At 35.7% G+C, this 68,413-nt stretch overlaps 1 protein-coding gene and 1 pseudogene across 1 annotated transcript; one reads left to right on the top strand and one right to left on the bottom strand.

Moving 5' to 3' along the window:
- Positions 1 to 9,986: 9,986 nt before the first annotated feature.
- On the bottom strand, positions 9,987 to 11,824 carry LOC149558807 (uncharacterized). The gene is made up of 3 exons (XM_089831057.1): positions 11,383 to 11,824; positions 10,548 to 10,637; positions 9,987 to 10,453 (listed from the first exon to the last, which is right to left on the bottom strand). The coding sequence occupies exons 1-3, from the start codon at positions 11,822 to 11,824 to the stop codon at positions 9,987 to 9,989; spliced, it is 999 nt and encodes a 332-aa protein (XP_089687183.1).
- A 20,408-nt stretch (positions 11,825 to 32,232) lies between these two features.
- LOC149558806 (7-deoxyloganetin glucosyltransferase pseudogene) lies at positions 32,233 to 34,544 on the top strand (annotated as a pseudogene).
- The last annotated feature ends 33,869 nt before the right edge of the window (positions 34,545 to 68,413 follow it).

Below are 68,413 nucleotides of genomic sequence, written 5' to 3'. Positions count from 1 at the left end.
TATTAACATATATGTATATATATATATGTATATATATATACATATATATATACATACATATATATATATATATATACATATATCTATATATACATATATATATACATATATATATATGTATATGTATGTATACATATATACATATATATATATATATATATATATATGTATGTATGTATACATATATACATATATATATATGTATATATATATGTATATATGTATACATACATACATATATATATATATATATATATATATATATATATACACACACACACACACACACACACACACACACACACACACACACACACACACACACACACACACACACACACATATATATATATATATATATAGATATATGTATACATAGATATATATATACACACACACACACACACACACATATATATATATATACATAGACATATATATATATATATATATTTGATTATATTTGAAAGTTCATTCCAAACTGGGTTTGACCAACTTGGCAAAACCTCCATCCAAACAAAAACAAATATTTTTATTGTAGGTATAAGTACATGATAATGAATTGGAGTTCATATTTAGATACCTTTTTCCCTGAACTTCTAGGATCTATGATCAAAAATTTTGTTAGAGCAGTGCAAACCAAGGTCAACTTTTTGGGGTAAGATTGTGCCCCACTATTTGGGTCAAGGTCAGCCTACCCTCAGAAGGACAAAAGTTTTCTGGGTTTTCTTTGTCTTGACATTTCTAATCTATAGTAGGTTGCAGAATTACCCAAAACCATACACAAACATTAGAAATTAGTATTTTCTAGATTTTTCTTCTGTTTATTCAATATTTCAAGTGTATACTTTCTATAGTAGATTATAGGATTTCCTCCTTTCTTCGTATTCTTTATCATTTGATTCATTTATGCATTGATCACTTATTTGTGATTAATCAATTTGGATCATTCCTTTTGAGAATTTGGGTTAAGGATAGGTCCTATATTCCCCTTCACATCATATTCATATTCTATTCTATCTCATACACACCCTATTCCATTATTTTCACCTATTCATTATTTCTGTCTATTCACTTTGGTGAAATGACATGCTTACCCTCTTTTCTTTTTTGTAATTAGATGCCCTATTATGTTTTGTGGTGTTAGATTTGTCTTTATGTTAAATCTTGTATGCTAATTAGATTTCTTTCTCTTGCATATATATTTCAGATATACAAAAATATTAATGCTTTATGTTTTCCAAGTTTGGTTCATTTGTAGTGCATTGTTTTATGAGATTTATTACTTCTAGTCCTACTTCTAGTATTTCGGTTAGACAAAGTCATAGACTTATGGGTTCCTTTGTTCTTGAGTTTTCTTCTCCTTTCCTTAGGATTTCAAATGATAATTTAAATAATCATGGTTTTAATCCTATTATGGAGAAAAACTCTTCTCACTCATCTCATAATTAAGATGATTCTTTAAGGGTCCCTACTAAACAAGTTGAAAAACTTTCAACAAAGCTTGATAAAATTGGTAATTGGCTTATGCAAGAAAGCTATATAGTCTCTTAAGAGAGTTCTTCATGATAGTGATCAAGGTGTTAACCTCTTGCACGGTATTACTCACCTTGTGCATTCAAATGTTAAATGTTTAGCTCTTGAGAAGATCAAGATTTAGGGTTGATTCCTCTTATCACTGGTGTAGAACCTTCTTCTATTCTTTTACCTACTACTCCTACGTATACTCATTCTTTGGTGAGTACAATGGTTCCTTCTATTCCTACGAGTGTTCCTCTTGTGTCCCTTCCTATATCACAACCTTCTTATCATAATGCTCCTTTTACTTATTCTAATCCTCTGCCAACTCTAGTTCCTAGTGTTCCTCCAGTTGTGTCTTCCACTCCTATAGCTTCATATACTTTAGCTAGTGTTTCTAATGTTTCTATTCCTTCTATTTCCTCTAATTATTCTACACTTATTAGTTTGGCTCAAACTATGTCATCTTTATAACAACAACTTGCATCCTTGACTCAAAATAAATTGAGTATTCCTACATGCGACATGAGAAGTCCTTTGTCCTCGGATATCATTCATACTCCCATTTCTCAACAAGTCAATATGCCTCATCTTGACAATTACAATGGTAAGGGATACCTTGTTCACCATGTTAAAACATTTCAAATCCTTTGTAGTGATTATGCTCATGACCATAGGATTTCACCTAATTTGTTTGCTAGAACCTTTTGCAACAAGGCCTTACAATGGTTTTGTTCCTTGCCTCCTTATTCTATCAATTTATGTCCACAACTTTCTAATTTTTTTATTCAATAATTTCAAAACAACATTAACCTGCAAGTGTCTTTGACTGATTTGATGCATTGAAGACAAAGTGGTAAGGAAAAATTGACTAAATTTATTGGTAGATTTAAGCATTTACATTCTTCGATTTCCTATCCTATTCATGATATTGATATTCAATGTATTTTTATTTCAAATTTGTAAAAGGATATTAGAGATAAGATTCTTCTCACTAAATTTACCTATTTTCAACAACTTTGTGCAATGCTACATCTTTATCAATTACAAGATGAACACTCCAATGGCTCTTGTTCCTATTGATAAAAGTGTTTCTCTTCCCAATCCTAATAAATTTAAAAAATTAAAATCCTGTCTCAAGATAAACAAACAACCAAGTGTAGTTTCTGATCAAGTTGTTGTTGCATCTCACAATGCCACTTTTTCATCCATTGCTTTTTGATTAAATCATACTTTTACTCCTCCTTCTGAATCTCTACATTCTATTATAAATAGGTTGTTAACTAATATGATTACTTTACCTCCTATTCAACCTATTTTACTTGCTATGATTGCATTTAAATCCTTTGATCCTAAAGATTTTTGTCAATATGATTGTATGAATGGTCACCATACTAAGAAATGTTCTTTTTAAAACATAAGGTTCATGATTTAATTGACTCTAATTCCTTATCTATTGATATTTTTTATGGTAATGGGAATAACTATGTTTCTCCTCCTAATCAAAATCTTCAAATCTATACGAATATTTTACCTTCATATGATAAAAATACTATTGCTCAACCATCTTCTATGCATATTGTATATGCCTCAAAGATGGATGATCTTAATCATGTTGTTAATCAAGTGGGGCATGTTTTTCAATCTATATCTCCACCTTAACCTCAACCCCAGATGCAATATCTACTAAAATCTAAGCCTAAATTGAATACTCAACCTAAACCTCACCAATAACCTAAGAATAAAAGACTTCAGGAACTTTTCATTACCTTTGATTATTCTGAGACTATTAAACCTCCTAATAGTCTCATTTATATTTATGCTAAGATTTCTTAGATACCTACTCACAGTTACCTTATTAATCCTACATCCTTAGTCAATTTTATTACTAAAGAAAATATTTTTATGAAATGATTGCAATTTAACTTTTATAATACATCTGATGTGTGGATTCAAACATGTAAAAATTTTCTTTATCCATCATTTGGTTCTATTGATTTACTTGTTAAACTTTGTGGAAAAATTGTGAATGCTACCTTTGTTGTTGTTTCTACTTCTGATCTATTTCAAGTTTGGTTTGGTTTTTAATGGTTAAATGCCATGCATGTTGTTGCTTCACCTATTCATAAATTTCTTTAATGTTTTATGATGAAGCAGTGAAGATGGTTAATCATAGTTTATATCACATTTATAGGCCAAAAGATTGAGCTACACTTGACTTATTTTGTCCTTCATTACCTAATTCATGTCCTTTTCAACATTATCATCTTTTTTCACTCATATCAAGCCTATAAGAATCGTAAGATTCTCGAGTTAATCTTACCTCCTATGGATCTTAATCATGGACTTTTTCCTCCTTTATCTATACTTCCTATACCTCCTTTTGTATTCACTTTCTATACCTTCTTTATCTATGTCTTATGCATCTATTAATCAACCTCTTTCTATTGCTTATTCTTTTGCTAATAATCCTAATAATACTCCTATAGAACTTGTGAAGGATCCAGTGATTTCTCGTCCTAGTTCTCAACAAATTTCAAATAAGACAAAACATAAATGATCTTGTAATGAATGTTGTAAAAGTCATCGTTCTCAAGCTAAAGCTCATAATTTTTTTCTTAAAAATCTTTACCTTCTTTGGATACAACTATGCAGGATTTGTTAGAAGAATTGTTTCTAATAATGATGTTAAGATGCATGATTATGAGGATTCCATTCATATCTTCGATCCAATTTTGATTAATCTAGATGAAGAAGATACTCTTGATGATACTGGTGATGTTAATGATGAATATGAAACTATTGACATTGATTTACCTAATATGCTTCCCTCACAACTGACACTTACACCTAGTATCGAATGTTGTGATTCTTAAGATGATCCTTATTTGGAACTAACTATCATTCCTACTACGTTGGATGTAGTCCCTCTTGTGAGTTACCCACCTTCCCTAAATGATATAGAATGAGATGGGGAGAGTGGGTGGCATGCTTTATTGTCTTGTCCTTTAATGTAGATTTTTTGTGTGTTTGTCTATTGTATTGTGCTTCTCCTGTGATATGTTTGCTAAATGTTGTTAGATTCTTTTATACGATCCATGTTTCTCTATTGATGCAAGGTGATAAAAGAATCAAACTTTTTGTACTATTTCTCTATAAGTATATTTATTCATCAATATTTTTTTTCATGTTATATTTTACTTGTGTTATTGATCATATACATTTCTTTTTGTAATCTTCTAGGATCTACAACTTGGTAGCACTAATTCCTTTTGGTCTCTAGGTCATGGTCCTAAAAGATTCTTCTCCATATCTCTTATGTTATCTTTCCTCCTTTTTTATTGTATTTCTACTTTCTTTGAGGAATGATGTCAATTAATTTACAATAATATCACACACACACACACACACATCTTATGATTATACTGATCCCACAACAGGTAGATCCCTTCTATGTTCTCTATATGTTTATGTGGTATTTTCCTTTATTTATCTTCCACTGAGGGCATCTCATAGTGGAAACATAACCAATAGAGTTGTTTATGTTTTCGTTAAATACATTTCTCCTATTAAAGAATGTGGGGGGGCATACACTCTTCTCACCTATTGTACACAGGTAATTCTTGATACACATCTATTATTTTTCAAGATATCCTTTTTCTCTCTTTTTGGATTAGTGATTAATCCCTAGAGCATGGATTTATATTTTAGGATCCCTTGATCCCTCTAGTTTCAAATTTTTTATCCCTTAAGGTCAAAGGTTTCCTTATGATTGGATCTCATTTTCTTTCTGGTTTTACTCTTATAGAATAAAATATTCTTGAGGGTAAATCCTTGATGGGTTGACTAGTGAGTAGCCACCTTCACTAGGGAATTTAGTTCCACTTTTCTAGTCGTGTTATTTCCTTGTGTGGTTCACAATTGACATAAATTTTTATTGGGCAAGATAATCACACTCTTTCTCTATTTTTCTTTTTCTAGAGATGTTTCTCTTATTGTGATCTTAGAGTTGAAAAAGAATTTATTCTCTAGGAACTTGAGGATCTCTTTCTCCATTTAATTTTAATAATATTATCCTTTTATTATGATCTACTTTACCAAGAGTTTGCATTGAGTCCATACTCTTGCTAAAGTGGGGGTTTAATGTATTATCTTAAAATGAAAGCACTTCCATGTTAAGAGCATTTATCCCTCTGAGTAAGTGATCTAGGGTCATGTCAAGCACCTTGAATAGGTCTTTGCATGGATTTCAATGTTTTTCCCCTATTATGCTTCTATCTTTTTCTAGCCTCTTTGTCACAATTTTCTCTATGAAACTAAGGACATTGACTTTCTAGGTCAAGGATGACCTGAAGGGTCAAGGTCACCCTCATCCCTAACCTAGGCTATGGATGACCCCAACCTTGACCTAGGGCAGGGTTGACCTCATTCTTGGTCCTAGGTCTAAATTTCAAATTTCAGATTGGAAAGTTTCATTTTCCCACTTTTTGGTCGACTATTTTGGGTTTCATAATGGTAAACTCTATAATTACATTTAATCTAGGTCCATTTCTATGGGTTAAGGTTAATTTGGATTTAATTCTCTAATGTTGACCTTCTCTAGAAGTTTGTGCCCTAGATCTCTATATAAGGAATCCCTCTTCCTGCATTTTGACATCCACTTTCTATAAATCATTATCTTGCACATCCATAATTCTAGGAAGTGAATATCTTTTTTTTAGACTACAGGAATCAGGTGTAGCATGCCCCCCCCCGCCCTATAAATTGCAGTACACTAGGTAAAAATTTTAACGTGACTGGTAGCACTGGAATGACATGTCCACCCATACCATCGGGACAGGGGAGACTAGAACTCATGACCAACCCCCTGCAATAGGGAAGATTTAGCCAACCAGGCTAGGGCTTCCGCCCTAGGAAGTGAATATCTACTATCCAAGGCATAGGAAGATATATTGGACAATTCATTATCAAGCATTCAAGTATTCAAGATCCAATTCATCAATAAGATATGTTGTTAGCCATTTAAGGATTCAATCTCCTTGGAGACCTCTTTCTGAAGATTTCTTCATCCACATTCATTTGAGCCTTTTCCTATGCAAAGATCCATTTAGGATTGGTGTTGAAGATCTAATGCCATTTATTTGAGACATCCTACATTCATTTGGAGCATTTGCACTTGTGGATTCAAGGATTAGAATCCTCCGCAATGATTTTAAGATAAGCACTTGGTGAATAGTTCCATTTACTCTATTTATATATATTGTAATTTTAATTACATTTCAAGGTTGATTAAAAAATGGGGCTTGATCAAGGAAAACCCTCCATCCAAAATTAAAATTTATTTTTCCTGTAGGTATAGGTACAATACATCAAATTGGAGTTTAGATTTGGATACCCTTGTGAATAGAGTTTTCATCAAAGTAGTGCATGTTAGGGTCAACTTTTTGGGGTAAAATTGCACCCTGGGTTAAGATTGTTCACTACTACCTGGGTCAAAGGCAACTTTCCAATCATAGATCTATACAATGTCTAGTCTACTTCCTTTGATTCATCATCCTTGGTTAGTTTTAATCTAGTACACATAGGAGTCCCAACTAGTTTGTAGTCTTCCATACCAAACTTTTTCAGTATCTCTTTGATGTATTTAGATTGAGTGATGTAGATGCCATTCTTACTCTATTGAATTTGAAGACCAACAAAGAAGTTTATTTCACCAAACATTGACATCTCAAATTCCTTGTTTATTTTTTTTGAAAATTCTTCACAAAGATCATCATTTCCTTTGAACAAAGTATCATCTACAAATATTTTTGCCAAAACAATTTTTTTATTTGGTCCTTCCTTTATGTACAAACTATTGTTGTCATTAGTTCTTTGAAAACCAATTTGAATAAGATAGTTATGCAATCTTTCATACCATGATCTAGAGGCTTGTTTCAGACCATATAATTCTTTATGCAATTTTTGGACCATGTCCTTCTTGTCTGGATCAACAAAATCTTCAAGTTGTTCAATGTATACCTCTTCATCCAATATGCCATTGAGAAATGTTGACTTGACATCCATCTGATAAACTTTGAATCCTTTGAATGTAGCATATGCAAGTAAGGTTCTAACACCTTGCAATAGGACTAAAAGTTTCTCCATAGTCTACACATTCTTCTTGAGAGTATCCTTTGCATACCAGTCTAGCTTTATTCCTTGACACCTTACCATCTTCATTTAACTTGTTTCTAAATACCCACTTAGTTCCAATCACATTTTTGTCTTTGGGTCTAGGTACAAGAGTCCTTTTTTTTTTCTCTGTCTATTTTATTTCTTCATTTATAGCTTCAATCCAACTTTCATTATCTAGTGCATCTTTGACATTTCTAGGTTCAAAATAAGCAAGTAAACAAGTGCCTTTCAACTTACTTCTTGTCATTGTTCCTTCTGATTTATCTCCTATAATTTGATCTGGTGCATAATGCTTCCTGACATACTTGACTAACATAGGCTCCTTTCCATTTGAATGAATTCCATTATTATCCTTCTGTATCTCAACTTCTTGTTCTAGATTTGTTTGCTCGGGTTCGATAGATGTTGATTTGGTAGCTTCTGTTTGCAACTCAGGTTCTTGCAACTCGGGAGGCATTAGCTTAGTTTGAACTTCCTGTGACTCTATAACTAAAGACTCTATAGTTGAGGATTCCTGATTAATAGGTATACTTGGCATTGTATCAGGTTCAAGGTAAATAAATCTCCTGTAGTCTTCAAGTACCCTTTTGCTTTCTTCTTTAGATCTTGTTGCAAACTCATCAACTTTCACATGTGCACTTTCTATGATTTTGTGAGTAGATAAGTTCAAACATCTATATGCTTTTCTTTTGCAAGAGTATCCCAAAACTATTCCTTCATCACTTTTTACATCAAATTTACCTTTTCTAGATATTTTCATAATCTAACATTTGCTTCCAAATACTTTTAGATAACTTACATTGGGTTTTTAGCCATACCACAACTCATAGGGTGTTTTGAATGAGTCCTTTTTCAGCTATACTTGGTTCAAGGTATGAACTACAGTGCTAATAGCTTCTTTCCAGTATTTGATAGCAATGCTTTTCTCAATCATTAAGGTTCTTGCACAATCCATGATAGATTTGTTCCTTCTTTCTTCTATTCCATTTTGCTTAGGTGTTCTAGGTGCTAAAACCTATCTTTTGATTCCCCTTTCAATGAAAAAGTTATTGAACTCATGAGAAATGAATTCACCACCTCTGTCAGATCTTAAACATTTTAGTTTTTTGCCTGTTTCCTTTTCTACTTTGGCCAAATACCATTTGAACTTTTCAAGTGCTTCTAATTTCTCTCTTAGGTACATGATAGTCATCATTCTTGAATAATCATCAACAAAAAGAATGAAGAATTTTTCACCAGTATAACTTTCAATGCCAATAGGTCCACACAAATCAGTATGCACAATTTAGAGAACTTCTTCAGTCTAATAGCTATTTTCTTACTAGCAATACAAAACTAGACAACAAGAACACTAAAATTAAACAATTTTTTAAACCCTAAAAAATTAAAGCTTGAAATCCAAAAAGAATGCACAAATTCAAAACATGGTTTCATTACTCTATTCAGTCTAGAACAAAATGTTATTCAATTTAATTCCTCTATTCAATCCTCCAAAACCACATTACTATTCACAAAATTTCTCTAGTTACTAGCATTGTCCATACAAGTTTTAAAATTAATTTTGAGTTTTTTTAGAAGTCAAGGATATAGAAGACATGCCTAGAAAACTCTATCCACATGTCGTCTTCATAAGATTGAAAAATTTATTAACTAAATCTTTCACATTGCATAGCATCAAATTATTTGGGCTCTAGATTAGTGGAGCTCAATCTAGTATTTAAATTACAGCTCCAAATCAATATATAGTGATGCTAAATAACATGAATAGAAGTTTGTGCCTAATTAGGAAGATTAATTAATGCTATGTATTTCCGAGGTTGTTAAATTTTAATATGACTAGTAGAAATCTTGTCAACTATGAAGTTTAAGTCTATAAGTCCTATATTTTTGTGATGTTATTTAAACATGGATTATAATTTCATTGTATAGTTTAAAGGATAAATAAACTTTTGTAATATCTTTATTCAAATTTGTATAATTTTTTATAAATATCCTATTAGTTTAGATTAAAAAGTTTATAAATAAGATTAAAACTTAAGTCACTACAATAAATAGAAATCTTCAAACATGAAGTAAAATTGAATTTGATGAATCTTAGTTAAAAATATAAAATTAATGAATAGAAACCAACAATATAATATAAACGCCCGAGGGTGTAACCTTGCTGAAGAGTATAACCTGTTGAGCTCTTGCGCAAGTAAAGGAAAAAGAAGAGATAATGGTAAAAAAATTATTTAGAAGAAGAAAGCAATTGGAAAACACCCAAATAATGAAGGAGAAAGAAAGGGATATCAAACCTGTGGACCCGCTCCGCCTTTGGCTGCCAAATGTAATGTTGTATTATGAGAAAGATCATGGTCAAAGCTCACCAACTGTAGGACTTTTTCAGGTCGTTCATTTAACAGTAGATTCTGCACAATCTCAAATTGATTATATTCCACAGCCAAGTGTAAAACAGACTTATGATCTGAAGTCCTGATTTGAATGCAGTCTGGCCATCGGCGCATAAATTCATTGATTATGTTCCAATTTCCTTTCATGGCAGCTACATGTATTGCACACCTTCCACACTCATCTTTTTCTATCATTAACTTGTTATTCCATGCACGAGAATCCAACATATCCTCTACAATCTCAACATTTCCTCCATGAACTGCTGCATGCAGATCAGGTGTCGCTCCTCTGTTTTCAATATCATCGGAGAAACCATCGAGAAAACTGTATTTGATAGTGTTATGAAGCATGGCCTTCGCTACATCTGTCCAAATTTAGTTACTGGAATTAGCAGTACATTTCATGCAATCTCCAAACTTACTACTTGATTCAACTTGAACAAATAATCTGTAGATTACCTGTATATTTATCAAGCAGAGCAGCTAATGGGCAATGGAATATCAACGGCCGGGGTTTGATGGCTTTGCCAATTATCACCTTCACTATATCTGTCTCACAAATAATTTTATTTGTGAGGATATCTAAAATATTTGATTAATGGTTGAAAAATATTTTTAAGGAATCAAAATTCTAATTACAATATATTTCCAAGAGATAAAACACAGCTAACGAGCAGTCAATCAACAACAAAACGAAATGTGAAAAATCAAAAAGTCAAAATATGAAACGATTTTCAATTATTTTTTCAATTATTTTATGTGAGTGTCTGAAGCTGCTGACGTGGCTAAACTCTAGACGCATCCTTGGCTAAAATTTTAAAACATTGTGGATTTTTCTAAAATTTTCAGCTCATGATTTGCATGGTTTTTATTTAAAACAGCAAAAAATTTGAATCTGCATGGTTTGAAGCCAAAAATAGCAAAAATTTAAAAAATAATCACTGTGAAATTTGACTTTTCTTTTAGTGTGTTTTGTCTGGAGATTATTCAGCCCCCAGATAAAATGCATCTTTGTTTAAAATTAAAAATCTAAAACACAATGAATTTTTTCTGAAATTTTTACCATTTATTCTTAATGATCTTGTATGATTTATATAATAAATAAAAATTTAATATTTTATTAAAAAATCACTATATTTAAAAATCTGAACTTTCTCAAAAAAAAAACTTTTGATGCATTCTATCTAGAAGACAACCATAACCAGAGGCCTTTTTTGAAATCCGAGACTTAAAAAACAGATTAAAACACAAACATAATATTTATATGAAATTCATAAATGATAATCATATTTACCCGAATATCCTCCGTAAGCTGCCAATCTAAGAGATTTCTGCGTTTCGTATGCGTCATTGTATTCCTTGGCTTCCCACAAAACTTCGAGTGTTTCTACATGGCCATATTTGGAGGCCATTATCATAGCAGTCTCTCTGAACTTATTGTAATGGTAGGCAGAACTCTGATTGTGCCGAAGGAGAATTCTGACTATTTCTGAATTACCATATTTAGCAGCTTCGTGGAGTGGCGTATTGACATCGTTGTTCCGAGCTCCAACGAAAGAGGGTTTCACTTGAAGAATCCACTCAACAAGAGGCAAGTGACCTTCCCTCGCAGCAATATGCAGAGGAGTATCTCCCTCGAATGTAACGCCAAGCAGAACACTCGACTTCTGTTTATGTAAAATTTTAATGGCCTCAACATGACCAGTTTCCAAAGCACGAAAGAGTTCCTTATTCATCTTAACCTAGTTTTTCCTGCTTGCCTGTTGTAGTTTTATCCCTCACAAAGATCATGAACAATGTTCTCTGCCCGGGTTCAAATTTAATGAACATTTGGGTCAAGACGCGTTACTTTTCGGTCTAGACATAACGCGGGGTGGAAAAGTAGATGTTCACGTTCAACTTGGAATGGACGTTTACCTAAGACGATATCGTTAGGTCTTCTCACATGAATCTTGTTGGAAATTTATTTTCTATTGTGATATTGCTATCAGGATTTAACTGTGTGTTATCAAGATTTAACTGTTAGAAATTTATTTCCTAGTTCTTTTCATTGATTTCTAGCCACTATCATTAGACTGAGATGGTTGTAAGGTCTTTCTCTATGACAAGATTGGCAATTATTGTGATTGTTTCATGTGAGAATCAAAGTCAATTAGCATCTAGTTTTTATAATTGAGTAGTTTGTAGATCATAATATAGTATTTTGGTTTTAGTCAAAATGCATTAGTGTAGATATGTCAATATGTAAGTTCTAATTGTTTCAAATAAAAGTCATGACAGCTTGCGGTTTTTTTGGGTTCAACCACGTGTCTATTTGAGTAGTTGCTAGTCGTTAAGTGTATATAACTTTAATTTTTGAAAATGACTTTTATAATAAATTTATATTCAAGTCATAACTTATTTAATGCTAGTCAATGTTTTTTTAAAAAGAGTTAAAAGTTAACAATTCTAGAACGGCTACTTTAATCTATTCAAGGAACTCAATCAAACCTTCATTGTTCTCATTCCTAAGATTGAGGACCCCTAAAGGATGGAAGACTTCAGATTCATCAGCCTTTGTAATACTATATATACAATCTTTGTTAAAGTTATGGTGAATCACCTCAAGCCTCTCTTGGACAAATTCATTAGTCCTCATTAGAATGGCTTTGTGCCTAGAAGACAAATTCTTGACACGGTCATAACTACCCACGAGGTGATACACTCGATGAAAAAATCTAAAAACCTAGGTATGACCCTTAAACTTGATATTTCTAAAGCCTATGATAAGGTCAAGCATGACTTTTTGTTTGCCATTCTCCCCAAACTTGGTTTTAATGAGAGGGTCCTAAGAATTTTAAGAATGTTGTGATGTTTTTTACCTTCTCGATGATGGTTAATGGTGCCCTAGGTAACTTCTTCTCTTCCTCTCAAGGTCTTCATCAAGGTGACCCCCTATCCCCTTGTCTCTTTATTGTTTTAGCCAAAGTTTTAAGTAGAAATCTTGTCTCTTTATCTAACTTTGACAGAATTAAGGGCATCAAGCATACTTCTTAGTGCCTCCCCCAAGTCTTAAAGAGTACATTATACCCCCTATCTTGAAGAATAGATATAGAAATCAAATTCATACCTAAGCCTAGCACATGCAACACATCTTGATCTAGAATTATCTTTCCATTCTCCCTCTGAAACTGAATAGTCCCTTTCCCAATTGGGTTGAGTGTGGACAAGTTTCAAATAGAAATTTGGATATTGGTGTTCTCCTCAAAGTACTCTTTAACTCCTATCATATGAAATGACACCCCAATATCTATATACTAGATAGTCTATGAGGTTGAGCTCACCATACAAGCTATAAGTGCAAACTCATCTTCTAGTCTATTAGAGAGTTCTTTTGCACTTGTTGAAGCTTCCACCTGCTTCTTTTCCTTCTTCCTTTCTAGGAAATCACTGACATAGTGACCATACTGGTGACATCCAAAACACTTGACCTTAGAAAGGTCCTTCTTCTTCTTCTTCTTCTTCTAAATTTGTGAATTTGATCCTTTGCTAGATCCCTTCTTTGCTTTCCCTTTCCCTACTATGGCAGTGTTCTCTTGTTTCACCTCACTTTTTTTTACTCTTATTGGTCCCATTGACAAAACTTAGTCTAAACTCCTCCTGAGTGAAATCAATCCATAGTCGATCCCAACTTGGTAAGGTATCTATCCACTAACAACTTGAACAAAGACACTCCATTTCATAGAAAACTCATTTAGGACTATCCTCACTAGCTCATCATCACTAGGACTATCTCCAACAACTACTAAATCATCCTTGACAAGCCTAAGCCTAGTGAGGCAACGTGTAACATCTTCTCCCTAGTTCATCCAAGTATTATTCAAATTCTCTCTAAGAATCATCTTCCTATTTGTGGTAGCATTCTAGTACAGATTCAAAATTACATCCCACATCTTCTTCGGTGTGTCTAGCTTTGAGATATGTGGAACAATATGATCCTTGACAGCGTCAAGGATAATCCTCCTTACCTTGGCATCACCCTTCTTATATGTTTCAAGCTATGTTGCATTCATTGATATAGATACAACACTAGTAACATAATCCTTGATACCACTCTCTTCTAGCAATAAAGAAATTATGGCCTTTTACATACCAAAATTTGAGGCACCATCCAATTTGTCCTGATCTCTCAAACCACCTGAAGCCATCTCAAAGGATTAAAGTAATAATAATTCTAAAGAGATCACATGAGGTTATATAGATCTTTAATTTCTTTCCTAAGACAAAACTCTTCTACCCTTAACAATGTTCTAATACCATGTGAAAATTAACACTATTGTAGTCACTACTTATTAATCTCCTATCATAAATGATTATTAAACTATCAAAATTAAATTCATAGTTAATATCAAAAACTAACACAACTACAACTTCACCAATAATATACGAAAATAAATTCACAACACAAAGAACACAATATTTTTAGACAAATTGCCCCTAGAAAAACCCCTAAGGAAAACTAGTTTTGCAGATGGAAAGAATGCAATATTTTTAGACAAAATTTCTTGCCTCTCATTGGCAAAATTTAGACAACCTCCTAATTTCTCTTGTTGATATTCCCTACTTCTATCCCCAATGCTATCACTGTGCTCTTGCTAACACTACAAGACTATTTGCTATCATCGTAAACTCATTTGCTAACAACTTGTGTTCCTCTATTTTGTTCACCAAATGTCTCCCTTGACCCCCTTTTATACTACCTAACCAAGAGGTTTCTAGTTGTTTCTTGATCAAGAAAAACTAACAAATAAGTTTCTATTTGCTTCTTGATAACAACCTAACCAAGAAGTTTCTAGTTCCTTCTTGATTAAAACAACCTAAACAATAGGTTACTAGTTGTTTGTAAAAGGAGTCAATTAATTAACAAATATTTATTAATTAATCACATATAGATGAATAGCTATCAAAGCTACCTAAAACTAACAATGCCTTCACCCTTGTTCATCTAGGTATTCTTTAACTTTTCCCTGAGATTCATCTTTCAATTAGTGGTAGCATTCTAGAATAGATTACAAATGGCATCCCACATATTCTTCCTTCTATTTAACTTCGGAATATGTGACACTATATGGTCCTTGACAACATCAAGGATTAGCCTCCTTACATTGGCATCATCCTTATTGTATTCTAAGAGTTATGTTGGATCTGTAGGTATGACTACAATACTAATCACATATTCCTTCATATCATTCTCTTCTAACAATAAAGAAATTATGGCTTTCTAGACATCAAAATTAGAGACTCCATCTAATTTATCCTGATCTCTCAAAGGATAAAATAACTAATAATTTTGAAGAGTTCGAACCAGATTTTATAAACCATTAATTTTCTTTCTTTTCCTATGCTAAACCTTTTCTACCCTCAACTTAGGTCTCATACTATGCAACAATATAATTCTATTACAACTACTAATTATTAATATCTAATCTTACATGGATTACTTGACTGCTGAAAATTAATTCAGAACAAACAATGAAAAATAATACAGTTGCAGCTTCACAAATAAAACAACAGAAAATATATACAATACAATGAACACTAAATTTTTAGACAAATCATCTGTGGAAAATCTCCTAAGGAAAAATCGATAATGTTGATAATGAATTTATACTAAATTTTAGTAAATTAAGAGATACATAAACTTCTTTTGGCAATCTTCAAAAAATTAAGAGATCCATAAACTGTTTTTGGCAATCTCTCAATTTCTCCTTCTCAATGCTACTACTGACGCTTTCATTGTGCCCTTGCTAGCACTACAATACTTATTTACTTATTTGCTAATACTATTAATATTTCTCAATGTTTTCACCAAATGTTAAATAACTTCCTTTTATACTACTTTCATTAGAAAACCAAGCAACCTCATTAGAAAACCAAGCAACCACACCAAATGTTAAATAACCTCCTTTTATACTACTTTCATTAAAAAACCAAGCAACCTCATTAGAAAACCAAGCAACCACATAAATAGATAAATTAAACCAAAAACCTATAATTGATTACTAATTATTGAAAAATGAACGAAAAACTGTCCACACTATCAAAACTGACATGTCTATAAGAAGAGCTTTTCATGTCCAACAACTATCAACCAAAATAATTCTAAAACAGTTTTCCCTCATTTTGGACATGGGAATGTGACTCTGATCAAGTTGTTTTTAATATTGTTGTCACTCGAACGTGCTGTGTTTTCTTCGTTATTGTTCTACTGTTAAGTCTTTTCTTAACCCAATATATAAAACGTGCTGAATTTGGTAAAATATTAGTGACTGACATTATTAGGGTGCAATAATTGTTTGGGAAGAATATTTAGATTACTATTGGTCATGACTCCCACAATTGTAATTAAATTAATTTGCAGTAATCTGAAATTTGTAGATGAAGGGATATTGTTAACTTGTAGTAAGATAACATCCTTCCACATGTAGTGAAATCCATTTGAATTTAAGCTCACATGAGAAGATTGGGTTCTAAATTCTATATTTACGGGGTCTATTATTTGATTGAATGGTCAATATTGATTTATATTTACTTTCGGGTACCTTTTTAATTAAAGATTTCAAGATAGATATTCTGTTTACATAGGTAACTTGAATTAGTCAAAGTTGCTTTTATACTTATGTGCACTAAAATAATAAGCATTTTAAGATATTCTTTAATACATACCTCTTTTCACACTGAATTGTAATTCTTTCAGTTGATATTAGTAGATACCTCTGTTCACACTAAACTATCCATGCCAGTCAAATATAATATTTTTAACTATAATTTAATGTCTATCGCTATTTTATCTTAACTACATTATATTTAGTAGAGAGCACATAAATTATAGTGTTGATGACAACGTCGGAGGTAGCTGAGGAATCGTAAATAAAATACTATAATATCATCAATCTCTCTCTCTCTTTCCCCCTTAATTTGAAAAAAGAAGATAATATTTTTTATGATATTATAGTATCTGGAGGTGTCATCTTTTTGCTAGAAGTTTTCCATGAAAGTCTAGTAGTTGGACATACTACCTTCATCAAAAGTTTTCCATTACAATTTAGTAGTTGGAGGTGTCATCTTCATCACAACTTTTCCATGAAAGGACCTAATAGTTGGAGGTGCCATCCTCATCACAATTTCTCCATGAGAGGACCTAGTAGTTGTAGGTGTCATCTTCATCATAAGTTTTCTATGACAATTTAGTAATTTTAGGTGACATCTTCATCACAAGTTTCCCATGATGGTCTAGTATCTAGAGGTGTCATCCTCATCACAAGTTTTCCATGGCAGTCTAATAATTGAAGGTTCTATCTTCATAACAAGTTTTCCATGATAGTCTAGTAGTTGGAGGTGTCTTCTTCATCACAAGTTTTCTATGATAATCTAGTAGTTGGAGGTTCTATCTTCATCACAAGTTTTCCATGATAGTCTAGTAGTTGGATGTGCCATCTTCATCATAATTTTTGCAAGATAGGACCTAGTAGTTGTAGGTGTCGTTATCATCAAAAAATTTTCATAAAAGACTAGCAATTTTAGGTGTCATCTTCATCACAATTTTTTCATGAAATTCTAGTAGTTGGAGGTGCCATCTTCATCACAAGTTTTCCATGATACTCTAGTAGTTGGAGGTTATATCTTCATCATAGGTTTTTCATGATAGGCTAGTAGCTAGAGTTTCCATCTTCACCACAAGTTTTCCATGATAGTATAGTAGCTAGAGGTGTCATTTTCATCATAATTTTTCCATGATAGCCTAGTAGTTGTAGGTGCCATCTTCATCACAAGTTTTCCATGATAGTCAAGTAGTTGCCAAATTTCATCCTCATCACAAGTTTTCATGAAAGACTAGTAGTTGGAGGTGCCATCTTTATAACAAGTTTTCCATGAAAGACTAGTAGTTGGACGTGCCATATTTATGACAAGTGTTTCATGATAGTCTATTAGTTGGAGGTGTCATCTTCATCACATGTTTTCCATGACATTCAATTTTTGTAGATTCCATATTTATCACCAATTTTCCATAATAGCATGTATTAGTTGGAGTTACCATCTTCATAACAACTTTTCAATGAGATTCTAGTAGTTGGAGGTACAATCTTCATCACAACTTTTCTATGACATTCTAGTAGTTGGAGGTGCACTTAAGACCTTCTATCACTACTTGAGCTACTATTAGATTATGAATATTCATTGTCATCATCTAACATAGGCTCACATGAATTTTATGTGTTAAATGTAACCAAGGTGAATGTTAACTAGGAATTCCCAATCTCAAAAATCTTATGAATCATCAGAGCCTATCAATATGCCGCTACCACTAGATTTGGAGGGCATGGAATGTAGCCATCATTATCTAATGTGGTACACTTAATTTAATAAATTTTAATTGTTTTATCTCTTGTATACATGAATATGTAGCTATGACTCTCCATGTTAATGTGATAAATGGTTTTTAAATTAATGTCAATTTGTTTTAAGTACTATTATTTATGTGAAATAAATTTTTTTTTTTTTTTAATTTCTCATGAAGATTCTACACAACCATTAAATCCTAGTTAAAAAAATCCCTTAGTTGGCAAGATATAGATTAAGAATAGTGTATACTAGAGATGGATAGAGGTATCAAGTCAAGATACAATTTTTTTTGAATCAAGTCAGCTTTTCTATGGTCTTTGATAACTAGAATACTTCATATGTTTTCATCCCTCGTATACCTTTTTTATAGGATCATGTTAAGTCATATTTCATTGCACCTTCTTTAAAGGTATCCATAGAGATTACCACTGAACTTTAGATTTTTGTTTTCATGCAGGTACTATAAAAGGATAAGAAGGTCTAGTATGGAGAATGCTTCAAAGCCAGTGGCATCAATTAAGATGAAATATCTAACATTATTGCAGATCCAATGGGTGCATCTCCTCCATTGACAAATATAAGTGCTTCTAGAGACTTGTTGCCTCTAATGTATCAAAGGTGGTCATCAATGTCCTAGTGTGTCAAAAGGGACATGAGGAACCCTTAAGATCCCCTTAAAATTTATTTATAAGTACATGTGAACTAAAGATCTTTTGGCACTACTTGAGATACTAGTAGATGGTTAGTATTCATTATCATCATCATTTGACATAGGCTCACATGCATATCTTTCTTCTTTCTTTCATTGTTTTCCCCTTTCTAGACCTCTAGGACCTTAGTTGTAGCTTCTATAATGGGTCCAAGAAGATATTCCTACTCTTTTCCATTAACCAGGTGGGATTTGTCTCTTAATCTTGAGTAATTCATTAATAGTTTCATTCTTAACAATATTCATAACTAGACTCTCCAAAGCCAGTTTTCTTCTTAATCATTGCAACATATTATCCTCAACTAAACATGTTGTAATCAGTTGATATACAACCACAATTTTCTCTTGGAAAATCCTTTAGGTATACGATTGAGCCTATAGATTTGCAAAACGGTTGAAATCTAGATCTGGTAGAAGAATAGTATTAGATCACATGCTTAATCCTTATAAATTGTCAAAAGGGGCCAAAAGGGGTCCTAGAACTTCTCAAAAGGGACATTATCTTGCCCCTTTATGACCCCTTGGGACATATTACAACCATAAAGTGTTCATTAAGGGGTGTTACACCCCCTTAGGGAACACTTGATAGATCTAATGCTATTCATCCATAATATCTAGAATTCAATGCTTTTGTGCATCTATGGGTTCAATCACAAGCTTAAAGGATTGGACTAGATAAAACTATGATTGTATATCATTTTCTTACAAAATCTTCATTCCAAAAGAAATAATTGTAGCAACCAAGAAGAAATGTAGCCATGGAGAATCTAGCTATGAATTCTATTAAGAATGAAAGAATTGACTGATTACTCAAGATTAAGAGGCAAAGCCCACGCATTTAATGGGAAAGAGGACCCATGACAGAAGTTATAGATAAGGACTTGAAGAGCTAGAAAGGGGAAATAAGTAAAGGAACAAAGTAAGTTATGCATGTAATACTATGTCAAAGGATGATGATGATGATGATGATCAATACTCACCATCTACTATTAACTCAAGTAGTGACAAAAGGTCTTTAGTGCAATGAAAAGAAAAGATTCAGATAGAGAAGTGATAAGTGTTGTAGAATTATCTGTAGAGAAATGTGAACTCTATAATTCCCCCCCGCCCTCTCTCTCCATTTATCTTTCACTCCTCCCTTGCATCTCCTTCACACCCCTCTCTATATATGTCACTATGATTTCTTTTGGTTCTTCATAACCCGATGGGATTATGAATAGCAAGAAGCAATGTCTTATTAACATGATCACATTATGTTATTCCAAAGTTTAAAAAAAAATTAATACTTTTTCTTTGGCTCATTAATGAGCCAAGTCCCATTTTTAGATTTTATCAATACTACACATAAGGTGATTGCATTATGTGAACTCTTGAATTTTTTTCATGGTGTCTAATTTTTTATGCACCATCTTGGTTTACATGCCCATATCCCACCAAATTTTAGATTGGAGAGAGCACTAGTAGAGGTGGAACCTATACAAGAAGTTGTACCAATTCGGCTAGAAGATGGTCAACCTGAATAACAAAGAGGAGAGGCACCCAAAGGGGAACCAAGTATGTAAGAAGGTCAGATGATCATATCATTAGAGATAAATATTTTAGAGTGATGATTAGGAAAAATGTAAGTGAAACAATATGTCTTCTCTCACACATAGAACCCAAAGCTACAAGGGAAGCTCTGAAAGATGAAGATTGGAGACGGGTCATGGTTGGAAGAGACTAATCAAATAATAAAGAGTGATACATGGACCTCAGTTTCCCAACCGTGTAACCAGAATGATATTGGTATAAAGTGGGTATTTAGGAATAAGGTGAATGAGGATGGAGATGTAGTAAGAAATAAGGTCAAACTTGTTTGCAAAGGATATGTGAAAGAAAAAGGTATAGATTATAGAGAAACCTTGCACTAGTGGACAAATAGGAAGGAGTTAGGATACTCCTAGCATTTGTAGAATATAAGAACCTTAGAGTGGAAAAAATGGATGTAGAACTTGTTCCTTAATGGAGCTCTAAAGGAGGAAGTGTACACTGGGCAACCCGAAGGGTTTGGGTATGAAGAAGGAAAATAAAAAATTATGTAGACTAAGAAAATTCTCATATAGATTGAGATAGGCATCTAGAGAATGGTATGAGATATTATCACAATTAATAAAGATTGGGTTTGTAAGAAAAAAGTGAAAAGTTCAATCTATATATGAAGTAAAAAATAATTTTTATTTTATTTTTTTCTACTTGTAGAGATTTTTTTTTTGTCATCAGTTTTGGAGGAGATGATAAATTGAGTGTCGAATTCACAAAATCAATGATCAAAGAGATTAAATTTCTTCATTTAACATCAAGTATCCCAATTTAAAGGAGATATATTCATAGAGAAAATAAAATATATAAATGAGATCCTAAAGATATTTGACATGGAGGAAGAAAAACTAGTGGGTACACCAATGGTAATTAGCTGCAAGATATCAATAGAAGATGAAAGTCCCAAAATAAATGTGACACTTTACTTATATATGATTGAAAAAATCTAGTATATTGTGCACAATAGATTGGACATATCATAGGTAGTTGGAATAGTAGCTAAAGTGTTTCCCAACCTAAAAGAGTCACACACGGTAGTTGTGAGAAGAATCTTTAGATATCTAAAGGGTACTAAGGAGTATGGCTTATGGTATCCTCACAAAGGAAACTTTGAGATCACTGCCTTTACTAATTTTGATTGATTAGGGAAAAAAGATGACAGAAAGAGAATGAAAAATGGTGCATTCTTTCTTCGGGTAAGATTGGTTGCATGGGCCAACAAGAAGCATACTTGCATATATTGCAGTCAAAAATTCAAGCAAGATATGTTTCTATAGAAATGAATTTCACTCAAGTTGTTTGGATACAATAACTACTTGAAAGAATTCAAGAGAAAATAGAGGCACTGATAGTCATCAATGGTGATAACACATGTGCAGTAACAATATCCAAAAATTTGGTGATGCACTCAAAGACAAAGAACATATCAATCAAGGACCATTTTCTAAGAGAACAATTGTAGGAAAAAGAGGTAAGGTTCAAAAATGTACCAACCAAGGAACAATTAGCTAATATCTTTGTAAAGCCCCTTAAAAAGGATACTTTTGAGTATCAAAGAGAGAAGTTTGGGTCTTACACCTATGAAACTTGAACTAAGATGGATAGATAGATGTTAGTCGATGATCAAAACATAGAAATTAAGTGATGGATTGATGGGAACAAGGGAATAAGGGACTACTCAATAAGGGAAGCAATCGCAAAGTTCAAAGATAATCACCTTTAGTATTGTAATTGTCAAAGGGGGAGAATTTGAGAAGTGATTAAGAAGAGAAATAGGGGGTGGGGGGGGCGGGGGGGCCGGGGGGGTTCTTGGAATAATTGAAGCTTCCATTCTAGGTTTTTCAAGGTGGTGATACACTTATGCTATTGTATCAGAACTTTATTATTGAACTTAAAACAAAGATATTGATCCTACAATCCATCCATAGAGAGATTATGAAATGCGGATCTGAAATACAAAAAAAATAATTGTAATCTACAATGCTAATAAAGGTAGTAATAGTCTCTTATTGAAAAAAAAAAATAGTTGGAATATCAGAAGTAGTAGACCAAGACATATTAAGTAACTACAATGAGAAAGAGAGGCCATAAAAAAAAATTTACTAATTGAAGCTAAGACATACAAGTATAGTAGATAAGATGTTGGGTAATAAATCATCTTTAGGATCCTTAGAATCTGTACAGGATGTAGATCAATTGGAATACTATTGAGAGGACCCTAGTTCTATATTCAATCAAAATTCCCTATGCTAATATGGCAGTCAAACCTGTTGAATCATTACTTGAGTAGTTTTTGGTGTTGAGATTATTGAGATGCTATTTAACCATTGAAGTAATATATGCTAATGATTCCTACCAACCAATAGATGTATAGAGGATGCGATTTAGTGATGCATTTGGAAGGTCCATATGTGATTTAGAATGCACGATACATGGCTCTCAAGCATAAAAATGATGTCCAGTCAACACACATAGGATATGAAGGCCTACATTCTTATCGGGCATCTTATTGTTTCCGTATAATCATTGGAGAAGTAAGAAGGAGATATTACTTTTGCACAAAATCATACTCTGTTTCTCTACAAGAAGAATCATTCACAACCACAAATATGTGTAGTTTTGTATAGAGAGATAAAAGAATAACAGATACGTCATCAAGAAACTTTATTTCAAGAAACTCCATCACTCCACCGGGATATGTAATGTGTCTAGAAGAATATCATGCCAAGCACTCCAAAACAAAGTTCTAAGGAGTCAAATTATGCCCACAATGATGTCTTTGTCATCTGTAGAGTTTTGTGACCATAATTTGGAATAAAGAGTAGTTTTGGATTAATAATAGAGGGTAAATATATTCAAGAATGAATACCTATGTTTTTTCAGAGATTGAAATCATATAAAATATCATTGGGTCGAGAAGGATAAACCCACACATTCATTGGGTCAAGAAGGATAAACCCACACATTCATTTGATTCGATGATTTAGTCACAAACCATGAATGGTGGAGTATATATGGAACCTGACAACAAAAATTCTAAGATCAAAACAGACCCATAATTTTGAGGTGCTTTTGACAAATCTTTTATAGAATTAATAATGATTTGAATCATGTGGATAAAGAATGAAACAAAGGTGCCAAAGGAACTATGAGGCATGACAGAATAGGCCCCATTCACCACATCACTAATTAATGAAAGAAGAAAACTTTAAATATGCTACAAATGGGTAAAAGGATGTTTGAATAAATACTCATGATAGGTGTCGAGGGCAAAGACTTTCATATTAATCATTGTGTATATTTATGAATTTGGTTAATCATAAGTTTAAGAAAATTACTTAAGATTGAAAGGGTGTGATTTATTTTTGTAGGGAAAAGACCAAATTTAAAAAGTCACATTTCATTAAATATCAAGATATAAATGGGGATGTATTCATTTGACACAAAAAAGATAGATTCGAAAGACATTCATATTTTGTAATAGCATTTTATATTACTTGTATAGAGGGATACAGAGTTTAATATGACTTTGTAATATAAATTCAATTATTTTATTTTAATAATAAAATAAAAAGTCCTTTGTTTATTTTTAAATGGTATGGAGATTTAAACCAAAGATGAATCATCCGTTGTAATTATTTTTTTGGAATTTTATAAACAATTTAAATGTGAGATAAGTGGACAAGGTAATTTAGCATCTTAAATTCAAACATCATAGATATAGTAAAATATCAAATTGTTTCTATATTTGTGTCTAGTTTATCTCTTTACTAGAGGAGTTAAAGTTCAATCTAGACCAATTTAAGATTGCATAATATTTGGTCTATTGCATCTCAATTATTTAATTGGTTGTAGTAGATGTGCATAAGAGCTTTATAAAGTTGTACATGAAAATTCACTAAACTTGACTCTATTTCTCGGATGAGTAGAGGCATTGGTCTTTTTATTATTGAAGTCAAAAAATCTATAACTTCCTTCCGACAAGCATCAAATTCATTATTTACAAATATTATACAATTCAAACATTCAACATTCAATCCAATTTTGATCAAGTTCAAGGACTTTTCCAGCTGAAGAACTCCAAAGCTTAAATTCACTTTAGAAAAGCCATGAACTAGGTAGTCAACATTTGAGGTGAAGGTTTACCTACCTAGGTGTAGTAGAGCCGGAAGTGTAGTAGAATCAAGGTGATTCTTGTTTGTTGGCTAGAACTAATTGTAGAATCCTATTGGAGAAGTGACAGGCTCTTGGATTTCCAATTTGCAGTTTTGGGAACCAACAGGGGCAACAAGAGAAGTTGAGAAGAGAAAGAGAAGGGCAAGAGAATTTGAGAAGAAGAATATGAAACCCAAAAAGGACTAATAAGAGTCAAAGCATGCAGATGCATAATCCTGGGGGGAGATGTTGAAAGAAGAACAAAAAAAGAAGGCACCAGAACACTGAATTTGTCAAAGTGTTGCCATCAATTACAAAGGGGGAGATTATAGGCACAACTATATCAATTCTCGAAGAACTAACTGCTAGAGTGATCGGTAAACCTAATTATGACAATTTTTTCATTGATGTCAAGGCATAAGGAGGAACCTAAATCAGTATGGAGCAATACTTGAGAGGAGACATTGATCTCGTATGTGAAACTCTTGTTCATAAGGATGACTAGAGAAAGATGTTGTACAAGCCTAATAAAGGTGATGATAGAGGGGATCCACTTAGATGGAATTATGCTAAGTAAATAGAGAATGTGTAGAAGGACATCAAGTAGAGAGGAAGTAGGATCGATCAGTGAACATGTAAGATGGTTTGGCCAAATCAACAAAGAAGCATGAAGTGGGATAATCATGACTACCATGTTATGAAGTGGTAGAAGTACACTCATCAACACACTTAATGATGATTGGAATGTCATCAAGGAGCATTTGAAATAATTTAACTTTAAATTCTTTCTAATAGAGAAAGTCATCAAGGACATATGACACCCATGACTCTTGTATGAAGATACCCCACCTAATAAGAGAGGCATACCATTGCAATAGAAAGTCAAGCTAGAAGTAGGCTTGAAAATTTGAAATTTAAATTCATGGATTATTGTTTCAAAGCCAAGAAAAAAGAGATTGTAAATGGAACAAAGTTGAAAGAGAAAAGGTTTTATTGTTGATTAATAAGCTAGAGAGCCAAGAGAGTTGGGATAAGTGTAATCTCCAATTGTGAAGAGAGTGACAGAGTAAAGCCCTAGCTAAAGAGTTAGAAAATGTGCTAAAGAGAAGCCAGTGAGCTAGAATAATACAAGTTTGATTATGTTCAAGAGAGAGTAATGCCAAGAATACAAGTAGTTGTGTCTAAAGTTGCAGAGCCTAGAGGAGTTAGAGCTTAGTTCTAGATGGGTGAGAAGAGTTGTAAAGGGATCTAATATTCCAAGCTAAGTATAGTAGCTATTTTATTAGATCATTCCCTATTGTCTACTAATCTCTATAGAAATAAATCTCATTGAGGGTGGACCCTAATAGGATCTTTGTATCAAATCCACTAACAAGGTGACCCATTGTCTTGTTTTCTTAAGTCCTTTAACTACGATACACCTAACAAGGAAAAACTTTAACAAGTCTCATCAAAATCTTTAACTGGGTGACACCTAATAGTATTCTTGTAATATTTTAACAGAGATAGGCTCTTGACCAAGAGCACTTTAGGAGAGTGCAAGCTTTGTGAGGATTGATTCACATGCTATGGTTTTTAAGCTAGATAGGTTTCTAGAAGATAAATATCATGTTATATGTTTTTGTGTTCCTATTATTTATGTTTACTTCATCTCGACTAGTTAATTTATAGTGAGCACAAACCTGTAGACTATTGTGAAGTGTGATAGGAGTAGTATATTGATACAACTCCTTGCTTCTGTCAATATATTGACCTATATTTCGACCAATAAAAGCTTGCCTTTGATTTTAAGGAGAAATGATTTAGAGGCCTCCAAAGTCTTAGGGAAGGCAATAAGAATCTCAAGCAATGATGAGGAGCAATCACAATAATGACAATCAAATAATAAATGATACAATTTGAAAAGGAACCATATGGCAGACTCCTCCTAGCAATTCTTACTCTTGAACTAGGGTTTTCTCAATCACTTAATTACACACATTTCCAATCCCAAATAACAATGGATTCACCTTCACATGGACATTGTTTAATGTCTCCAATCAACAAATAGACCCCTTGTTCGGGTAAAATCTCTATCTTGTTTAATTTTGCATGGGCTTGGTTAGTAATATATCATACATGTCAGAATAACTCTTTCCATGAGTATCAGGCCTTCATCCTAATGGAAAGATCTTCATTTACTTTAAAACCTACTACAACAAATAAATAATTAAGAGAAATCTATTGGTTCTGCAACAGGCATAATAGCAAACCTATAATAACATGAAACTTATCAAAAAAGTACTTGGAATGATGAAGGGAACCTTATTAATGCATTTGTAGAGCCAACCAATCAATTTGCGGACCACAATATGCAATTTGAGTTGTAGAATATCTAAGTTTCAATATTGTTGTTCATGAGTCTTCCAATATTTTCTCTCTTGTTTACATCAAAGACTCTTTCCAATTTATAAGACACCCTATAATAATTGACTCCAACCAACTATCATCGTTGAGTTGGGTATTTTAAAATTATTACAACCTAAACTTCCCTCTAAACCAGCCGTTACCTTTTTTAATTTAATGTTTGAACTTAAAAAGCCATACAATGGTTTTATTAAACATTAAACTCTTTCCTATACCTAAACCTATCTTGAAGACCTAATATTATTTTAGCATCATTATAGGTTCCAAGACGGCCTAATTGATTTGATGACCTTGTTTATACATTCCTTCCTTCCGATTTGTTTTGAGGATCTTTGCGGTCTTTATAATCTTCAACTATTGCTTGAATATTTGAGGTGCTCCTGCACCATACTCCCCACCATAAAAGGAACTCTTCCCCCAATAGTTGACCTATGATCCATTGTTCTTTTCTCCCACCTGCTGCTGCTGAGGGGTGAAATTATTCCCTAAAGTGATCTACTCCTTCATCCTGGTTCCTGCAGTCACACACCAAGATTTAGATACATAAATGTTTGGATTAGACTATCGTCTTGCTTGATAGTATTGCTGTTGTACATTAGACTGCTGGAATGTCTTTATTTGTCTCTACTCTGTCACCATATCATCTTCATCTATCTGCCCTCTTAGAGGATACTTCATTGCTCCAACCAAAACAAAAGGTTGTTCAACCAGCCCTACCACCCCTAGGTTTTCCTGCTTCTTAGCATGGCATTGCTTCCAACCAGTATCATACTGTGGAGTACCCTGATCCTGCATTGGAATATCTCTACCAAAAAAAATCAATATAGTTTCCTTATGACTCCTCACCAATGTATGCAACTTATACTTCACCTTTCCTTGTTGAACTACATATGTATTTTCATAGCCATTATGCATGACTCTCCTTGAACATTGCCAAGATCTTCCCAAAATGAGATGCCCACAAGTCATGTGCATGACATCACATAGTACCTTATCTCTATAACTCCCAACTGAAAACTCAACCATCACTTGATCTTTAACCAACAAATTCTGATTCTCATTGACCTAAGTAGCATAATAAGGAGCAGCATGTGCAAAAGTTTTCGAATTCAATTTCTTAACAACTTCATAAGATAACATATTATTACTTGCCCCTAAATCAATTATAAAATTGCATACCTTTCCTTGAATGAGACAATTTGATCTGAATATGCTCAGATCTTTTGGTATTTGATTGCTTCTTCCCATCAGTAAGCACTCTCCTTCTTTTGGAAGAAGTTCAATGGGTTCATTCTGCTCATCCTTTCTTGGCTCTTCATCAACCAAGTTTACTCTTCTCTCTCTCTCTCTCTCCCTTTGTCTTCCTACCATTTAGGACACCAAAAGGACTGATGGCATACTTCATTACAAGTGAAGCATCTTCCTGTGAACACTGCACTTCCTCTTGCTCAACTTCTTCCACCTCTATAACCCCCTCCTGATTCTAAAAATGTTTTTTCCTTATCCTTATCATTGCTGCTCTAAAAATCAGTAGTACCTCTTCCCCCTCTTCCTCTCATGGAAGATCCACCTCTATTGCTACTCTGCTTTTCTTGTCTTCTTCTTATCTTCTCTTCAGCCCTCAAGGCTAACTGATAACATTCATCAACTGACCTCAGGGTAGAAAGACTAAGTTCAATCTGGATATTGAACCTTAGTCCCCCCATATACCTTGCAATCTTTTCTTCCATCTCTTCATCATGATCCACCCTAATATCAAGCTTGTGAAATTCCTCAATGTACTTCTATACATCCATCTCCTTTTTCCTGAAATCTCTCATTTTCTTATACAACTATACTCTATAATCCTTTGGCAAAAATTTTGCCTTCATTTTTTTCACCATAGTATACCAAGTTGTGATCTTGGGTCTACCATTCTTCCATCTGTCTACCTGGATGCAATCCCACCACAACAAAGCATGTCCCTTCAACCTGGACTTTTCTATCTTCACGTTTTCCTTCTCTTCTATCCCTTCACACTCAAAGCAACTTTCCATTGAACCAAACCAATAAATTAGTTCTTCATCATCCATTTTTCCTCCATACACAGGTAAGTCTGTCCTCACCCTTTTATCTTCATTTCTTATGGCTTTTGCAAACTTAGCCATTCTTACTTCCTCAGGGTCCTTTTCTTCTTCTTTGGGTTCTTCTTCCTCTTCTTCATCTCTAACTTCTTCATCCAATCTAATGCTCTTATCTTTCTTCTCTAGTGCTGGCAACCTCTCTATCATGGACTTTATCAATCTATCTTTTTTAGCATTCTCTTTGTCCCTTTGTTCTAATGATGCCCTTAAATTTTTGTTATCTGCCACTTGTTCTTTCACTATCTTTGCCAACTCCATATTTGTCAACCTTGTAGGAATCTCTTCTTCTCCTTCAGACATGGTTGCTTGATCAACTTAGTACAAGAATCTACTATAGGGTTACTCCTCTCAGGATAGTTCAACTACAAGGGCTTACTAAGGGATTCAAGAACCAACTTCACAAGACCAATTACGCTTCCACAAGACCTTTCGCTCACTCTGATACCAATATGATGAGGATCAATCACAATAATGACAATCAAATAATAAACGATACAATTTAAAAAGGAACCATATGGCAGACTCCTCCTAGCACTTCTTACTCTTGAACTAGAGTTTTCTCAATCACTTGATTACACACATTTCCAATCCCAACTAACAATGGATTCACCTTCACATGGACATTGTTTAATGTCTCCAATCAACAAATAGACCCCTTGTTCGTGTAGAATCTCTATCTTGTTTAATTCTGCACGTGCTTGGTTAGTAATATATCATACATGTTAGAATAACTCTTTCCATGAGTATCAAGCCTTCATCCTCATGGAAAGATCTTCATTTCCTTTAAAATCTACTACAACAAATAAATAATTAAGAGAAATCTACTGGTTCTACAACAGGTGTAATAGTAAACCTATAATAACATGAAACTTATCAACAAAGTACTTAGAATGATGAAGGGAACCTCATTAATGCATTTGTAGAGCCAACCAATCAGTTTGCGGACCAGAATATGCAATTTGAGTTGCAGAATATCTAAGTTTTAATATTGTTGTTCACGAGTCTTCCAATATTTTCTCTCCTATTTACATCAGAGACTCTTTCCAATTTATAAGACACCCTATAATAACTGACTCCAAAAAACTATCATCATTGAGTTGGGTATTTTAAAATTATTACAACCTAAACTTCCCTCTAAACCAGTTGTTACCTTTTTTTATTTAATGTTTGAACTTAAAAAGCCATACAATGGTTTTATTAAACATTAAACTCTTTCCTATACCTAAACCTATCTTGAAGACCTAATATTATTTTAGCATCATTCTAGGTTCCAAGACTGCCCAATTGATTTGATGACCTTGTTTATACATTCATTCCTTCTTATTTGTTTTGAGGATCTTTGCGGTCTTTATAATCTTCAACTGTTGCTTGAATATTTGAGGTGCTCCTGCACCAAGCAACTCGGTGGAAACCATGTTTCCCCATTTGTGAGGCGCAAAAGAAATCTCACAATAATTTTTCATGCTTTCTATATGTAGATTTGAAAGGTGTCCAACATAATGAGTATTAAATATGTGTAGGAACAAGAACATTTGAACATATTTAAACTTTCCTTGGCAAGGAGAGAGGCTTTGTTAATCACTAAGCCATCTTTGTCTCAATGTTTGAAAGCACAACATTCCAAAGCTTAATTGTTGAACCATGAAAAGAAAAAGGAGTTCCAAACCAACAAAAACCTTCCTCATAGTGAATTAATTTTTTAAAAAAAATTGTATAGATATTCTTTTATAACTAATTATTTTATATAGTTTTGAAATATTATTTTACAAATAGACCCCTCTATAAGAATATATTTTAATTTTTAGATTTTTTTAATAAAAAATAGAAATATATATTATATTATTTTTGTTTTGTAATCTTATTAATAGTTAATTTATTTTTGCAAGAGCATTTTAGTTTAATATTTTATCTAAATATTAAATTTCTAAAAAAATTATTTGATTTTTTTTAAATTATTAATAGAATCTTGTAGTTAGTCTATATACTTTGAATACATCTATCTAAGTCCATAGATATATCAATTTGATCTAATTTTAAAAATAATATATTTATTACTAAAATAATATGTTTTTTATTCAAATAATACTATATTGATATATAATTATAATCAAATTTTAAATAAAAAGAATATATTAAATCATTTAAATCAATATTGTGTTCTAAATAACATCTACTCAAAAGTGTGGACTTACTAAGCTTTACAGTGTCTTCTACTTTAGACTTCAAATCTTTCTAATTGACTTCATCATCTCTGCACATTAATTCTTCTCTTTTCATTCACATCAAACTCTTTCATTAACCCTCACCTAAACTCACCCTCACCTAACTCAAGCATGCCCTTTTTAAATGTTCTCTTTCTTTGCATGCCTTTTTAGATCTCACCAAAGTACTTACAAATTCAAACTCACCTATCTGTTATTTACTATTAAATCAAAGTTGTCCTACGGTTATTCCTCCTATGTACCCAAATCTAACTAGGATTTGGTATATCATTTCAGTGCACATTTTAAGCCTTTAAAGATGATCGCGCCATACTTTAAAAAGCCCACTTGGATTTGTCGTATCATTTCCACGCACATTTTTGGACTTTATGAATGATCACGCGGTACAAAAAAATCCCCTCTATGAGTTGGAGTATCGATTATGGAGATCCACATTGCGCATCGTCCACGTTATCTATTTTGCACACAATAATCGAGATTTAAATTACTTCCAATTGGCTAATAAATACAACTTCCAAAGCTTATGTTATAATAATAATCTTTGCTTCTAAAGCCATCGTTAGCTCTGATTGTACTATAAATCCATCTTGCCCAGGTTCTGTAACTCAAATAGTTTCCCAAAGTTCATCTTATTTCTTCAGTTTTGGTTAATAAAATGGGCGTGAAGAATAGAGCCCATGTTGTAATGCTGGCCTTCCCTGCTTTCGGACATATTAATCCCATGATACAGCTTTCAAAAGTTTTATCAGCGAGGGGCTTGTACATTACTTTTATTAACACTGAATATATGCATGAGAAACTGTTGAAATCTGGATCAATACAGTCCACGAGTTGCATCCACTTCGAAAGTATTCCAGATGGTCTGCCTCCTGACCACAAGCGAAACAGCCAAGTGATTGACCAGCTTTGTGAATCCGTCACAAATAATTGTCCCCAGCATTTTGATCAGTTTATAGATAAGTTGAAAGAAAAAGCAGATGTACCTCCTTTGAGTTGCATTATATATAATGCGCTTATGTGTTGGGCACAAAAATCAGCCAAGAGATTGGGAATTCCTGGAGCATACTTCTGGACTGCAAGTGCTTGCGGCTTCAACGTTTACTTCTCAGGGCCTCTTCTCAGGGAGATGGGATACATTCCTCTCAAAGGTATAATTCATTGAATTACGTTTTTAATATGATTACATATAGACATTTTATATATATCTAACGTGTTTATAGATCTATTGATTTCATGGTATTTCGAGAACATTATGTTTATAATGATATATTATTCGGTTTATATTTTATATTGTCAATTTTACAACTATTTCTGTTAATGCATTCAAATTGTTATATTTTACTATTGTTTATATGATTGAACTTTATTTAAGAATTATAGTTGTGAGATCTACCAATCAATTGTGATAAATAAATTATAATTTTTTCAAAATTCTCATCTAAGAGATCTATTTTAGATCATCTTCATTATTATAATCTAATTGATTGTAAGTGACAGTTGTAAATATTTATTTGTATTCTTTTTTCCAAAGTTCTAATAATCTTTAGTATTATTATAGCAATTTCTAAATTAGATTGTGTAACAACTAATTTTCACACTACTGTGAGGATTATTAAAAGATAATTTATAAAAAAACTCACTCATTTTTTATCACACTGTAATCTAATCTGAAACTTTGATAAAAAGCAATTACACAATCTAATCTAAAAATTGCTCCAATAATTCACTATCTATTATAAAAACTGAACATTATTAATCTTTAATATTATTAAAATTTGAGAATAACAATTAAAACTAGAATAATAACATTCTCTTAGAACTGAGTGCCTATTTCGAATAGATCTTGAGGTGGGTCTCTGTGTAGAATTGCTATAAACCTTAAGATATGAGACTTAATCAATTTTAAAACAAATGAATAAGTGGTGTATGATTTGCAGATAAAAGCTATCTGACAAATGGATACCTCGAAAAGGAAGATATCAGCTGCATTCCTGCGATGCCCTCCCTACGTATGATGGACGTGCCGAGTTTCTTCTATGATGCTACCAACTACATGTTCGATTTTTGTCAAGCTCAATGCCAGGCTCCTCTTTCAGCCGATTTCATGGTAGTTAATACATTTGATGAGCTCGACAGCTCAACATTAGAGACACTGCAGGCAAGCTTTCCTGTGTACAGCATAGGTCCTCTGTTACATTCCACACAGGAGGAAACAAATGGATTATCCACTATCGTTTCTGTGAGTTCATTAACGGAAGAAACAAGCTGTATGAAATGGCTTGAAGATCAAAGTGCCCATTCGGTTATTTATGTGTGCTTTGGAACAATGGCAGTCATCTCTAAAAAAGAGCTTCTGGAGTTTGCATGGGGTTTAGAGGCCAGCAATCAGCCCTTCTTGTGGGTTATTCGTCCAGACCTCATTCATGGATCTTCTGCTGTTCTGCCTGAGGATTTTCTGGACAAAGTGAAGGAAAGAGGTTTCTTGGTGAGTTGGGCGCCTCAAATACAAGTGCTCTCTCATCCTTCTGTGGGAGGGTTTTTAACACACAACGGATGGAACTCCACATTAGAAAGCATCTGTGCAGGAGTGCCCATGCTTTCATGGCCCTTCTATGCAGAGCAATTTATTAATAGGACTTTTGTGTCCCAGGTTTGGAAAATTGGGATTCCACTGAATGGTGATGTTACAAGGGGAGATGTGGAAGAGAAGGTGAGGAGGTTGATGAAAGGGGAAGAAGGGGAAGAAATGAGGAGGAAGGCTGGTGAGTTCAAAGAAGCTTCTATTAAAGCAGTCGAGAAAGGAGGATCTTCTTACGATAATTTAGAGGAGATTTTAGCAAAAATAGAAGGGAAAGAGAAGATTTATGTTTCTATGCTTTGACTACACATTATTCACCTCTCTATTTGAATTATGCACCTTTGCAATGGAAAATTGCAATGATGAATAACAATTGGGAAAGTAAGAGAGTACTATGTTGGTATTATTTCAATTATTTATTTGTTTTAAAATAATTTGCAAACTTGCTTAATAATTAACTGTTCCTACTAGTTTGATTTGACTTCCCTCTTTCATGTGGGATAAGGAGTTAATATCAGGGATCATTTTTTCTTTCTATTTTATTTCAATGCAACGCTCCTGAGACTAGCCGTTTTGTGTATAAAATTATCTATAAAGAATAGATTCTCCTGAGACTAGCAGTTTTGTCTATAAAATTATCTATGAAGAATAGATTTGGTTTGTATAAGACCAAATTGAACTACAGAGTACGACTTACAGAAATCAAGTACCCAATGAATCTCCTTTTTAAAATTTGATAATTTAACTACTCATAAAAAGCTGAACTCATGGATTTGGACTGTTACATTGACGTTGGGTGTTTATAGAAGGCATCTTAGTTCAAATTTTATATCCTTATCAAGAATTGAATTTTGACGTTAAGAATAAAAAAATTCAATCGGTGGAGATTTTTTCGGATTGGTGCGTGCGATTGATTGCCTTGAGCAATCTTTTGGAGGTTTGCGATTGATTACCTTCCTGTGGCCTGCGATCAATTCCTTGGTGATTTGCATGATACAGTGTGGACATTTGCTTTGCACAATAAACAGTGAATGTGAGGTACGCTTGACCTAGGTTCCAAATGAGGAGGGGGATTTGAGGCTTCTGTTTCTGAATTTAGCGCCTGTAGATTTCTTTGGTTCTGGTTTTTGGCTCACAATTTGTTTGTTGGGCTCTTATGACTGTGAGTGGGGTTTCTACGAGTCCCATTCTTGCTGGAGCCTCTGGTTGTGATGGATCTTCTCCCAAGGTGAGTTCACAGGAGGTGTCATTTTATGTTATTGAGAACTAGAAGTTAAATAAAGTTAATGGATGCCTTCCGTGCAGTCAGGATTGACTGGTGCTAGTTATCCCTGTGGAAGCAGTAATGGAAGATGTGGACTACTTGGCTTCACATGCATTGATATGCAAGTTTCTTGGTATCCAGATTTCCCTATCAGCTTTGGAAGCTTAGATTCGTCGCTCATGGCAGGTGGAAGGTGATATGGATATTATGCTAGTTGGTAATAGCTACTTTTTGGTGGCTTTCTCTTGCATGTCAGATCAGAACTGGGTCTTTGAGAGAGGCCCATATTTTTATGATTGTGTGGGTCTTTTTGTCAAACCATGGCATACGGGGTTCAATTCTACTGAGGATCTTCCTTCGAGGGTTCACCTGCCACAACTTCCTTTGGAGTTCTGGTGTGAGGATAATCTTCAACAGATTGCCGCTATGCTTGGGAAGCCAACTACTATAACACATCAATCACTGGATAAAAAAGTTATTTCTTATGCTTGTATTTGTGTTGAAATTGATTTAAATAATCCTTTGCCAGATTCTTTGAAAATTTACCTAGGCTCTTCTTCTTGGATTCAACAGCTAGACTATCAATCTATTCCTTTCCATTGCTGCATTTGTCATGTGTATGGTCATTTACAACACCAACGCCCATAGGCAATAGTACCCATAGCGGGTTCTCTGGCCCAAGGATGGTCAATGATGGTAAGGGAAATGGTCAAACTATTAGTACTAGAAAAGGGAATGTTTAGACTGATGGTACTGGTAAAGAGAAAGCTCAAATGGACACTTTAAGTCAGGGGCAAGTGTCATCCAATACTACCAGTCTTCATAAGGATGGTTTTATCCCAGCTCGAAACCATGCTAAAGGGCAAGGTTAGAACAGATCTCATCTAGATTAGCAAGTGGACTAAGGGTTCAATTATTTGAGGTGCTCGACAACAAGGTCATAAAAGAAGCCATTCCTACAGAGGCTTAGTGTGGGGCTACTGGCTCAAAGGGGAGGAGTTCTATTCTTAGTGGCAATCAGAATGTTGTAGCTTAGTAGAAGCTAGAGACATCTATTGGCCTTGACTCTGGTGCCCTTTTGGTTTCTCTTGCTCCACAGGAAGACGATATTCTTCTAGTAGATTTGGTTAAAGATGTGTTTTCCTCTGGTAAAGGAAAGGGATCTTCTCTTGCTTTGGGCCTGATTCAAAGACCATTTAAGAAAGTCTCTTTTGCTACTCTGTAAAGAGTTGAGCAGAAGCAGGAAAAAATTAAACTTACAAGAGATGTAAGGACCATGGATGAACATTTTCCTCACTCTACTCAATGATTATTCTCTCATGGAATGTGAGGGGGCCTAGACAAAAAGCTATTCAAAAGCTGGTGGCTGATCATTCTCCAGATATCCTCCTTTGTATCCAGGAGACCAAGCTTTCAGTGGACTCCATGTTTAGATGTGCTCCTAAAATTTGGTTTATGGGGAAATCTCAATGTGATGGTGCTTTGGGGAACTCTAGTGGTCTTGCCATTTGTTTGGATCCTAGGAAAATTACACCACTTTACTAGGTCTCTTGTCTCTCTGCTCTCTCAATGGTTGCATCCTCTTTGGAAACTGGAGAGATGATTCTTGTTACTAATGTGTATGCCCCTATTGATCTCCCTAGCAAGCTCAAGCTTTGGGCACATATTAGGCATGTTAGAAGCTGTCACCCTTTCTTGCCTTGGATCATGATTGGAGATTTCAACTTTGTTCTCAGTCTGGAGGAGAAGAGGGGTGGGTTGGCTCGCTTGGGTCCTTCTTCTGAGCTTCTTTGGGAAAATATGGATTTTTTACATCTCTCTGATGTCAAACCTCTTAATGGGATCTTTACTTGGAACAAACAAAGGGTTGGAAATGACACCATCTTGAAACACTTGGACAGGTTCCTGGTTTCTTACTTTTGGAATTGTGGTTCTCTTTCTCTCTCTTCTAAAATTCTTGACTGGAGGGATTCTGACCACTAGCCTATCAAGCTCATGGCTAGTTATGTTGTTGTCCCCCAAGAAGCCTCCCTTTAAGTTCCAATTGATGTGACTTTGAGACTCTTCTCTCGATGATTTAATGGCTCATTGGTGGAGATAGGGTGGCCCTACCTATGGCACTGCTATGTTCTCCTTCTCTAAAAAACTATAGTATGCTAAAAGGAAGTTGAAGAATTGGAACAGGAATTGTTTTGGTAATTTCCACATTATTAAGAATAGGGCTCAGGATTGTTTTGATGTTATTACCAGGAAGATTCAAGATTTAGGTTTTTTCGAAGCTCTTAGCATAAAAAAATCCTAAGCTTCTAGTGATTTAGCTAAGTGGAATCTCAGAGAAGAAATTTATTGGAAATAGAAGGCCCAAGTTGACTGACTTCAGGAAGGGGACAAGAACACCACATTTTTCCATAAATCTGTGCAAGCTTGACATAATAGGAGTTTCATTTCTTCTCTTGTTACTTCAGATGGGATGCATCTAACCTCCTCTCAAGCTATGTCTAGGGAAGCTATTCAATTTTATTCCACTCTCTTTTCAGATGACTTGCCTCTAGTGGAGATTGAGGAGAATGCAATCTTGTCCTGTATTCCTTCTGTTGTGACTAGGGAGATGAATGACTCTCTTATGTGGCTAATTTGTATGTCTGACTTGGAGGGGATGGTCTTCAGCTTACATAAAGGCAAAGCTCTAGGGCTTAATGGCTTCCCTATTGAATTCTTTTAGGAACTTTGAGATATTATCAATCATGACCTTTTGGATGTGGTTCAGGAGTCTTATTCCAACAAAGATATGCTCTGGGCATTGAATGCTACTCTCTTAGTCCTTATTCTGAAGAAGGAAGAGGCTAATCCGCTAGACTTCTTTAGGCCCATTGCTCTTTGTAATGTGGTCTATAAAATTGTTACTAAGCTCCTAGCTGAGAGGCTTAAAGTTTGGCTTCCCATGGTTATCTCTAAGGAACAAGGGGGTTTTGTGGTAGGAAAAGAAATTTTGGATGGGGTGGTTATTACTTCCGAAGCCATTCACTCTATATGTTCTTCCAAGGAATGTGCCATGTTCATCAAGCTTGATATGGCCAAGACTTATGATAGAGTCATTGGAGTTTCTTGCAGAAAGTTCTTCTAGCTTTTGGCTTTAGTTAGGAATGGGTTGGATGGGTTTTGAGCTATGTCACTACTCCTTCTTTCTCGGTCCTTCTTAATGGTGCACCATCAGAGATTTTTGGGGCATTTAGGGGTCTTCACCAGGGAGACCCCCTCTCTCCTTATTTGTTTCTCATTATGGCTGAGGGACTTGGTAGACTTATCAAGTCTCACATCTCCCAAAATCTAATTCAAGGATGACAATGGAGAAATGGTCTACCCACTCTTTCCCACCTCTAGTTTGTTCATGATATGGCCCTTGCTAGGAGAGCTCAAGTTCAGGAAGTTGAAGCCTTTTGGCTCACCTTGGATACTTAGTTGCCTGCCTTTGGGAAAAAAATTAACAACCACAAGTCCTCTATTTTTTTCTTCAACACCCCTGAGCCTATCCAGCAGGGGATTGCTAATATTTTGAGATTTTAGATTGAGTCTCTCCCTCTAACTTACTTGGGAGTCCTTATTGTGGTGGGAAGACAACCTAGGCTTTTTTGGTAGAGCTTACTTGACAAGCTTCGACAAAAAGTCAATCATTGGACTCATAGTTGGCTCTCTACTACTGGTAGCGTGACTCTCCTACAATCTTTGATTTAGGCCCTCCCCATATACAAAAGCATGGTTCAAACTGCCCCAAAAAAATTTCTTAAGGAATTTGATGCTCTCTCTTGCCAATTTCTTTGGAGTGGAAATTTGCAAAATACCAAATGGAGTCTCATCAATTGGGATACCATTTGTAGGCCAGAAAAGGAAGGAGGCCTTGGCCTTTGTTTTGCTATCTTGTGTAGTCAAGCTCTTGCTGCCAAGCTCTATTGGTGTTCGTGTTCTAGGCAGTCTCATCTTTGGGCCCATATCCTATCACAAAAGTATTTACCTAGTGTTGAACCTTCAGATATTTCCAATTTTTCTCTTGAGAGAAGAGGCTCTATGGTGTGGAATACCCTCAAGAGAAGTCTTTTTTGGATCTATAACAGAGGCACTGAGGCTCTATTTTGGAGTGATTTCTGAAATGGGCATCCTCCTCTCTTGTCCTCTCATCCGCATTTGCAGCCTCATTGTGATTTTTTCCTTTTCACTGAATGGAATAAGCTAGCTCATTATAAGGAGGCTTATAACGTAGGCCTTGATGTTGGTTACAGATGGAAGACTTCTTTTGATTGGCCACCTAGTGGCTCTCTGGGGGATTGGTTGGAACTTTCTCAGATATTGGCTTCTAGGGAGTGCAGCTCTTTGCAAGAACCTGATGTTTTGGCTTGGGGAGGTGCTTCTTCTAACAAGTATTCTATTCTTTAGGGTACCTTGTGCTGACTAGGCAAATTTTTGGTGAGGTGGAGGTCTCTTGTTGAAAGAGAGTTTGGAATAGCTTTTCTTGGCCTAAGTGTAACTTTTTCCTTTGAATTTTAGTTTATAATCCCTATCTTACTTGGGAGAATCTCTATAAGAGAGGCTTTTAGAGACCCTCCATCTATGTCCTATGTTGCAATAGTAACAAGACTATTTCTCACCTTGTCTTCTAGTGCCCATTTATCAAATAGATTTGACACTTCTAATCGAGTGTGTGGGGATGCACATGTGATGGCATGTCTCCTCCTTGTTTGAGTTTTGGGACCGTCTAGGCCATTCGCCTTCCAAGACTTCTTTTCTTTAGGTTTCTTGGACTATTGGTGCCTCTCTTATTTTATGGCATGTTTGGCTTGAGAGAAATAGGAGGATCTTTCATGATGTGCAGTTTGAGATTAGGCACTTGTGAGGAAAAATTGCTAGTTCTCTTCATGAAACACTCTTGGCTAAATGTGACATTGGTGGAGGTTTGGATCCTAGCAATGTTGTTATTTACTTATGCCTTTCATTTCCTCTTTAGGGAAGCACTCCCTCATTCCCCCACAAATGCATTGGGAATAGAGCTAGGCAGCACTCTTAGCATGTTAATCGTGAGGGGCATTGGTCTCCTCTCGAGGTTGGAGTTTTTAAAATCAATATTGATGGTTCTTCTCAGGGAAATATTTGATTGGCTGGTATTAGGGGAGTTGGGCATGACAACTTTGGTGATATTTAGTTTTTGTTTTCTATATACAAGGCTTACCATACAAATAACCTCATGGAAGCCCTTGCTATCTTGGTTGCAGTGGAACAATGTTGTCAACATGGCTGGAGAATAATTATCTAGAGACTGACTCATGGGTGGTTGTGAATTTATTGAATAGACAAAACCTTGTGGATGTGGATTGGCATTTGGCTCTGGTTATTCAACAGATCACTAAGTTATGCAATTCTCTAAATTCTGTGTCTTTTATGCATATCCCTCATGAGTGGAAAGGTGCGGCTGATTGTTTGGCTAGATGGGCCTCCGAGCATGTGCCAGATTGGAACATTACTAATCACAGGATGCTTCCCCTTGATTTTTCTCAGATGTCGGATCGACTTGTGGACTAGAATAAACATCTATAGTTTTCTTTGTTTATTCTGTTGTTATATTTTCTTTGGTATTCAATAAAAATTTTACCCCTCTTTTAATTTAAAAAATTCACCCACTTGATCAATTGCCCTGGAAACTAAGATATAAGTTTTGAACTATGTAACTGTGGTCAGAGCTTCTATTCCAAATATAATATTCACCTCCTATAAATAATATTATAAGATAATAAGAAGTCCCGCTTGGTTAAGAACGCGCATCAAGGAACTATAATGAACTCATTAAAATAGTGAACTAAAATTATATAATAATACTTGGGACATTGTAAATGTCTATAGCAAAGAGCCCACGCATTCTGTCAATTTATAAGCTCACTAGTTTCTATTTTTCTTCGTGAGTTAACTGGTTACCTCACTAGTGATAAGCGGCAATCTCAATAAACTGATTCTAAATCTTCTACTTTTATGAGAGGCTCGTCTAGGGAAATCAACCATGTTTATTTTGTTAATATGATATCTTTATTAAGCCAGCCAGTGTCTCAGACAATTATCAATAGAGACAAATTTTGAAAGCTAACCGTAATATAGTATTAAATCAGGTTGTTCGTAATAGGTTGACGTTTAACTCACTGGATTGCAGGTATGGATCTCTCCGTCAGCTAAAAAGGACATGTAATAAAAAAGTTTAGGAATCAAAAAGAGTTGAAATAAAGGAAAGAAGCCAAACTGTAACTGATCACTGAAATGACCAAAAGCTGATACACATATTTGGATTGATCTGCATTTTTCATTATATTAAATAGTAAAATATTTGTACAATGTAACTTTTCTCTAAGATGATATTTTGTAGTACAGATTTATAGTTTTTTCAGAATAATTTTTTTGATGGAGGTTAGACTTGATCTCTAGTAGCTTCTTTGTGAGTCATTCAACTTCATCAGTAGACCAAGAATCCATTTACTTCAAAATAATTTTGATAGTTTATTGAAATGAAAAATATATTAATTAATTTTATTAAAATAATGTGTTTATTTACTATTTATTTATTAATGAAAATATTCTAGTTAATTGAAATAGCAAATTTAATTTTATTATTTTCAGTTATTTTTGGAGTTAATGCAAATAAAATGTCTTAAATGTAATAATAAATAATAAATAACAAGTTTTTGTTAACATTTAATGTTTTAATAATTAAATATATATATAATAGGAATCATAAGATTTGTAGATCTGTTTGAGTTAGTTGTGAATAGTCTTCACATCTCAATAAATTTTAGTTAGATGTCAATCATATCTAATTTGTTGTTATTTTTATTAGCCAAATTAAAAGATATTGTTATGTGTTTTATACTACTTATTTATTCTTGAAAATATATACTGAATTGTGATGGTAATGTTTTATTCTATTATTATTTATAGCTAATTTTGTATTTATATAGTCAAATGTCTTAAATGCAATAATATATAACACTTGTTATACTCTTGTGTTGGGCTTGGTTAATGATCTAATTTTAATTTTCCAAATACCCTTATCGTCATTCATTTGGCACTAGTCTACTAATTATTCCCATATTGAGTTCCTTAGATTTACTCTGTGAGTCAAGATTATCACTTAAAATCCCTCATAATGTTTACCCTTATCCTAATTCACTTGGCACTGTTCTGCTAATTATTCCCATATTGAGTTCCTTAGATTTATTCTGTGAGTAAAGACTATCACTTTAAATCCATTGAGGGACAAAAGATTGCTTTAATTCACTCATTTGGAGTTTGAAACTTATTTGGTTTAGTCTCACGATACAAGTGAATGAACCCCCAAAAAAATCTTGAGTATCTGACATAAATTCATATGACTCACTGGAGTCTGCTATTACCCTTTTCCAATCTACCGAGTCTAGGAGCATGGCTTTTCTAGATTTCATTAAGCCTGAGAGGTAGAGCATGTTATTAAAAGATGTAGACGATATGACCAGACTCACTGTTAGGAAAGCTTTAGGGGAAAAATACTTCAATTATGAATTCACCTGGAGATCCAAAATCATTGTCAAAGTATCACAATCTGGCATTCATCCTGCCAAATTTTAGTGAATCGAGAAAGAAGGATGCGACTATTCCTATGCCTGGCACTACTCATATAAAGATATTATCATAGTTCAGCGTCCCTAAACAATGTGTCTCTTCAGCTCTGTTTCAGTCTTTTGGTCTTTGTTTTTGGCATGGATTATGCATATGGTTACGACTTGTAGTAATGTCTTCTCTGCGCTCGTATTAGACTATGGTTCTGGAAATTCCACCCTTTCTTATGAATATTGGCTTTGAAGATTGATGCTTCCAGCGTCAGTATTCCAGTCTTAACTTTCAGACTTCACTTTATCATGCGAACATGTGCTCACAAAATCATCACATAAACATTTGGAATTTAGAATTAGTTTCATTATAGTTGTTTACAGTAAACCATGTTGAGCATGTGTCAGTTATCTGCAGTTAGTTTATATGGGTGGTGACAGTTTATTTAGGCTTAGAATATTCAACCTTTTTTTTCCCTCTATGGAGTCTATAAAAGCTCTAGATAACAAGAGCTCGAGTCCAACCTTTAACAAATTCTAGATTGGAGTAAAAGACAATCAAATATGATCTCGTGTAAAATTTTGTGGAAAAGGTGAAAAATTTAACATGATCTAGCATGTAAATGCCAATGAAGATTTTTTTAAAGGTACATGTTTCCAATTCCTTGAGAATTAATTTTCTGTTTGGAAATGCAAGTTGTAAGATCAAAGGAATTAGATCAATGTGGGGGATTGGAAAAAAGTTCTAAGTTCTACATAGAAGCCAACTCAAATATTTCGATTACGTTGGTAATAAGAGAGTATAATGAACTTATGTTAAAGTAAACTAAGATAATATGAATCAAACTATTAAAAGAATTATATAGAACCATATTATTTTAAGAAGCATATATATATATATATATATATATATATATATATATATATATATATAAACATAATAATAAAGAAAATAAGGTTTACAAATTTAATGAAAAATAATAATTAAATTATTTAATATAATAATCTATAAATATATATGTTAAAACAATTAATTTTTTTTTTTTTAAATTTTAATTTTTAATTTAATTGTGTATTCCTGAGCAAGATGCTTATTAAAAATGGGTTATAATGTTTGGGAAACATACTAAAATCTTAAATTGCTTTAGAATTGTAGGTTTCCATTTAACTAAAAGACTATTCATCCAAGTTGATAGAAGAAACTATTATAAAAATGTGCAAATAATTTTTCCAAATGTAATTTGTGTACATACTATTCCATTCAAGTCTTTTACCAATTGGTCCATTTTCATACAAAATATACAGACAAAGTGACATGATAAGTTTCACTCATTTTGTGGCCTCATAAACATTTATTGCATTGAAAGCAATGCATGTTCTCAGCTTATACTAATATATTCCCTTACTGCCATATTCAAAAAAGAAAAGAAAAAGAGGAACAAAGAAAAGCTGCAAAAAACATACACAATGTGCTATGTACAAAACATAAAATCTTGTACCTGGGTTGCCTTTGTTGGAATTAGACTCAAGCAATCAACTACATCTAGAATACATAGTTGTGACCACCTATAGTTGAGAGCACAAGAAGGCAAAAAAGTATTTCCCATGAAAAAATCCATATCCAACCATTATAATCAACATGTAATTGAGCTTCAAAGTTTTAAATTGTTTTCCTTGTACAAATATTGTCAAGTGTAGCTCTACTAATTTGATGAGATACTTCTAGAAAAATCTCACAAATCTTAATCCAAATTATGTTTTTTTGAGAAATCCAAATAGACTTTAGTCTGCTAAAACATATACTTTGTGCTTAGACAAACAATGTCATGACACCATTTACTTATTGCATCACATGCCTAGAAATGATTTGGAAAATAATATTAGTGAATAGTGCAACACAAATATGGAGATATTTCTAATGATTAGAAAAAAACCACACATTTACATTTTGGCATTTATATTCTTCTCAAGGCCCATATGTTTTATAAACATTTATAAATTAATTATTTACAAGCTCTAGAAATAAGATTTCCTAAGACCATTGCATCAAAAAGTGTGGCCTATTTTAATACACTACTCGTTTTAGGATAGTCACAACATAGCAAGCCATTTTATTTTTCCTCAAATAGATTGTCAAAGTACTCTATTTTGAGTTTGAGTTGTTGAAACTTAAGGCTCAAATGCTTTTGCAACTACAATTTCTAGATGCTCAAAATTTAAATTTCAGCCTAGAATAGTTGGTTTGTGAACAAAATATTGACCATTTAGCGTTCATATCTCTGAAATATTGATTGTTCAATTGAGTAATAGGTTGGATTAAAATGTTAAAAGAAGCTTTATTCTATCATAATTTTTCAAGCAAAAACATGAGTCATCTAATATCCAAAATTAGAGAAACAAAATTAATCGTCGGTTGGGAAAGCTACCAAGAATGTTTTGTCATTTGGAAGAATTAGAAATAGGGGATTATTTTCAGCAGACTAATTTAACGTCCTTAACAGGGATATAGGATTCTTTTATGATGACTAATATGCCATCCCTCCTAGACACAATTAAATAACTTAGTACTCTTAGATCATTGTGATTCCTCTCAAATGGAAGTATTTTCTATGGAGAAAGGAGTTTGAATCTATGCAGAGGAAGAGATTCAATTAGATTGGAGATGTCTACAAGCAGGGTTATGACTAACCTTGAAACCATACATTCCGAAGGATTGGCTGAAATTTAAAAGTTGCTTGTGAGTGGAGAGTTTTATCCTAGACTTCAATCTCAGAGAGGAAATTTAAATCAATTTGAGAACTATATCCTAGCAGGCTCCTCACTCCTACAATAATTTCAGCCCAATATCAACCACTCTTTTAGCTTTCCCAAATCTCTCCACTGACAAATAATTTTGCCCCCCACCAAATAAGGCTCCCCAACAAATGGATTAAAAGCACACTCTTTTAATAGAAAATCTTTTGTAGATTCATCACACCCCTTCCTGCACATGGCCTCCCAATATGAATCTCTCTCTTTAACCTCATCTAATTCACTCAAAACAACACTGAGGTTGTTGAAAATAAGAGGAATAACTTGAACTGAATCTCTCAAGTCGTCTCCTAAATTTCCCATGATTTCCTTTTTTTCCAATTCATTATCCTCTGCTGCCATAAGATTCTTATTGGATGCCATCTAAGAACCAAAATTCATCCACAACCTCAGTTTTCCATCTCTAGGAAATAGATTTTTCCATGCATTTTCCCCCAAATTTAAAATGCACCCATATTTCAAATCTATTCTTCCATTGTAATTATCATATAAAGTGTAGTGATAATCATAAAGATTCTCTAAGAAATCAGCCATGGTCCAATCTGGAATAGGAGGAATCTAAAGTTTGATGCTACCTCCAGAAGATGGGAGGTTTGCAAGATCCCACCTAAAACTACAATGATTCAAAATCTTATCATCAAAAATTGAAAAATTAAAATGCAAAATGAATTTTTTAACAAACATACCTAAATATTTCTTTGTATAGACTGAAATTAATTCATTTCAAGAAAGCTTGAGATCTTTGTACATATGTGGATTTTTTAAGCCTTGTGTAATTGCTATTATAATAGCACAACGACTATTTGTATTAATGTGATTCTAAAAAATAGTGGAGTTTTGAAGCCTTGTGTAATTGCTATTATAATAGTACAATGACTATTTGTATTAACATGATTCTCAATGCTTTCTTGAACCACGATGGTTGCTGGCATTCATAATTTAATTCTAGTCAGGAATGACATCTATGGAACAATGCCACTTCTTCCCTTCGAGAGTTTTTGGGCTCTGTATTAGCCGTTAGAAATTTAAACATCAAATGCCTGCAGGTTGTCCTCGAGCCCCATGCCCATCTACCCTGTCAGCTTGCTTCCTGCAAGCATCCATGGTCAACAGGCATTTATTTTTGGTAGGTAAGTTTGAAATTTGAACGTTGAGAGGGATAGGAAAATGGAATGTGACAAAAGGAATTCTTTTTCATTCATTTAGTGAGATCAAGTAGATCAGAAGTTGCAGAGGAGAGTAGACCAGAAGAAGGAAGAAGAAAAGAAGTTTATGCCTGCAGTTGCACGTGTTTCCCCTATTCTCTCTGTAAGTTGTTGTTTGGATTTGTCCTGTTGAAGTAGTGATTGCTCCAGGCACCTTGTATGTAGCCATTAGAGTTGTAGGTTTAAAGTTTATTAAAGTTTGAAGTTTTACCAGTTTAGGGTTATTTTAGCATTTTTTGGTTGAACCCGAATGCTCCCAAATTTTGTAATAGTTTAAATCTTAGTTGAATAGAAAAGCAAGAAAGCATACTTGAATCTATTGTTCTTCCTCTTCTATTCATTGCATTTGAGAAACTTGGTTGAAAGATTAAAGCTTGGCTCTCTGGTTTTAATGGTGAAAGTATTCACGTTGAAATATTCTTTAAGTTATATTTATTCAGTTTGAAACAGAACACTCGGCATCCTCTTTCTTAGTTGGAGCCGAGCTCACTCGGCATCTATTGTTGCTGAGCATTTCCTTTGGAGCCGAGCTTACTCGGCATCCGTTGTTGCCGAGTATTATTTCTTTGATCCTTTGGAGCCGAGCTTACTCGGCATCCGTTGTTGCCGAGTATTATTTCTTTGATCCTTTGGAGCCGAGCTTACTCGGCATCCGTTGTTGCCGAGTATTATTTCTTTGAGTGCCGAGCTAAATCGACACCTGTTGCCTAGCACTTGGCACCTTCAAGTGCTAAGCAATTTTGGCACTCAGCACCTTCCTGTGCCGAGTAGCTTTTAAGTGCCGAGAAAATTGCCACTCGGCACCTTCATATGCCGAGCATAACTAGCACTCGGCAAATAGCTTGTGCCGAGAAATTTTTTTTTTGGTTTAGGGTTGTGAGTTTAAATTGAATTTTATATTTCTCACATGGTATCAGAGCTTTGAGGCCCCACATCCAAGGTGAGTTAGGGCAATTTTTCTAGGACATTTGACATGGTAGGAGATGTAGGAAAGATATGGCAGCAGCCACCATCCTTTAATGGGAAAAATTATGATACATGGGCAAAGAAAATGAAAATCATAAAGGTTGCAAATGATTTGTGGGAGTTTTTTGTTAATGAGTTTAATGATGTGACAGACCCAACTCAGTATGCTACCCTCACAAATGCACAGAAGACTCATTTGAAAAAGTCAAGGAGAAAAGATGCAAAAGCATTAAGTTTGATTGAAGCAATGACAGATACAGTATTCCCAAAGATTGCAGTAGCAAATTATGCAAAGGAAGCTTGGGATATCCTTGAGACAAACTTCAAGGGGACTGATAAAGTTTGTATAGTAAAGCTACAGAATATAAGGAGGGAGTTTGAGAACCTTCAAATGAAGGAAAATGAATCAGTTGCAGACTTCAATTCAAGGACCTCCAATGTGACTAACCAACTGAAGTCAATTGGAGAAGACTATCAAGAGCAAAGGATAGTGGAAAAGATATTGAGGAGTTTACCTAATAAATATGACAATTTGGTCATGACCATGGAAGAGGCAAAAGACCTCACTATTTTGACAATGGATGAGTTGATGGGTACACTTCAAACCCATGAGCATAGGATCAACAGATCTACTTCTCCATCTTCCCAAGAGCAAGCATTCAAGGCTCGGAGAAATCCAAGAGGAAGGGGGAGAGGAAGAAATGGCTCAGACAAAAACTCCAGAGGTAGAGGCCGAGGTAATGGAGGACAAAGAAATGTTGTAGCAGAAAGCTGAAGAAGAGCAGATGGAGAAAGTAGCTCACAAAATACTTCAAGAGGAGGTAAGAAAGACTACAACTCAAATAAGAGTAATGTAGAATGCTACTACTATCATAAATATGGGCATTATGCAAATGAATGTTGGAAGAAGCAGAAAGATCAGTCAGGACAAGCAAATGTGGCTGACGTGAATATGAGAAGTGAAAACACTACCTTCATCATGTGCAATGTTGGTGAAGAAGGAGGCCCTGAGGTTTGGTACCTCGACAGTGAATGTAGCAACCACATGAGTGGTAATGAAACCTTTTTTTCATTCATTGACAAGAGTTTCAAATCAAAAATTAAGATGGGTAACAATGGAACGCTACTAGTTGTGGGAAAATGATCTATTATGGTCCGCACCAAGAAAGGTGAGAAGAAAGAAATAAAAAATGTGTATTTCGCCCCTAGTATGAAGCACAATTTGATGAGCATTGGTCAGCTCATTCAAAATGGATACAAAGTGCTGATGGAAAATGACAGGTGTGTCATCCATGAAAAAGATGGGAGCAAGAACTTACTTGCAGCAGTTCAAATGACAAAGAACATAATGTTTCCCTTGAGGATAGAGACATGTTTCTCAACTCAAGTTTGTGTTGTACCTCACACACAATCAGCTCTAAGGAGTGTGATTGAAGACCCTTCACGGTTGTGGCATCTCAGGTATGGTCATCTTGGCTATGCTGGTTTAAATTTATGGTCAAGTAAAAGAATGGTAGATGGTTTGCCACGTGTAGGAAATTCTTGTGACAAGTGTGAGGCTTGTATTTTGGGTAAGCAACATATTCTTCCCTTTAATTTTGGAAATTCTAGGAGGGCTAGATATCCATTAGAGTTAGTGCATACTGACCTAGTCAGTCCTATGCAAGTTACTTCCATTGGGGGGAGTACTTATTTCATGACATTTATTGATTATTTCAGTTATAGGACATGGGTGTATTTCTTAAAGAATAAATCTGAAGCATTTGATAAATTTTTAGAATTTAAAGCCCAGGCTGAAAGAGAATGTGGACACTATATCAAAGTCCTAAGATCAAATAGAGGAGGGGAGTATATCTCCAATTCTTTTGTAAACTTTTGCAGGAAGCATGGCATAAAGAAAAACTCACAACTAGCTATACACCACAACAAAATGGAGTGGCTGAAAGAAAGAAGAGGACCATTGTTGAAATGGCAAGGAGCATGATGAAAGAGAAAGGTTTCCCAACTAAATTTTGGGGAGAGGCTATGGCAACAATAGTTTATCTAATTAATAGGTGTCCTACAAAGGCAGTCCATGATAAAATTCCAATGGAAGCATGGTCACAAGGAAGATGGACAGTTGAACACCTAAGGGTGTTTGGATGTGTTGCATATGCACATGTGCCTAAAGAGAAAAGGCAAAAATTGGATGACAAAAGTGTGAAGTGCATCTTCATAGGGTACAGCTCAGAATCAAAGGCATATAGATTGTATGACCCATTGAACAACAAGACGACTCTTTCAAGAGATGTGAATTTTTTTGAAAATCAGATTTGGTATGGTCCAACTGATGAGTCACTGAGCACTTCAAGTAAAGTTCCAATTATGAGTGAAGAATACACTAATGAACATCAAGAAGAAGGAGAAAATAGAAGAAAAGGCAAGCATGTTCAGTCATTGCCAAGCTCCTCTAGGCATGACCAAGTGTCAGCGCCGAGTACCCGTGAAGACCGAGCTAGTCGACAATGTAGGAGTAGTGAAGATTCTAATTCTACACTCTCCTCCCTATTACCAAGAAAGACCAAGAGTCTTAGGGAGATATACCAAGATGAAAGGTATGAAGATTATGATGGGAGTGCTAATTTTGCATTATTTTTTCATAGTGATCCAATATATTTTGAAGAAGCAATCAAAGAGAAGAAATGGTGTAAAGCTATGGATGAGGAGATAGATGCTATAGATAGGAATGAGACATGGGAGCTAACTGAATTGCCTCCCAAGAAGCAAGTGATTGGAGTGAAATGGGTCTATAAGACCAAATGCAATGCTGAAGGAAGATTGATAGGCATAACGCAAAGCTAGTAGTCAAGGGCTACAAAGAGTAGTATGGAAGAGACTATGATGAGACCTATGCCTCGATTGCAAGAATGGAAACCATGCATGCTGTCATAGCAATTGCAGCTCAACACAAGTGGAAGGTATTTCAAATGGATGTGAAGTCAGCCTTCCTAAATGGTGTATTGAAAGAAGAAGTGTATGTGGAGTAGCCACCTGGTTATGAAGTTGCAAGTGAAGAGAATAAAGTATACAGATTGAAGAGAGCTCTTTATGTGCTCAAGCAAGCTCCAAGGGCATGGTACAATAGGATTGGCTCATATTTGATGAGCAATGGCTTTAGAAAAAGCAATGGTGAGTCCACTCTTTACATCAAGGCAACAGATGGTAATGTATTGATTGTTGTCTTGTATGTAGATGACTTAATTTTTTCTGGAAATGACAAGGCTCTAATTGGTGAGTTTAAAGAGGCCATGAAAAGTGAATTTGAAATGACAGAAATAGGTCTCTTGAAATACTTTCTAGGCATAGAAGTAAAACAAATGCATAATGGCATCTTCATCTCTCCAAAAAAGTATGCAGGGCAGATCTTGGAGAGATTTAAAATGCATAATAGTAAGGTAGCCCCCACACCAACATCAGTAGGTCTAAAATTGAGCAAGGAAGACTCTAGCAAGAGAGTGGATCTAACACTATACAAGAGTATGGTTGGGAGTTTAATGTATTTGACTGCAATTCGGCCAGACTTAATGCATGCAGTAAGTCTAATCTTCAGATTTATGGAAACACCCAAAGATTCCCATTGACAAGTGGGAAAGAGGATTCTAAGGTATGTGAAAGGTACCAAGGGATTTGGAATTTTGTATACTACATCAAATAAATTTAAGTTGATAGGTTATACTGATAGTGATTGGGCTGGAAGTATAGATCATAGGAAGAGCACTTTTGGATACATGTTTCATATGGGATCGGGTGCAATTTCATGGGCATCCAAGAAGCAACCTATTGTTGCTCAATCTATAGCAAAGGCTGAATACATTGCAGCAAATGCAGCAGCATGTCAAGCAATTTGGCTAAGGAGGATCTTGATAGATTTGAATGAAAGGCAAGAGGATGGAACCACAATTTATTATGACAACATCTCATCAATTGCATTGTCCAAGAATCCAGTCTTGTGAGAAGCAAACACATAGAGATCAGATATCACTTCATCAAAGAATTGGTGGACAATGGGGATATCAAGATGGATTTTTGCAAGTCTGAGCAACAACTAGCAGACATATTTACTAAGCCTTTAGGCATAGGAAGTTTTGTACACCTAAGAGAGTGTCTTGGTGTAGTTGATTTGGATCAGAAGTGATCTTTGTTTGTGGGTCTCAAGACAAAGGGGGAGTGTTGGAAATTTAAATGTCAAACGCTTGCAGGTTGTCCTCGAGCCCCATGCCCATCTACCCTGTCAGTTTGCTTCCTGTAGGCACCCATGGTCGAAAAGCATTTATTTTTGGTAGGTAAGTTTGAAATTTGAACATTGAGAGGGAAAGGAAAATGGAATGTGACAAAAGGAATGTTTTTTCATTCATTCAGTGAGATCAAGTAGATCAGAAGTTGCACAGGAGAACAGAGTAGAAGAAGGAAGAAGAAAAGAAGTTTGTGCCTACAGTTGCACATGTTTCCCCTATTCTCTTTGTAAGTTGCTATTTGGATTTGTCCTAGTGAAGCAGTGATTGCTCCAAGTACCTTGTATGCAGCCATTAGAGTTGTAGGTTTAAAGTTTATTGAATTTTGAAGTTTTACTAGTTTAGGGTTTTTTGGTTGAAGCCGAATGCTCCTAGATTTTGTAATAGTTTAAATCTTAGTTGAATAGAAAAGAAAGAAGGAATACTTGAATCTATTGTTCTTCCTCTTCTATTCATTGTATTTGAGAAACTTGGTTGAAAGGTTAAAGCTTGGCTCTCTAGTTTTAATGGTAAAAGCATTCACGTTGAAATATTCTTTAAGTTATATTTATTCAGTTTTAAATAGAACACTCAACATCCTCTTTCTTAGTTGGAGCCGAGCTCACTTGACATCTATTGTTGCTGAGCATTTCCTTTGGAGTTGAGCTTACTTGGCATCTGTTGTTGCTGAGTATTATTTCTTTGAGTGCTTAGCTAACTTGACACCTATTGCCTAGCACTCGACACCTTCAAGTGTTGAGCAATTTTGGCACTTGGCACCTTCCTGTGCCGAGAAGCTTTTAAGTGTTGAGCAAATTGCCACTCGACACCTTCATATGCTGAGTATAACTAGCACTTAGCAAATAGCGTGTGCTGAGAATTTTTTTTTTTGGTTTAGGATTGTGAGTTTAAATTGAATTTTATATTTCTCACATTAGCATTGTTGGCCAAATCAAAATGGAAAGATCTCCACCCAAGTGCACCATAAAAAACTAGTTGATCGCCACAGATAATCATGTAATTCCATAATCTGCATTCTATAATGGAACATAAATTATAGAAAACATGAACCAATTGTGGAAGTTACATGCTCATGTAGCAGGTCACATTTCTACATACAAGCAATGCACGCACGCAACCACCTAATCTTTCAAGAAATCTATTGCAATGTTACCATATGTCAATGTTCAATTTTTTTTGAATTTGTTAAATGATAAATTGAAAAGACTATTAAAATTAACCATGGAAAATTATAAAATAGCAATAAAAGCATAAAATTATGTTTTAATTGAATCATTTGAAAAAACCATAGCTTAAACTTCTATGGACTATTTTCAAAGCAAAAATTAATTAGAGATGAAATAGGTGAAAACTATAGTCTATAGATATATAATGAAACAAAGTTTTAAGCTATGTAAAAATATTCTATATATCAAATATAGATAACCTATTTTGATTGTGTAAGCCTGTGTATCGTAATAGAGGTAATATGTATTAAATAAATAAATAAAAGATTCATTCTTAGTGTGTAAAATTTTGTGTTCTCTATTTTCTTTATTTTTAGCCCATGTTTCAGATTCTACATTTGGTATTAGTGTGTCAAAATGATCTTGGGCATTGGCTTAGAGTATTTGTAAAAATGATTTGAATAAGATACTAGAAGAAGAATGTTAGGTCAAGAGAATTGAGGAGAATTTGGTGCAAATCGTTGGCACAAACAGAGAAATATTGTGTAAATGTTATTAGGAGATTGTTGAGGATTACAAAAGTAGTTGTTAAGAAGACCAAGCCACAACTAAATTCTACAGATCATAGAGGGATTTATAGGAAGGTGTGAAAGAGCTCATTCAAATTTATAGACTAGAAAGGTTGATTTGTCAAAGGAAGATATATGATTTACAGAGATTAAAGGAGATCTATTTTGTGAAGTTCAAGAACAACCAAAAAAGGTAATTTATTTCTAGAAGTTTTCTATTTATTTCAATGGGGAAGAGAGGTAAAGAAAGAGATTTAAATTTTGATTTGTGCAAAATATTTTTTTAGTTATGAATTGATAAAATTGGAGAAGTGTAACTCATAATTATTAAAAGATTTCAAATTTTTTGGAAATGAGAGATATGGATATTTGTGCAAAATAGTAATTCTTGCAAAATAATTAGAGAGATTTAGAAAGGAAAATGATGAGTTGGAAAAAAAGTCTTGTTTGATGAAGTCAAAAAGAAGAACGTGGATTTGAGTAAGAAGGTAAAATTTATGGAAAAAGATATTGAAATCTTGAAATTAAATTCATTAGTTTGTGATGTTGCTTGTAGCACAAAAGATTTGGCTTGATCTCTTATTCCTTTAGTTGAAGATGAATGTAACAAACCATATGCAAGTATGGATGAAATTTTTTTGGGTAATAATAAATGTTGTTTTATAATATTTGTTTAAAGATTATAAAGAAAATGGGTTTTGAAGGAAGTGGATTAGGAAAGCATTGGAAAGGTATAAGGGAGCTCATCCAATCCATTTGGAGGCCAAAATTTGAAGGCATAGGAATTATTATAAAGGAGAGAGAGAGAGAGAGAGAGAGAGAGAGAGAGAGAGAGAGAGAGAGAGAGAGAGAGAGAGAGATGTTGCTAGTGATAGATCTAATGTTTCTAGTGATAGATCACCTAGCTGATGCACCTCTAATAGATGCTTATCCATTGATCACAGAATTTTGAGATGAGCACATCTGTCTAATTGAAGAACAACCCCCATGGAAACTTTATTTTGATGGCTCATACACATCTCATGGATCAGGGGTAGGAATATTGTTGGTCACACCTCAAGGAGATTACATTCCAAAAGCCTTCAAGCTACAATTCCCTAGCACCAACAATATAGCTGAATATGAGGCCCTCATAGCAGGATTAAAGATAGCTGCAGAATGGAACATTGCTGAGCTACAAATCTTTGGCGATTCTCAGCCCATCATCAAGCAAGCCCTAAATGAATATCAAACCAAAGATGAAAAGCTATTACCCTACAAAGAGCTAGTTGATCAGTTAACCCAGCATTTTACAAGGCTTCAGTTTACACAAGTGCCTCAAATATAGAACAAAGCAGCAGATGCTATGGCTACTATAGGCTCGCTCTTGGAAATTCCCCAAGTAGCTACATAGTATGAGTTTTTAGTGGAGCAGCTCCTCACACCCGCCTATGCAAATGAGGATTCAAACCATGTTTGTATCTTGGTTGATCCACAATCCCCTTGGTACGATGAGATTCATGCTTACCTTAACGATGGTATCATATCCCCTCACCTCACATGTACCCAACGCTAGAACCTCATCTGAAAATCCTCCCGCTATGTTATCATAGCCAATACCCTATATCGTCAGGGTTATCATGATACCCTCTCTCGATGTTTAGACCAAAATGAGACCACGATGGTGTTAAAAGAAGTACACTCCAGACTTTGCAGTCAAAGTCTAGATTAGCACACATAAGAGTTAGTTGGTAAAAGAACAAGCGTGTTTTTTTTTTAGCCCAAGGTCATCCAAGTCTTCTCTCCCCTTGTCATCTTTTGAGGCCATCTTGGGTGCATAAGATTAGGATCCAAAACCTTGTTTCTTTTTAGGAGGCCTGCTTGGAGATTTCATCACCCCTTGGACAACCTCAACTCTAGCGTTCTGGCGGAGTATAAGAATCGGGAGGTGAATCGAAAGACACCTCTCTTGGAATCAAGATTTTTGTCACTCGGGCTAAGCCTCAAGGAACTTTATACCCTTGAGAAGTAAAAGAGGAGAAGTGGGTTACCACTCCTCTCGGCTGTGTGACATCCTGTTGGTTTCATCTATGGATTTGGGCCTCACGTACCTTTGGGTATATCGAGGATTCCCTAGCTAAACCAACTGTTAGCCTTGTAGACAACCATCTAGAGTGTTAATGTGTTTGAAGTGATTGATCAAAAAATTGTAAAACATACACACTCCTCAGTGCAAGTATCACATTCTAAGAATCAAAAACTTCTATTTGTTTGTTCCTATCTATTGCTTGCTTTTTTATTTGTTGAATGAATGTTTTCCAAACTTGGTCAATCCTAGCTTAGGGTACACTTAGCATAGTCACTGCCTATTCCAGAAGTTGAACAAGTTGAAGCAAAATAACCAAGGTCTCTCAAAGCCAAGCAGATTCAAGAATTGATGTCAGAGCAACCCAAACCAAAACAAAAGTTCCACAAAGTTAAAGTCAAACCATCTCAGGCATACCAAGAACTTTCAGCCAAGAGAAAGGAACTAACACCAAGTCCTCGAATTGCCAAACTCCACAAAGCAGAGGATAAAGCTACCAATGAAGCACTTCAAGAGGCTTGGTTAGAGTGCACCATCAAATTTAGCCAACATCCAGGAGTTAATTCTTCTTATGCCTTACCAACTAGGCATGATTTCTATGATTAGACACCCTTGTTTCTCCACACCTTCTTGGAGAAGCTTCACCTTAGAGTCATCTTAGTTTCTCCATCTCATTTATGACCAAACCATCTAGCCAGCAATCCAAAATCTTCACATCCAAGCCTTCAAAAATTGTTGTCACCTTGCTAAAAGTTTGCCATTCCTAAAATCTTTCAAAACCACCAATCTCACCAAGGTTATCCCTTTGACAAATCTTTGTCTAGGGTAATCTAGATTTGCCACTTTTTATCCCTCATCACCTTGAGCTAAAGGTTGGGATCCACAAGTGGTCAATCTCGTGTTCTTCCTAAAGGATCATCATTCTATCCTTAAGTTGACACAATCACCACCAAGCTTGCACATAGGAAAGTAGACCTTTTGTGCTTTGGCAACATATCTTTGAAGTTAGAATCCCCAACCCAATCCTCCTTAGGTTTTGTCATATAGCTTTGCCTCAACCTAGGAAATCATTTGCATAGAAAAGCCTTCCTCCCTTTTGCATCCACCAGCATTTGTTGCATCTCATCCCTAGGAGCATTTTTCATGCCACCCGTCACTCGCTTAGCAAAGAAGAAAGAAACAATGGAGCCCTATCATTTGGATCGAATAGCCTCACCCCCCTTGAGCACTCAACCATCCTTTAGCCCAGAGAAAGCTATGCCATCATCTACTGACATTGAATCTTTCATGAACCAACCAGGAAATGCAGTATTGGTAAACGCCATTATAGACAAGAACAAAGAGACAATCATGGCTAATTTTTGAAGGGACAATGTAGGAACCTTTGACTTTGGAAGACCCCCTCCATTATCAGATCCATCTCACTCATTGTTTGGGCAACTGCCACCACCCACAGGCTCTTATGATCCAAATTATCCTCAATATATGCCAAAAGAAGAGCCTCCAGCCAATCCATATGATCCAACAGACCCAAAAATAACATCATCCACCCAAGTTGAAATCTCCATGCCGCAAGCCAACCCAGCCACCACCACTCCATCCTTGGTTCATACCTCTCCGCTCCAAACCCCCTTTACCCAAAACACCTCATCGTTCACGCCATTCACTATTGCTGCTGCTGCTCCCTAACCCAACCTTCCAAATCTACCCATCTCCCAAATCAGTGCTAGCATCTTTGGCCAACCTCAACAATATACAACAAGGATGCCGCCCATGGGGCCAAGTAATCAACCTTTCATCACCCCTAGCTTGTCCACCATAGCCCAAAGCACAATCCCATCATTTCCATTAGGTATTGGGAGCTCAGTGCCATCAGCCACAAATCCACAAGCTACTACCCTCACTCCACAAAACTATCAAACCCCACAAGCTACTACTAATGTTCTGCCTAGCTCCCAAGTGACCCAAGCTCCCGCCACCACTCTACCAAGCTTCCAAATCTAGCCACCAAGCTATCAAACCCCATCAATTCCATTTTCTAGCTTTCAATTCCCACCACCTCCACCACCAACTAATCCATTACCTCCTATTACCAACTACTTTTCAATGCCACTTCTAGGAGGTAACCCACCAATCCAGCCAACCACCAATTATTTGCAGGTACCATCCCAAATGGGGGTGCAGCCCACATACCTTGGTCAAACCCCAGAAGCCCCCCGATCCTTTCCCAAAGCTTCACAACCATCTTATACCTTACCTCCACAAAGCAATTCATTTATCCCATAGCCAGCTTATCTTCCTCGAGCCCAACCTCAAATCCCATATCAACAGCAAGCCTCGCAGCACATGTAGCACTATGCGCCACCTCCCCCTCAGCAAACCGTCATCCACCATGCAGCTACCCAAACAATGTACAATCCCTATTAGCAAATCCCTTATAGCCATCCATATTCAGTGGCCCCATCTAGTGCATACCTACCTCAAGGCACTCCTACATTGGGGGCACCCCAGCCATCACGCGTTAATTTAGAATGGGAAGCCATAAAAACAGCTTTGAAGAACATCCAAGAGGGAAATGATCCAAAAACTTTCAAGTTTGAGAATGTGTGCCCTTACCCATTTGACAGAGCAATACCATGATGCCATTCCCCAAGCATTTTGAGACACCCAAATTTGACAAATTTAGAGGAAAAGGAGACCCTGTCACACATATCAAAGAATTTTACATACACTGCCAAGAAGTGGCATACAATGACGTCTTCCTCTTGCATCTCTTTCTCAAAAGCTTGGCCGAACCAGCTCTTGAATGGTTTTATAGAATCCCCTATGGCACAATTAAAATTTTTGCTGAATTATCTGAGGCATTTGTAGCCCAATATGCCCATCTTGTTGAAACAGAGCTATCAATAGTTGATCTTTTCTAGACCAAGCAAAAAGGTGGAGAAAGCCTTCTCAAATATCTGCAAAGATGGCAAACCCTTACCACACGCATTTCTTGCACCTTGCTAGAGTGCCATTTGGTGACAATGTTTATTGATAATGCCCATCCTAGCTTGGCTCACCACATGACCATGAACTGTGTGTAGACCTACAAAGATATCAAAGAGAAAGGAATGATCCTTGAGCAAGGACTCATTAAAGATGGTGTGGTCAAGATTTACAAGGAAGCCAACCAAAATCAATCACATTCCAATGACAAGTCTAGGTATTGGAACAAAAACAAGCATGTTGCAATAGATGGCGTCACTGACACCAGACATGTGAATATTGTTGGTCCTTCTCACAACCAGTCCAACCCACCATATCAACCAAACAATCAACAAGCTATCAACTACCAACAACAGAATAACCAAAGCTATCAAAACCACAATCCAAGACCCAATTTCCAAGGGTCTAGCAATCAAGCTAATGCCATCAATGTAGCTACAAGACAAAAGCCCAGATTCCAACCTGCACCTATAAATTATACACCCCTTGGTGAACCTTTGGATGTCATTTTTGAGAAATTAGTCAAGGAAAACCTCATCAAATTTCCTCCTACCCAGCAAATCGACCCAGGCCAATCCAAAGCTGCATGGTACAAAGACAATGAGTACTACAAATTTCATAGGGTAAAAGGTCACACCACCCTCAGATGCATGAAACTGAAAGACTATGTGCAGGACCTCATTGATCAGAAGGAAATCACTGTTGGTGCCCAAACCTCTCCCAATGTAGGCTTACAGATCTATCAAAATTCTTTTCCTCCTCACAACAACCAAAATCTTGGAAAAGCACCTATCCAAGCCAACAACAACAACACCAAAAACCACCAGCCAAACCAATAGCATGGGAAGAACAATGACCACACTTCATCCTATATAGACTATGGTAGCCTTATAGGTTGTATATCCGAGAAGTAGCCTTCTGTCAATGTTATCAATATCCAAGGACCAAACAATGAGTGTGCAACCACCACTCGAAGAGCATGATTTAACATCACAGGCCCACCTGTTTCACCAACACCATCAGCTCCATCAAAAAGCTAGTACAATATCTTGGAACACCTTGGGAACATGCCAACCCAAATCTCCATTTTAGACCTTCTTCGCACTAGTCCTATGTACAAGAACATCCTTGATAGTGCCCTTATAGAATCTCGTGTCCCTTCAGATATCAATGCTACTGATTTTCGTAATCTTGTTGGACACCTATCCTCCTCATGTGCCCTATCTTTCAAACCCACCGACATACCCGTGGTCGAGCCAGATCACACCCTTCTACTTCGCATAGCCATCATGGTATCCAATTTTTCCATGAAAAGAGTAATGATAGATAATGGATCAGCCTTGAATATTTTTACCCTAAAATTCATAAAACAAGCTGGGTATACTAAGGCAGATATCATCAGTGAGGTTATCACCATCAAAGCTTATGACAACTTGGAAAGAACCACAGAAGGAACTATTTTGCTGCCAATCATGTAGGGCCCATTTGCCATTGCACCAAAAGCCATGACTGTTAGTGAACATGGAACACCATGTAATTAACCACCTGTGGGCAAGGGAGCGCATCACATCACCAACAATCTCCCCCTCGATGCGCATACCAGGTGCTTACGCGGGTCGGGAAGGCACCGGGGAGATTTGAACCCATGACCAGGCCAAAATCAAGCTATAAATGCAACTTGTAAGTATAGACCGCTTACAACACTGCACAACTTGTAGACCCAAGAAGTCATCATGCATATCCAAACCAAACACTGATAATCATATCATCATGAGACCAATCTAAAATATGGACTGAGTATACAATGACATCAAATCTCCAATGTCATAAACTCACAATGTTACCATAGTCAAAAATATATCTATAAGCTGTTCAGATCAATATATCAACAAATAAATCATGCCAAACTTGCACCAAATCTGAACCAATGTGTAGAGCTCTCCAAGAGCTTTTCGTTGACTACTTGAAGTCCAAAATCCGACTCCGTATGCCCAAGTTATGCCCTAATCCGTGCTCAAAATAAATAACATTTGACTTTAGGGCTCTTAAAACCTAAAAAAATTTCAAAATCATAGAACTAAACCTACACCATGTTGTAGTGCTCTGAATTAGCTTTCCAATGCCTGTAAGAACTCTGAAATCCGATATTCTGAGAGAAAGTTATGGCCATTTTACTTAGACAATCGTTTTACCATTTTCAGTACAATTTTTCCATTTTAATTTTTTTCAGTGACGAAAATTCTGACGGGATTAAATTTGACAGCCATCATGGGCTGAAACTAAAAATCTCTTTCATTTCCTCTTAACATGGCCAAACTAGGGCATATTATATATCAATTTTTATGGAAATGTCAACCCGGATCTAATGGTGAGGTCTATTTTTACCCAGGAGGTCATTTCTGCAAGCTACCCCCCAAAACCCTCATTTAAATGAAGCATCCGAAAAAATCTTGTTCTCTAACAATTTCATATGCCCAAATCTTTTAACATCCCATCATAACAACAAATCCAAAACCCTCAGATCTGCAATAAAACATTCATATATCTTGCCCTTTCTTTTATCCTCTCATGCATTCCCATGGATTCAATCTAGGGTTACAATAATAAAACCATAGCTCTAATACCACTTGTAAGGCCCATTTGCTGTTGCACCAAAAGCCATGACTGTTAGTGAACATGGAACACCACGTAATTAACCACCTGTGGGCAGGGGAGCGCATCGCATCACCAAAAAATCAAGGTTGGGCCAGTCATCCAAGAGACACTCTGCCATGTTATTGATCTAATCCTACCATTTAAAATCCTCCTCAGTTTCCCATGGATTCATGCCATGAAAGCCGTTCCATCCACTTACCATCAATGCATCAAATTTCTGCATCAGGGCACTGGGGTAACCATCCATGCCAATCCAGAACCCTTTGCTTACTGCAATGCGGTTGAAGCCTCATATACAAACCATTGCCCTGGAATTGATATCAGCATAACCATCGCCAACTCATCCCACACTTGTAATGACCTAGAAACCATCCTTGCCTCCACCTTATCTACCGTGAAGATCAATAACAAAGGTTGTGGAGAGTATAGTTTATCAGATGCATTTTCTGTCGGGGCACTCCCACTTGATCCACATGCCCATGGATGATTGACATATCACAAAGCTAAGGAGATTCCACCTCCTCGATACAAACAGTTTGGCCCAACAACCTTTGTATCCTCGAAAATCCCTCTTCATGAGGAGCTCACTCCAGATATCAACAATTGGTTACATAAGGATGCACCTCAAAGAAATTAGGCATGCCTTGATCACTTTAGCCAAAAGTATCCCCAAGAACATAAGCTCATCATTGACAAATGGAACTATCAAGGTGGTGGTCTAGGACCAGAAGAAAGAGGCATGCAGTGCCCCATCGATGCACACAAGTGGGAGTCAAAGTTAGGTCTTGGCTTTGGCATACCCACAATTGGGGGCACCAATACGGATGGTCACACTTTTTAGAACATTCACTGTGGCCTTGTCAAAATTGAAGACATTCCCGAGGAAGTTGAAAAGAGAGCCTACAATGATATCCTAGACCAAATCTCCCTCGAAGACTCTATTCTCCAAGAACTATCCATCCACCTCATTGACCTACCACTCGCCCATCCACAACTCATAGATTGGGACCAACCAAGTGTCATACACATTGATGAGTTCACATCAGGGGAAGCACTTCTGAGATTCATGGGAGCCAAAACTCCTCATAAGCAAACAAAGCCAGATTCTGCCTATTTCTACAAGCTAGATCCCAAGGGGTATTTTGGAGAAAATCCCCAACCTAGTTTCGATACACCCAAAACTGGAACTAAGGTGAATTCGAGACTAGCTATGGTAGCGAAGAGAACCCCTCAGCAAGAAAATCTAGAGCCACAAGCAGAACATGAAGATTTAGCATTGCCTCCTCAAGATAAATGACTAGAGGTGTCTTCTATTCTAATTGAGGATACTCGAGAAGTCAACATTGGTTCTTCAAAGATCCCCAGACTTGTTCACATTGCTGCATCCCTATCACAAGACCAAGCTGATCTCCTCTTTGAGGTCTTAAGAGAGAACATTGGCCCATTTGCATGGTCATATCAGGACATGCCAGGGCTTGATCGAAAGCTTGTAGTTCATCATCTTGCAATCAATCCACAGATCAAGCTCGTCAGACAAAAGCTTAGAAAAATGCACCCTAAGGTGGCATTATTGGTCAAAGCTAAGTTAGAAAGAATGTTAGCTGCTAAGATTATCTGACCTATCGACTATTCAGAGTGGATCTCCGACATGGTCCCCGTCACTAAGCCTTCCAGTGACATCAGAATCTGCACTGATTTTAGAGATCTTAACAAAGCTTGTCCAAAAGATGATTTTCCCTTGCCCAACATAGATATGATTGTAGATCTTATAGCTGGACATGAAATTTTGTCCCTCATAGATGGATTTTTTGGGTATAATCAAATCAAGATTGCAAAAGAGGATCGGCATAAGGCAACATTCACTACCCCTTGGGGAACCTTTTGCTACAACATGATGCCTTTTGGCCTAAAGAATGTTGGGGCTACCTATCAAAGAGCTATAACAACCATATTTCATGATCTCATCCATAGAATTTTGGAGGATTATGTGGATGATATCTTGGTCAAATATCATACCTTCATGGATCATCTTGCTAACCCAAAGAAAGTCTTTGATAGGTTAGCCAAATATCATCTCATGCTGAATCCCAAGAAGTGTGTCTTTGGGGTCACATCTGGCAAGCTTCTAGGTTTTATAGTGTGTAAACAAGGTATAGAGATCGACCCCAAGAAGGTCAAGGCTATCTTAGACATGTCTCCTCCCCAGACATTGTGAAAGCTTCGCTCTCTTCAGGGAAAGCTTCAATTCATCTGACGCTTCATCTCCCAGCTTGCAGATAAGTGTACACCATTTTCACATTTACTAAAGAAGGATGAGAACTTCAAGTGGGATCCTTTATGTCAGTGCAACTTTGATCAGCTCAAGTAGTATCTCACCAATCCCCCTATCTTGGTTCCACCAGTTCTTGGTCGTCCCCTAGTTTTGTACATATCAGCAACGCCTACTGCTCTAGGGGCACTTCTAGCACAGCTCGATGACTACGGCAGAGAAAGAGCCATCTACTACATCAGTAGAACCCTAGTTGGTTATGAACTCAATTATACTCCTATGGAAAAAGCTTGTTTGGCAGTTGTTTTCTCAACTCAAAAGCTTTGCCATTACATGCTAAGTCATACCATCCAACTAGTCTCCAAGATTGAACCTCTCAAGTATATGCTCTCCAGAACAACACTTATAGGCCGTTTGTCCAAATGGGTTATGCTCCTTAGCGAATTTGACATCTAGTATGTGGACAAAAAGGCAATCAAAGGGCAAGCTATAGCAGATCACCTAGCTGATGCACCTCTAATAGATGCTTATCCGTTGATCATAGAATTTCCAGATGAGCATATCTGTCTAATTGAAGAACAACCCCCATGGAAACTTTATTTTGATGGCTCATACACATCTCATGGATCAGGGGTAGGAATATTGTTGGTCACACCTCAAGGAGATTACATTCCAAAAGCCTTCAAGCTACAATTCCCTAGCACCAACAATATAGCTAAATTTGAGGCCCTCATAGCAGGATTAAAGATAGCTGTAGAATGGAACATTGCTGAGCTACAAATCTTTGGCGATTCTCAGCCCATCATCAAGCAAGCCGTAAATGAATATCAAACCAAAGATGAAAATCTATTACCCTATAAAGAGCTAGTTGATCAGCTAACCCAGCATTTTACAAGGCTTCAGTTTACACAAATGCCTCAAATATAGAACAAAGCAACATATGCTATGGCTACTATAGGCTCGCTCTTGGAAATTCCCCAAGCAGCTACACAGTATGAGTTTTTAGTGGAGCAACTCCTCACACCCGCCTATGCGAATGAGGATTCAAACCATGTTTGTATCTTGGTTGGTCCCCAATCCCCTTGGTACCATGAGATTCATGCTTGCCTTAACGATGGTATCATATCCCCTCACCTCACACGTACCCAATGCCAGAACCTCATCCAAAAATCCTCTCGCTATGTTATCATAGCCAATACCCTATATCGTCGGGGTTATCACGATACTCTCTCTCAATGTTTAGACCAAAACGAAACCGCGATGGTGTTAAAAGAAGTACACTCCAAACTTTGCGGTGCCCACATGAGTGATATTGTCCTAGCATGACAAATCCTTAGAGCAGGCTACTATTGGCCTACCATTGAAGAAGACTCCTGTGACTTTGTCAGAAAGTGTCTCCCATGTCAGCAGCATGCAAATCTTGTGCACGCTCTAGCACAAGATCTACAACCTATTGCACCACCTTGGCGTTTCGCTTGTTGGGGCCTTGATCTAGGTGGAACTATCACACCCCTCTCATCTGATGGACATAAATGGATAATAACAGCTATAGACTATTTCACTAAGTGGGTGGAAGCAGTCCCCCTAGTCTTAGCTATAGAAGTTCAGGTCTCCAAGTTCATCTTGTACCACATTGTTTGCCGCTTCAACATCCCATCCACCATCTTCATCAACCACGGAGGTAACTTTGAAAATCTCAACATGTAAGAATTATGCACTTCCCTCTGCATCCATCACCGCTTTTCTAGCCCATATTTCCCACAAGGTAATGGCTAGGTAGAGGCAACTAACAAAACCCTCCTCAAAATCTTAAAGAAAGTTGTCAATGATTCCGGCCATGATTGGCATCTACAAATAAATCCAGCCCTATGGGCCTATCAAACCTCATTTCGTACATCCATAGGAACAACTCCATACACCCTAGTCTATGGTGTTGAAGTGGTACTACCTATAGAGGTTGAACTTCCCTCCTTGCACATATCTTTGCAAGGGAAAATATCAGATGAAGAATACAGAGTAGCTCGGCTCACCCACCTAGATCTCTTAGATGAGAAGTGACAACAAGCCTATGATCATCTCACAATCTATCAAACTCATCTCAAAAGGAATTTCAACAAGAAGGTTCTTCCATGACACTTTCGGCCAGGTGACATGGTCCTCAAAGAAAACATGAAAGTCCAAGAAAATCGAGAAAAGAAAGGCAAGTTTGAACCTACATGGCTTGGTCCTTATGTTGTCACTGCATCCTCTAGCTCCAGAGCCTATTAGCTATCTACACCCGAAGGAGAAATCTTGAATGATCCTACTAACATCATTCATCTCAAGAAGTTCTATGCTTGAAAATCTTTAGTATACCCAGCTTTTGAAAAAAAAAAAAAAAAAATAGTAAAGAGAAATAAGCGTCCAATGGTGAAAACTTGGCAATTCAAGCACCTTGGATAGGTACCTTGGTGAAAACTTGGTAATTTAGGCACCTTGTGTACTAAGGCTAATCCATTATCTATCACTATCCTATCCCTCATCCATTCACCCACCATCCTATAAAATTTCCTGCTTGTTCCCTTGGTGTTCCAACCAAATATCCAAAATCTATTGGAGCTTGTAAATACCTCCTGTACAGCTTGTAAATCTTATACCTCGACTTGTAAAATCTTGTACCAAAGCTTGTATTATACCTTGTAAATCTTGTACCATACCTTGTATATCTGAATCTTGTCCAAAGTTTGTACCATATTCCAGCCTGTAAATAATCTTGTATCCTAGCTTGTATACTATTACGTGCATGCACAAAACCCCATTTTCACTTAAGCTTTTCGCAAACCATCTACCTATCCGCCTATCAACTATTGCAGACATCCCACCCTTCACACACATTTCCATCTCACAAAACTCAAACATAAACAACCTTGTACACTTGTAACATATCTTGGTCCGTCAGCTTGTACATCCTCTATAGCTTAGTACCATTGTATCTATCCATTTTTCATGTCAGATCATCCTTGATCAGCATCTTGCACACATCACACAACCCTTGGTTAGCTATCCCAATGCATCCTTTAGCTAGATCTCCCGTCACCAAAGTGTTATCCTTCTTAGTTCAGCTTGCCAGACGCATCACTCATCCAGATCCACCGGCTTAGGTGCTCTTCGATAAATCCTTGTAGGATATAGCTTTCCTCATGTTTGATCTTAGTCCGTTAGTACCTCGTCCTACCCATCTCGTTGGCAAATGTTTCTCTTTTGGATTTTCACTTTCTTTTTATTTGGAATCTTCCCTTTTGGGTCTTGAAGTATCTTTTCCAAACAATCTTTTTGTTCCCTCCTCAAAGTTGCCACGATCTTCCATATCATGGTATACTGCGAATGGGGCAATTTGGGCATAAGGTCTTGATCAAGTCTTTTGTTTGTTTTTCTTTTCTACTTGTGGGTTACCTAGTGTCGGTTCCACTCTGATTCTTTCAAGATTCATGTGTGATGCTGGGGCAATCCTTGCGTGTTTTTTTTGAGTCAGTCCGTCAGTCCTTTGGATAGTTGGTGAAAAGGCCTTGATGTTCTTGGTAACCTTGGCAATTAACCAACAGTCCTATAGAAAATCTAGTGCTCAACTACATGGTGGTACTTCTCTTTGAAGTATCCCCCCCGCTCAAAAAGCTTCAATGATTTTCCTTCATCTCCATTATCCCCAATCCATATCCAACATCCGTCTCTCCTACCCCAGCTTATGCATCAGTATCTCTTTGAATCACTCCTCACCTTTAGCTTTAGGGATTCACAATCCTAGTCTTAGGGATCCACCAATCTAAATCAATCCACCAAGCCTCATCTTTCGAGATCCACAATCCTTGTCCTAGGGATCTTCGAAACCCATCATCCGCTAATCTGACTCTTTGAAATCCTATTACATTAGCTTTTTAATCCCCTCATCCATCTCCCCATCCTAGATTCCTTTTATAGTGCTCCACTCCTTCATCCTCTGCAATCCCTGAGATCTTAAGCTTGCTTCCCCTTGTGCCTCTGATTCTCCTTTATCATTCTCCCATAGTGAGAGTTTGAGCTAATTCAGCCCCTTCTCTTTGCCAATCTGAGTTTCCTTTCTCATCCGAGATTCTTGTACTTTTCAAGAAGCCATCGAGCCTCACTTCCTCTCCCTGTCGCCTTCTTGAGGGGGCATCTCATAGTCCATTATCTCCTCTTCTGCTCTAGCCTTGGGCATCTTATTTTCTTATCTTTGATGCCATGCCACTTGTGGCATCACATCAAAGAGGGGCAAAATGTAGACACCTAAAAACCTTTAAAAAATAAAGTGTTTTTATTTTCTGAAAAATTTCTA

Source organism: Cupressus sempervirens, chromosome 5, assembly GCF_028749045.1.
Source record: "Cupressus sempervirens isolate cs-2001-9-10 chromosome 5, ASM2874904v1, whole genome shotgun sequence".
Taxonomy (NCBI): domain Eukaryota; kingdom Viridiplantae; phylum Streptophyta; class Pinopsida; order Cupressales; family Cupressaceae; genus Cupressus; species Cupressus sempervirens.
The sequence above is the reverse complement of the archived record's forward strand: the minus strand, read 5'-3'. Positions and strand labels throughout refer to the sequence as shown.

Coding starts and splice junctions, on each gene's coding strand:
- LOC149558807 (XM_089831057.1), bottom strand. CDS start 11,824: ATGAATAAGGAACTCTTTCGTGCTTTGGAAACTGGTCATGTTGAGGCC. Junction 10,638..11,382: donor AGCTTACGGAGGATATTCGG/GTAAATATGATT, acceptor TTTGTGAGACAG/ATATAGTGAAGGTGATAATT. Junction 10,454..10,547: donor TCTGCTTGATAAATATACAG/GTAATCTACAGA, acceptor AAATTTGGACAG/ATGTAGCGAAGGCCATGCTT.